Genomic DNA, 72,089 nt, shown 5'->3' with positions numbered 1-72,089 from the left:
ACTAAGAGAAGGAAGAATGCTCTCTGAGATTTAACCATTTTAAAGCAAAGGAAGGGATCTAAAGCAAGAAAGTTTTGTAGTATTGGGACTGAATTCATTAAGATACCTAAAGTCTGTCAATCACAGGAGAGTTAGTCACCTATGGAAACTGAGGTGCAGATGAGCTCCTAAATATAAATTTGCATTCTCTTCAAGTGCATCTCCAAGTCCTGATATAGGAAGAAAGTCTGGATAGGGAATTTGTCCATTCCCTTGGTAAGATTTAAAATGGATGTGTCCATTTATTTTAGCTTGACGGCATAAAATACTCTAGTTACCTAATTTTTTTTTAAGATTTATGTATTTATTCATGAGAGACACACACAGAGAAAGAGGCAGAGACACAGGCAGAGGGAGAAGCAGGCTCCTCACAGGGAGCCCGATGCAGAACTCAATCCCAGATCCTGGGATCATGACCTGAGGCAAAGGCAGACACCCAACCGCTGAGCCACCCAGGCATCCCTATCTAATTTTTTTTTGATATGATATATATCCAGCTCTCATGTGATTATATTTTGTTTTCCTATACAGGTGTGCTTTTGGGAGAAAATATGTACTGGTCATGCTGAAGTAAGAATTGTATTTCATATAACATAGTTCTTATTATAAATTAATAAACTAACATTTGGATTGTATTTTTGTTGATATGGGTTGAATTTTATCTCCAAAAGGGTATGTTGAAATCCTAACCTCAGTACTTGTGAATGTGACCTTATTTGGAAATAGGGTCTTCACAGATGGCATCAAGTTAAGATGAGCTCATATTGGATTAGGGTGGGCCCTAATTTAATGAATAGTGTCCTTATAAAAAGAGAAAATTTAGACACAGAGACATACAAGAAGAAATGCCATGTGATGACAGAAGCAGATTGCACATATAAATAAGGAAAATAAGGATTACTGGCATCCACCAGAAACTAGGAGAGGCATGGAGTCCCTCAGAGTTCTCCAGAAAGAGAACACTTGATTTCAAAATTCTCCTCTTCAGAACTGTAAGATAATAAATTTTTATTGCTTCAAGATATCCACATTGTGGGACTGACTGTTATGTCAGTCCTAGGAAATCAAAGCAAATAATTTATCTCCCAATTATCTGCAACTTTAAAAAAAAAAGATTTTTTTCATTTGTTTGTTGGCTATACCTACTAGATCAAGTATCTTTAGTGATACTTAGACATTATTCTTATAAACATTTTAAAGAAGACTCATGGAAATCAATTTATTCTGATTGACTACTTCTATTTAAAGAATTTGATGTTTTTCATAGTTGATCATTAGCAGCTGCTCATTGTCTTGGATGCTGTGTATATCGCTTGCAAAATAATCTTAACTCTTGTTGAAGTAGGAAATAACTTTTCTTTGGTTGCCTTCAAACGAAGGCCTGTCTCTTAGTAGGACAGAGCAATAAGTATGTATGCGTCTGTTGTAGAAGTTATTGTTTGAGAAATAGACACTTTTATTTCAATTCTCCAGCTGTTAACTAAATTTGAGTTCTTATTGTTATTTTAGTAAGAAAATAATGAAATATACCATCAATAAAATTTAAAGGAACAAGGTGAATCAATCTAATGGGAGAATCTAAATCTTTCCAAGGATCCATCTAAATCCATAAAAAGAGCACCCGTTGATAGGTAACAGCAGGGGATTAAAGACTGAAGCAGTTTACTGCAGGCTATGAATGACCTGATCCCTTAATCCATCTGTCTTTTTATATGAGAATGCTATGCTAATTAGCTGCGTAAATTGTTTCCTGATGACATTAATTTTGTGCCTTTTTGTTATTCTGGGCTTTGACTTTCACTGTGATAAAAATATACTAAGGGACATTTCCAATTTAGATAGTTCTGATCCTGATAAATTCCAACACAGAAGCAATGTTGTGGGGAAATATGCATAAATAGCAAACTTAATCAATCCTGGGGATAGACATAGAGGACTTTGGCTTCCTATATAATCGTTCCCTTTAGCTTCTAAAGCATTACATTAACACACTTGAAATGTTGAAACATAATTCAAAGAGAACTACTAGCAAATGCAATTTTCATTGCCCCATTTTCTTTGGAGAAAATCAAGACTAGAATATTAACATGGAGAAAGTAATGGAACAGATAGTCGTGATGTGAAATCTTATTAGTAAACAAGAGCTGCATCTGAAAAAATATTGTCATTAAAAGCTATGTAGTAGTTAATTGAGTTTGATATGAAATTTAGTGCTGGAAAGTTAATGACTAATGCAGCTATTTCACAGAGCTTGGTTACTGCAGGCTCCATAATGATCTCCTTTTGCTTCGGAGCAACAATGAAATTAACCTCTCTTTTGTCCTGCAGGTGTTGTGTTCTGATAATGCATATCCCTTACAAGTGTGGGTAAATTATTTGCTTTGCATATAAATTAACCCTAAAGCTGAATCAATATTAGAATAATGAAAATGTAGAAAATATTTTTATTCAAAGAAAACAAAGATTTATAGCAAAGTATATCAAAACACTAGATCCAGATCAAATTTCAGGAGAATGGATTTAAAAAAAGAATATTTACAATGCTCAAAAGAGAGACAGAGTGAAAGAGACAGAGAGAAAAGAAAAAAAATATGATTGCGGGATGGATGATTTTGGAAAAGAAAATGTAATTTCACTATTTTTTTACATTAGGATGAAAATAACTGAGAATCAATATACTTCCAGTATAAAAATAATAAAATAGTACCTACTTCACAATTGTTATGACATCTTCTTAGCTCCACTTTATTAGGGATGTATTATCCTTTAGTTAAATTCTAATTTCAAAGTGTGAATCATTACTGCTATAAGGTAAAGACCCAAATTTCACTTTTCTGCAGTAGATTAGTTGCTATATTTCATTGCCAATAAAGAATGTCTTTCTTCTTCTGTAATTCCAGAGACTTTTTCCCCATATATTTTTCTTTGTATTTTTTTCTTTGGTATTGACTCCTTTAAAAACATGTGTGTGTATAGATTATTTGTAAATGTGACATTTTTTCTTCTTTGAAATGATAGCTAAATTCAAATTGCTTTTATTATCTGACAAAATTCAGAATTCAGCAATGTCCTATTAAGTGTTTGATAGTGTGTCATACTACATCAAGTAGACAAATTTTTGTAAATTGCAGGAGACAGCACTGTCTCTCAGCTCCATGTATTTAAAGAATATGTTTACCCATGGAAATATTGATGATAAAACTTACTGGTGATGTTTAGATGGTGAAATGGGTGAGGATTTTGTCAACTGATAAATTTAGTCCTTTTTTGTTTACATCTCTTTATTGTAACTGTTCATAGGAATAATCCTGTTTTAATCACTCCAAAACATTCTTTATTCTCCTATCTTACAGTTGAGCGTTGGGTATAGCTTTGATATTCTTGGTTGCTGCCAACTGGGTTTAATGTTCATTCTTTGTTTCTAAATTCCAAAAGGAAAGTGGAATCTAAAGTACAATAATAATCATTAATAATTTATAGAATGTCCATCTCCAAAACAGAATCAAGGACGCTATAGACAATAATAAGCACACATTAAACCAACTGGGCACTATGCCCAGAAAATCTGCCAAGTACACACAATAGGAAAGAAAATAGCTTGCATGCGTGTGAGGAGAAATAAGTAAGGGAAAACAATGCATGAAAGACTTACCAACAGAACATCTAGGGAGTCAACAGATTTCCAAACTTCCATTGGAAACAAAAATATTTTGAAGTACTTTCTGCTGGGTCTACTAACTGTCTTACAATGTAGGACAGATATGAACCCCATCAGAAGAGGCTTCAGCAAATAGGTATATTCTACAAATTTCAAATTTGCTACACTTAAGAGATTATTTTAGGTTTTGCAAACTATCAAGTGATGAGTTCCGGGGCTACAACACAGCTATAGGTTTGTGAGGTTTTTCACTATTGAGTATGATGTAAACATTTCTTTTATCATATGATTTATTTTATAGCACTATCTACTCTGGGATGCCACGTGATTATCACAAGAGGAAAGGAAGAGCCTCATGTGCATGTTTTCTCACTTCATAAAATGGTACCTAGCATTTTTCCGGTCAGGTCTCTCTTGGCAAATTAAAGCAAGAAAATACTCCTATGAACTGAAGAAATCTATGTAAATTAGTTTACTAAAAGATTGCCTGTGGTTTCATTTAGGTGGGTTTTCATGGGTTATACATCTGATGAACAGCAGCAAACACAAAATGCTAAAAATATTTTCTTTCTGAGGGGTAAGTTCTCCAAAATTCTATTCTATGAAGGTCTGAGAGTTAAGAATTAATTTGTTTACTTTGCATTTATTATAGAACACTACTTAGGAAGGTACAACCCAGCTGTAATTGACAACAGGGCAATCAGGGATATACGTTTAGTTTTGCTATTATATCCAAACTAGAAGAATAAATGGAAAAAGTCTTTAAAAAAGAATTTTAAAAGTTAGCACAATTTTACTTTAATTCTACTCAGTACAAATAACATTTGGTAGAGTTTTAGGAATTTTACTGTATATTCTAGTCCTCAATTTGTAATCAAGAAAATTCAAAGTATAAATCTTGGGATAAACCAGGTAAAGAAATTACTTTCTTGGAATGTTTCTTTTTTTCCTGAAGTAATGTTCAGTGAATTGATAAATCTGCTTTGTTTAATTGAAACCTAGATATCAGGAATACTATACTCAAATGGATGAAATATTTTCATCAAGAAAATGATTTTTATTCTATGACACATAATTATTAGAAATGACTGTCATTAAGACTTTTTTTCAAACCATGTAAAAGAGAAACACCCCTGTGCAAACTTGCCCTGAGGCTGTGAAATTTTACATTGAGAGAAGTATTCAGATATGAAATTCTGGAAACCTTTGAAGATAAAGTTCTTAATTAGTTATATGTAATTAAATAAGTTCTCTCTAATGGTATATGCATTTTAGTGGCATGGGAGCAGATTTGATGGAGATAAGTATCTTACTAGTGGATGATATACCCACTGTCTAAAATTTACTTTTCTTGTTTGATTCAATTAATTAGACTGCCATAACTTTCATGGCTTAATAGTGTACATGTTTGGGTAATTCTGAATGAGTATAGAAACAACAGAACTTTTGTTCCTAAAAAAGACTATAGAAAGGGGTATAAACTTATTTATTCAGAAGCTGTAAATGGAAAACTCTTTTTCTTCTTAATGCATAGCTTGAGCAAATTTAGCACTAATTGGAAAAACCTAAATATCTGAGTTATATAAATAGAGTCAGTCTTGATTAACTGAATCAAAGGAATTTAATTTTTTAAATTATTTTACCAAGTATTTTATATGGTCTAGTCAATGTTTTTCTATAACAACTCTACTGGCCCATTGTTTAGTGTTGGACATTCACAACACAAAGAGTTAAGTTCTGAGGATATTTGTTGCAAACTGTGGAGAATAAGAGACTTCAGATGACATTGTTTTGAAGGCATAAAGTTGTTTCCATGCAAAATATTCTATAACTGAATGCTCTTTTAGGATTATGTATATCACTGAGCTATGTTGATCTATTTCTACCTAATGTCGAATTTTCTTAGCCATCCATTCAACAAACATTGAATACCAGTTCTGTCTGAGTAATCAATAACATATAAGATTCTTACCCCCAAAAAACATGGTGGGAGACTAAATAAAGAACACAAATCAAGGTAATTATAGTAGAATGCCTTAGTGATACATTAACATTAGGAACTGGGAGGAAAAACAACAACAACAACACTAGAAAAACATCTAACAGCATCTTTGTGTCATTAAGAAAAGCTGCCATTTGAAAATGAACTCTAATCAGAGTTCTAAAGGACAAATAGGAGTTAATCAGAAAAAAGGAGAAAGAGCATTGCAGGCATCAAAAGATCTTGTTCAGGGGCCCAGAAACAGATTATTAAAATGTTTAGTAATGTGCAGGTTGATTTTGGTTTACATTTTGAAACTAATATCAGGTAGTCTACAGCATAGGTTATATCAAGAATCCTTGCCATATATATAACCGTGGTTCTGGAGATACTAATAAGTATTACTTAAATAAAATTGGGACACCTGGGTGGCTCAGCAGTTGAGCATCTGCCTTTGGGCTCAGGGCATGATCCTAGAGTCCCGGGATCGAGTCCCACGTCAGCTCCCTGTATGGAGCCTGTTTCTCCCTCTGCCTGTGTCTCTGCTTCTCTCTCTCTCTCTCTGTCTCTCATGAATAAATAAACAAAATCTTAAAAAAAAATGGAGGTATTCTGGTCCATGTGTATTAAGGAAAAGCATGTGCTTCCTAAAAATTTGGTAGTTTTTTCCGACAGTTTCTCTTTAATAAATTAATGTACAGTGTGACTCTCCAGGAAGTGTTAATAGCAAGCAGTACTGTTTAAAATTGTGACCAAGAAACCCTTTACTCATAGAAGAATTGTTTGCAATAGTTTCCTGAGGAATATTCTTTCAGAAATGCTGCTCCAAATATATGTGGGTAAAAGGTTTTCCAAATTCAAATTCTTTGTAATAGAAATTTCTGAAAAAGCATGGGGGAAAACTATATAGTTTGACAGAGAATTGTAGATTGAATGTTCTTTCCCCAGAACATAAGTCCACCTAGAACTTTACAACGTGACATTATTTGGAATAAGCATCTTTGAAGATGTAATTAAGGTAAGGATCTAAATTGCAATTATCCTGGATTATAATGAGTTCTAAATCCAATAGTGAATGGCCTTATAAGAGATAGAATAGAAGAGACAGAAGGAGAAGGTCATGTGATGACAGAGGCAGAGATTGAAATGATATGTCTATAAACCAAGGAACACCAAGAATTCCTGACAGTGTGAAATGGATTCTATCTCAGAGCCTCCTGTAAAAATCAATACCACATATACTTAGACTTCAGACCTCTGGCTCCTACATCTGCAAGAGAATGAATTTCTATTAATTCAAACCACTAAGTTTGTGGTAATTTTTTATGACAATGGTAGGAACCAAATATAAGGATATACTGCTTTTATATACATGTTCTACTCAAACAAATTTTTTATCTTAATACATACTACCAAATGCTCCCCAGTGAATCATGATGCCTCTTGCATTCATAACCTTGGAGTGACCTCCCAGTCTGAACATAGGTTAGCCTAATGAGTTACCTGATCCAAGAGAAAGCAGCAGAAGTGATACTGTACAAGTTCCTGTCCTAGGTCTAAAGGAGGCTTTGTAGCTTCCACATACTCCCTCTTATTCCTAAGCCACTGTGTAAAGATATCCACGTTAGCTTCCTTGAGGAAGAGAAGCCCCACGGTTGAAGAGACTCAAGAGAATGAAAGATCAAGATGGCAGAGTGGAAAGCCTGGTCAACATCAGTCATTCCAGGCTAACATACAAATGGGGCCATCTTGGATCCACCAGTTCCAGTGAAGCTGCTCACTGAATACAGACACATGGGAGAACCTCACAATGCCATCTGGAGGAAAAACAAGCCACACAGTTGAGTCCAGCTCAGATTTTAGAACTGTGAGCAGATAAATACTTGTTACTTAGTTGTTTTAAGCTGTTATGTTTTGGAGTGATTTGCTATGCAGCAGTAGAAAGCTGTAGTCATCTAGTACTAGCTTCAAGTATTTATTTTTAAAACAAGGATAGACAAAACAGATTCTGCATAGAATGTCAGTTGGTATGCTGTAGCAAAGGCATATTGAACTTCTGTTCAGCTATTCAGAATTTTGATCAATTCTCCTGTCTTTCATTAAGTTTAAATCTTTGGGGAAAAAATGCAATCTAGCTGTATGTAAATGGAAACTACTGTTTATGAACATCCAAATAAAAAGTTATAATTAAAGTATGTATAAGTATAGCCAGAATACAAAGAACTGGATTTGATTTTTAATATGTTCTATACTCACCTTTTATGAGAAACAAATGAATGACAACCTAATCTCTAGGATTTATTTTAAAAGGTTGGATCATCAGTAGCATAGACTAAGACCATCTCTTATGTTAACACCGTTATCTTCAATCACTGGAGACAACTCAGGTTTGTAATGACCCTGTATGTCTTGATGTGATGTCTGGATATTAACAATTACCTTCTGATCAGTTGTGGTTTTAAACATTTATCTATGCGTAGATTTTTTTTAATATTTGCAATTCACATGAGATACATATTTAAACAACAGGTGATCAGACATAGAATTAATGTATATCCTATTTTCAGCCATTATTAGATAAAATTTGTTTAAAGATATAATTGACAACTGACTATTGCAACAAATGAATTCTTATGAAAAAAATTATTCAAATCTCTCTCTTGCATACATACACACACATTTATGCATATATGCCTCTGGACAGTGAGAGTCCATAAATATGGAATCATATTAGATGCCTTATAGCAAATAAGCTAACAAGGGAACTGAGCTAACTTGATAATTTAGTCTTGGTCTTGTGAAGGATATTGTCTTTTCCTGTCCTAGTCTTTTCTATTAGATGAAGGTGGACACACAATGACTACTCATCTATTTTCTGTGAACATGCAGTGTTTTGAATAAATTCATTTATACTGTTGCTACTTTTTAAATTACTTTCTTTCCAATATTCTTTCCCCTGCATATTTGGTATTATTTATTTTCTTCTCCCTTTTTGTTCTTCCTTCTTTGTTTTCATTATGAAATTTAACACACGAACAGAAAAGTCCATACAGATAGTGTTACTAATCTCAAGGAAGCTGGGTCTAACTTAGTGCCACTTCTGCTTCTTCTCCTTCCTCTTCTTTTTCTCTTCCTCCTTTGTCTTCTATTTTTTTCTTTTCAATAAATGCTATATAATTCTGATTTTTACTCTGTGTAGTTGACTTTTTTTAAAGATTTTATTTATTTATTCATTAGAAACACACTGAGAGAGGCAGAGACAGAGGCAAAGGGAGAAGCAGGCTCCCTGCAGGGAGCCCGATGTGGGACTCGATCCCAGGACCCCGGGATCATGCCCTGAGCCAAATGCAGACTCTTAATCACTGAGCCACCCAGGCGTCCCTGTAGTTGATATTTAATGATAGCATGTATTTTAGTTACTTTTCACGAGAAAGAATACAGCAATATATTTTGCAAACAAAATCTATTATATATAAGCAAGTGATAATCATTTCTAGATAGATCATATCCCAACTAATTTTCTTTCATCCTCTGCTACATTTTTATCTGACAAACTCTCTGCTATTTCTAAGTTCAAGTACTACATCAAGCATTGCTAGCAATACTGAATACTTTCAATTAGTAGTTCTTTACTTCTCTGGTCACTAAGCAACTGGCCTATGGTGAGGAATATGTAATGATCTGTATGGATACCTTAGGGTGATGGAGTATAGGCGTCACAAAGTTTAATTTGCTCTCTTGTGCTCATGCTATAATAAACAGTTAAGTGCATGGCAATATTTGATATTATTTTGCTATAATAAACTTAAAAGTTAAAATAAGCTCTGGACAAAGGTAGGAATAAACATGATACAAAATACTAAATTTGCCTTTAATATATATTGTATTGTTTATGAGGAGGACAAGTAATCAGATTAGTATACTCTTAAACATGTATAATGCTAAACAATGATGAAGGCAGAATTCAGCACACAGCAGAAATGGCCAGACAACTGATGAGAGGAAAGTTGGACAGAAATAGAAAAACCAAAAGTGCAAATAAAATGAAAATTACAAATGAACTCTTATGTCTGGTATATATGTGAGTCTTTAGCAGAATGTCTTTCTATGTATTAAAAAAACATATCCATCAGAATCAGCAGAAGAGATCTGACACTTGACCCCTGGATACTTTTCATTCCACTCATTCATCATATTTTTATTGGTTTTTATTCCATTGACTACTACATGCACTGATCCTTAGTGAATCCACTCAATCAACAGGAGAAACTGTATCTCCTCTTTTTTAGTAGAGTTGCTTAGAAAGATTTTTCCCGTTTTTTCTATGTATTTTGTCCAATTGGTACATCGCATTTTACAAGCTGCTTTAGACTACTGGAATAACTTTCTTTTATACAGTATACTGCTTTTGATATATGTTGAAGAAATGAAAAATAAAGGATTATTTGAAACTTATGTTTTTATAATGTAAACGCAATATCAATAGTACCAGTACTATTGGAATTAATGAAAATGGTAATCTCAATATATATTCAAACTTGGAAAAAAGTGCTGAAAAGCAGTAGATAACCAAAATTTCATGTTATAAAGTGAAAAATACTTGGGATCTTAAATAGGGCTTCCATTTTTTATGATACCATTCTATACATTTTAAATTCTTCTAGAGCGATGGCTAAGACTAAACTTTCCTTTCTTTTTTAAGATTTTTTTATTTATTAGAGAAAAAGAGCAAGCAGGGAGGGGCAGAGGAAAAGGGAGAGAAGCAGACTCCACTAAGTGTGAAGCCCAAAGCCAGGTTCAATCTCATGACTCTGAGATCATGACCTGAGCCAAAATCAAGAGTCAGAGGCTTAACTGACTGAGCCACCCAAGTTCCCCAAGACTAAACTTTTAATTTCCTATTAAACTACACACTGAATGCATTCTATGAAAATGATCTATAAATATACTTTAATTACATATCTTCAGTGGGGTCTACCTTTTTAGTTTAGCATATATTTATGCAAAACTACTCTATTTGGTAATGTGTAATTAAAAACCAAATCAAAACCCCACACACTAGTGTCCCTCTGCATTGGTGGTATCAAAGAAGGCTCAGTGGGAATGCAGGACTTTTCTTCCTACTGAGTGGTAATGATGTGCCCCTCTCCTTTCTCACCAGGGTGGTACCATAGGAGACCAAGTAAGAAACTGGAACTTTCACCACCATCCAGGGTAACAAGGTCCAAGGCCTCCTGATAATTGCCCTCTTTCAGTGAAGGTCATATAGGAACAAAATTAAGAAGCTCCACTCTCCAAAGGAGATTGAGTGGAAAGACAGGAATTTCAACACTATCTCACAATAACAAGGCAGCCCGCACTTTCACCTTGTGGCATGTCAGAAGAGGTTTACTAACTGAAATTTAAATAAAATACATCCTCATAATATTCAAAATGCCCTGGACACATTGAAAATTATTCAGCATATCAAGAAGCAGAAAAATCACCTCTTTAATGAGAAGATAACACACAGCAACCTGGAGGTGACATATGCATTAGATGTATCAACAAGGATTTTAAAGCCACCACTATAAAAAAATGTTTTAATGAGCAATTATGAATATGCTAAAAACAAGTGGAAAACTCTAGAAAGTAACAGAAGATAAAAAAGTAGAAATTTTGGCAGTGAAAATTACAATAAATAAAATTTTAAAAACTTTGATAGTCTCAACAATAGAATGGAAAGATAGAGAAAAGAATAAGTAAACTTGAAAATGGAATAATATAAGGGGCACCAGTGTAGCCCCTTGTTAAGCATCTACCTTTGGCTAAGGTCATGTTCTCAGGTTCCTGGGATTGACACCTGCTCAGCGGGAATCTGTTTCTCCCTCTCCCTTTCCCTTGCTCAGGATCTGTCCGTCTGTCTGTCTGTCTGTCTCTCTTTCTCTCTCCTCTCAAATAAACAAAATCTCTTAAAAGGAAACAAAACACATTACCCAATCTGAAGAGCAGAGGAAAAAAAGACTGCAAACAACAACAACAACAACAACAACAACAAACAGAGTTCCAAGGACCAGTGGGACTCTGACAAAAATATTCATATCCTCAGGGTCTAAGAAAGAAAGGACAAAGAAAGTTAAGGGCTGAATGTATTTAAATAAATGACTGGAAAATTTCCAAGTTTGACTAAAGGCATAAGCTTAATAGATTCAAGAACTGAGCAAACTCCAAAGGGATAAACCAAGAGACACCCATACCAAAAGAGAATACAAACGTACAACTTCAGAAAATAAAGCAGAGAAAAAATCTGGAAAACAGTGAGAACAAAGCTACACTTTATATTGAAGGGAAAAACTATTTGAGTGACAGTGGATTTCTCACCAGAAACAGTAAAGGCCAGAAATAAGTGACTGATTCTTCAAGTACTGAAATTGGGCAAAAACAGTCAATCCAGAATTCTGTATTGGGCAAAACTGTCCTTTTGGAATGAAGGAAAATTAAAGACATTCTCAGAAGAGGGAAAATAGAATTTGTCATCAGCACACCTGTCACCAGAAAAAGGCTAAAGTCAGTTCTTGAAACAGAAATACAATGATAAAAGAAGGTGTCTTAAATCATCAGGAAGAAAGCATGAACAAGAAGTGCAAAAATATGAGTGAATACAATAGATTTTTCCTCTTTGCATAAGTTTTCTAAATTTTTTGCTTGACTTGAAGCAAGTAAAAAAGTAACACTGTCTCAAGGAAATATTCATAAACAAACATTCTTAAACAAGAATGGGTAAAGAGATTTTAAAAGAGGTGAAGACTTTATCTTTCACTAGAAGTGTTCAGTATTCTGAAAGCAGTAGTGTTTACAGGAATCACACATGTGATAAAATGACATAGAGCTATACGCATACATTTTATTAATGTCTATTTCCTGTTTTTGACAGTATACTGTTAGAGTTACTAAAACTATAACCATTGGGGAAACTGGGTGAAGGATATGAGGGGCTTCTTTGTACACTAGTACAACTTTCTATAAATCTATAATTATTTTAATATTGGCAGTTAACAAAAAATCTTAATATTAATAAACTAATAGTTACATATGGAAGATAGATGATAGAAAAATAAGATATTGTGCTTACAAAAATAAGTGAAGGCATCCATGAAAGAATTAAGCTTTATAACTGAATAAGTACAATGCTTGAAAGAGCAGGGAAGGTAAAAAGAGTTTATGTTAGATAGTTTAGAAAGCCAGTCATCTCAGAAAAGTTCTACATTCATGATACCTACTAACCTGAGAGTTCTCAGTCTATCACATTATCCCTTTTCTAGGATAACTGAATAGTCTTTCATCCTAAATCATTCAGACATTAAGCCTATCATTGATAATCATTAACTACCAGGTAAAAATTGAGATGAAACAAAATGTGAGGAAAGTAGAAAGAAGGATATCAAACTTTAAAACCTTCCTCAGAGTTTCAGCTAAATATATTTTAACTGCAACTCTGCTATGAATTTCTTACTCCTTGATTCTTCTTTCTTCTGAGTGAATCTACTTCATGATAACTTATGTAAAAAAGATTGTGCCCATTATAGGCATAAAATTATTTTAAATATCTTTATATAAAAGTTTCAAGTAAAAAATGGATCCATTTCTGTTGTTCTCACAAGGAGATAATTACTGTTCTCTTTAATGAAAGAGCAAGAAATGTACTCACCTGTACTAGAGAATATTTATTTTAGCTAATGCTCATTAGCTAATATTTATTAGTTAATAAATCACTATCACTATCTGCCACTCCAAGAATGTGGACACATTTGGAAAATAGCCTTTATGGTATCTGTAGGGTTATTCAGTACAGTGGCAAAAATTGCTTTGAATCTTTTCATCTATTTTTTTGCTCCAATGCAGTCCTTTTTAAAAAACATTTTCATGATTTTTATGTCCCTTCCAAGGAAACGTGGTGCCCTATTGTAATATTTATTCCCAACTTAATTCCAAAATGGCCAAACTTTGAAATGAAATGTTTATAGAAAATCACTCAGATTTACAGTTCAGAGATATAGAAGTGACACAATTTTAATATAAATCTTGTGCTGTTGACCCTTCACCATAAAAAAACACATTATTAACTAATTTATAGTGTTTGGTCATGTTCATACACAAAAAGTACATCACTGTAGGTCTTTTAAACTCATTAATATGTGTTTAACATTAAACCAGAAGATGGGTACAGGCATTATTATTGCTCAGGAGGGTCAACTGATTTCAAATCAAAGGATTCTGAATATGTTACCTGAGTAGGAACACCACAATGAGCAGAAGGCTGCAAGTAAAAGTTTTCTTACAAAATAAGATGGGCTAAATCATATGTTTCCTGTACTGATGATGCAAATTTTTCAATGGATGTATAGGAATTCTCTTAATGAACTTGTATTGATTTTTGACTGCATCTTCCAAAACACTTTAAAAAGGTGCTTTAAACTTCTGCAGCAGTTTAGTGTCTCACTAAATAAACTGTACTTAACTTTGTAAATAATTGCTAATAATGTCGTATGCTGAAATAAAAAATACCGACAATTATGACATCACTGCAAGTTGTTACTGATTCTTAAATATTCTCTACCATTGGTTTCTTGGCCTAATGATTTTAAGTTATACATATCATTTCTTTAAGAAAACATTACAGAAGGAGGAATCCCAGGGTGGCTCAGCTGTTTAGTGCCTGCCTTCAGCCCAGGGCGTAATCCTGGAGACCTGGGATTGAGTCCCACATCGGGCTCCCTGCATGGAGCCTGCTTCTCCCTCTGCCTGTGTCTCTGCCTCTCTCTCTCTCTCTCTTTCTCTCTCTTTCTGTGTGTCTCATGAATAAATAAATAAAATCTTTAAAAAAATTACAGAAGCAACATCTAAAGCTATGACAAAAATTACTTTATGTATATTGCTTCCTTGATTTTGGGGGAACTAAAATAGGCTACTCTAAATGGTCTAGTTTTGACAATATCCTATAAAATTTTATAAATCACCATGTGTTCAACTTACTGTGACTTTACAATTTTAATATATAAATTTTACATATATATATCTCCATCCAGAAGTACTATTATAGAAATATTTAAAGTATTAAACATATGTACCTTGTATACTAGAGTTATAATTTCCTCTAAGTTCATTGTTCATGGCCTCTCTATATACACACATATATACATTTCTCATATAGAATATATATGGTGTATATGTACTTTCTTGGAATATTCTTTAACTCTAGCGTTTCTGATAACTCACTCTTTTTGAGGGTACTTTACTCAAGTGCAAGGATCGGGGGATAAATATGCTGAACGGCAGGACTATTAGCTAAGTAAAATAGCAAAATTGAACTGACATAAGATAAAAAGACAGAAACTTTAAAAGGAAAGTAGAAAATTAAAATATAACTTTGTGAAAAGTTTGCCTAGTTACATACATACATATTAATGAAAATAATAGACTAAAGAGTTACTGAAAGACAGCAGTGGACAGTATCGCTTTATGGATATACCAGTAAGGAAACTGGCAATTTTCCAGGTTCAACGTGAGGATTTTCCGGTATATAAGTTTTACTTGGTAGTGAGATTTACTTGCATGACACTTTGTGTGCTACTCTAAAAATAGGCCATAGTACTTGGAAGCAATACATAACCCTTCATTCACTTTTTTTCTACTGCTTTGTAGTGACTTTTAACAGCTTAAAGTTTCCAAACAAAGATGTGATTCTAGATATGAAAGAAGGAGATTGGATTTAAAGTTGTGGTGGAAAGTTCAGTTTGGATAACGAGGCTCTTGTAAATTCATGAATGGATGAGAACCAAATATGGGAAAACATAAGAAGGAGAGAACTGGGTCCATGAGGTAGCTATCCACCAGTTGTCATAATGGACTTCAAACAGAACCGAGTCCACCTGCCAAGTATAAAGGAAGTGGATTAATTGGGAGCCTAAGGTGTTTGGGCAAAGCTTGAAGTATATTGTAGAAATAACAAATCAAATCTTACAATATTCATTCATTTAGTCAAGAATTCAAGAACTGAGTTAGTCATACATTTCTTAAAGTATGTTCTTATCGTGGTGAATAACATGTTTGTGTATTTATGTCTTCTAATTGCTTTTCTTGTCCAATATCTCATCTCCATTCTAGTCCCTCTGCCCTTATATTATTGAGATCTATCCTAATTTTTGTGTATATCTCTATTGGTATTTATGTTACACAACTTTCCATAAAGTTCTCATAGTGGTAAATCCTTTGGTTCCCTTGGACTCTTCACAACAAATAAATTTTTAAATGCACACCACTACACCCTTTTATAGATTTAGGTGGGAGTTTCTTTGGCAAGTAGATCAGGAGTAGGATTGCTATTTCATAGCTTGAGGTTTCATTTCACTAAGTACTTCCATATTGCCCTCCAGGATAGCTGTGCCAGTCTCTCCTCTCATCAGCAGTACACATGTGTTCTAGTTTCCTGAAATCTTGATATTTTCTGGCTATCTGAACTTCACCTTTTATCTTGATAATGTGTTCCTCAAACTGATCCCTTCTGCTATTTACACCATACATTTCATCCTTTTTTTCAACAGATATGGTTTTAGTATTAGATCCATGTTTTATGACTGTTTCTTTTTCAGATTTCAAATACAGGCATAACTTATTTTATTGAGCTTCACTTTATTGTACTTTTTTGTTTTGTTTTGTTTACAAATTGAAGGTTTGTGGCAACCCTGCAGCAAGCAAGCCTATTGGCACCTTTTTTCCAAAGGTATTTGCTCACTTTGCATCTCTTCATTGCATTTTGGTAATTCTTGCAATATTTCAAATTTTATTATTATTGTATTTGTTGTTTTTTTTAAAGATTGTATTTATTTATTAGAGATACAGAGAGAGTGAGAGAGAGAGAGAGGCAGAGGCACAGGCAGAGGGAGAAGCAGGCTCCATGCAGGGAGCCCGAATTGGAACTTGATCCCAGGTCTCCAGAATCACGCCCTGGGCTGAAGGCGGCGCTAAACCGCTGAGCCACCAGGGCTGCCCTTATTATTGTATTTGTTATGGTGATCTGTGATCAGTGATTCTGACTTGCTGAAAATTCAGAATATGGTTAGCATTTTTTAACAATAAAGTATTTTCAATTAAGGCATGTACATTTTTTTAAAGATTTTATTTATTTATTCATGAGAAACAGAGAGAGAGGCAGAGACACAGGCAGAGGGAGAAGCAGGCTCCATGCAGGGAGCTTCGTGTGGGACTCAATCCCAGGTCTCCAGGATCATGCCCTGGGCTGAAGGCGGCCCTAAACTGCTGAGCCACCCGGGCTGCCCTGTACATTGTTTTTTAGACGTAATGGTATCGCACTGTAGTACCGTGTAAACATAGGTTTTATATACACTGGGAATAAAAAACTCGTTTGACTTGCCCTATTATAATATTACTTTACTGCAGTGGTCTAGAACCGAACCCACAAAATGTGAGGTATGCCTGTATCCTCCTTTATATCTTTGAGAATATTTGATATATATATTGCACATTGCTGTCATTTTGGCTACATCTGTCTGGCTGTTTTTGTTATACATTAACTTTCTTTTAACATGGTTGAATTCTTCTGAGGTCTGTCTCTGTCTCTCTCTCTCTGAGATAGAGAGCTTTATTATGCAGAGGGAACTAAAAGTAGAATTTAGCTTGGTCCCTTCATAATGAGTTTAGAATGAGGGACACTTCAGAAAAATAGCTGGATTCTACTTTGCCTTCTTCCCCTATAACCATTCCATTATGAAATCTGATACATACAAGTCTCTTAGGTATTGCTTTTTGCCCAGAGTGGTCTCCCTCAGTTGTAATCAGCCACCCTGCTCTCCATGTGTGCGATTGCAGGTTTAAATAAGAATGCTCAGGGTTTAGGTGGTTTATCTTCACCTGTAATTATGCCTTCATTTTCAAGCTGAGTTGAATTTTACCATGTTTGTAACATCCCTCCTGGTAGACTCTAAAATGTCTTTGGGAAAGTTGACAATGGTCTCTTTGAACTCCACTCCCGCTAGAATGGCAGCTCCATTTGAGCAGGAGTTCGTTGTTTTTGTTTTTGTTTTTCTCTCTATTGTATTCTCACTACTTAGAAGACTACTCTGCACATAGTGAGTGCTCTAAATTTTGAATGAGCAGGGAAAAAAATGAGTGCAAGGAAAAGAAATTGGTGCAACTGAAACCCTGTATCTCACTCAGCCTATGTTGGTATCCTTAGAGCTTACTTTTCGGCTCCGTACTATTCTTCTCTACTCACAACCTCACCATAGTTCCTAACTCCAAGGGCTCCTCAAATCTTCAGTATTAGGTGCATCAGAGTTTCTCTTATTTCTGTGACATTTCCAGAGTTGTATTCATAGAAGGGAGCACATTTCATGTCACTCCTCCAACTTATCAGAGAAAATTTAGTTTACTTTAAAATTTTCATGGCATCCAAATCACTCATGTCTACTTTCTTGTATAAGTTACTCCCATTTATGCAAATTTCTTTGAATAATTTTAAAATTTCAGCAATCTAATCAATTATTGATTAATCCAGGATTTATATTTGTCTCCTGTAGGATGAAAACTATGATGAATATCCTCCTCAGTGCCTTTTTCTGAATTATCATACAGCCAGTGATAAAGCATCAGCAATTGGTAGTTTCCAGATCCTTATTTCTGATCCCCAAAAAATGGAGCTTGTCAATTACTTTGGTGTAAAAATACAAATGTAAAAGATATGAACGGTGAAATGAAATGAGTAGCCCCCAAAACAAGAAAATACTTAAACAAAATGTGATATGAAAATATGTAGATACGGTTTCCAGCCCTCAATTATTATATAATTCTGGGGAGCACATTTCTTCTGAGTCTGTTTTATGGAGGGAAAATGGGGACAGAAATGGCTTCTCTGCCTACTTACAGAATTTCTGTGAGAATAAAAGGCAAAGAATGTTTATGAAACTATTTTATAAATATTGTAAAGCACTATAATTATAAATGCAAGAGTGCCTGCTTCTTTTTGTATCCATTTTTCTGTTATAAATGCTTGTTCGGTTTTTTGGTTTTAAAATATTAATGTTTTTTTGCTACCCAGTGTTTGACCACTGACATTCTTATATAAATGTCTTCTGCAAAAAAACATTGTATGGCCATAGAATAGTAATTTATGTGTTCAGTTTCTTAGTTAAAATAATTTATCCTAATTTCTTTGTAGAGAAAATAATTTTATTCTAATTGAGATTTCTGTGCAAGTTAGCAAGTTATAATAACTACATATTGGAATTAAATAAGATAATACATGAAGACAGTTTGTTGTTGTACTACTAAAACTACTTTTCATTTATTCAAACTTATTAATTGTTGCCAATCAGAAGTGAAACATTACTCAGGTAAAATAAAAGATTTGGTCTAGAAAACTTTGTTTTTCAAATTCATGCAATGCTATCATTATCCTCTTTATGTTTTGGATAGTTTATTCTAAATTACCTAGAAAAAAGGCTGATTTTACAGTTTTACCTTGCATTCTCTAAGTCTCAGGCAAGAATAAAAGGAAAAGAGTAAGCAAGGAAAAACAAAGAAAAAGAAAATTATACTCAAGTCACATAGACATCTAAAGTCTCTGATTTATGTGAAATCTTCTGTTTGGTAGAGGATATAGAGGAAAGGAAGGGATATTGAATTTCTGACAACATACGTGCTTAGTGCTTTGTCTATAATGTGGTAAGCACATATTTATTTTTTCTCTGGGCTTTCTGCATTGAAGCCAGTACATTATAAGCTTATCATACAAAAGATGGCAAAAAAAAACAAAACAAAAAAACAAAAACAAAAAAAACTTGCCATTTATTTTCTATTAGTTCTTTTTCTCCTGAGGTTACTGCCCTACACAGAGCCATGTTAACCTTCTCATGTCTTCGACAGTGCGAACATCTTGACATGACTCCAAATTCAATTCCAATGTGTTGAAAGAATAAAAATACGTTTACTTAAAAATTCTGAAACATATTAATGATACCATAGAAATACATCTTGCTTAAGATGTCTATTAGTTTTGCTTTTGTTAATATGTTTCAGTATGACTATGTGATTAAGGTTTTACTCTGTGCAGACCGCAGCTGTAGCAAATGCAGCTGCCAAGAAAAATAGCAAAATATTTTAAAAAGCCAAAGCAAACAGCAAGGCTGCCACAAAACCCTTCTTCATTCATCGTGTGTATTATTGTGCATTTCTTTCTTACTCTATGTAATGAAATAGCATTATCACTGTCATCATCCCTAGATCAAAGCTCAGAAAGAGAAGTAAAACCTATGCTAGCATTGATTTTCAGATCATTGCTCTCTGGAAGATCAGCAACAAGGAGATTTTCATTTGCTTCATCTTTGGGAGGAGGCTGCTGTGCATCTCCAGAAAAAGCAGCACAGGTCTCTGTTGGCATTCACGGGTGTTAGTTGCAAGATAGGAAGTGTTTAGGCAGTTCATTAACGGAGCAAATCCTGTGGACCTGAGTTCTTATCAGCTTTGTGTCTACCCACATTTCATCAAGGCCATATGTGGAATAAGCAAGAGAAGGAAAAGTCCAGAATGGGCATCATTCGAGCTGGTGACACATCTGACAGATACAAGCATATCAATCCTCTGAAAACAATGCAGTGCTCCTGACAAATAAAAGATTGCATTTTGACTAATACTCTGAAACTGTGCGTATGCTACTGTAGGGGACTTTCTTTTATTTATACCCTGTTGATTTCAGCTTGCTCTAGACCTATAGTGTAAATAAGCTAGCAATAGCCCGGTAGGATTTGCTTTTCTCTTTTTCTTGGGATTGGAATTTGCTTACTGCAGCTTGGGATGTAGAGGCTGTGACATGTGAACTCATGGTGAAAAGCCACAAAAGAAGGGGAATTCATGAGTGAGAAGGCACGCTGAGCTTACTGACCTGCCTGACCTTTATGGCAAATACTACTCACAGAATCAGTAACATTCAAAATGCTGACAGAAGGATTGTAAGAGGTCAGCAAAGGGTGAACCTCTCTGAGCATTTGGGACCAAACCTTTGAGAATTACAATAAACTATTAGTTATGTAGTGGCCACAATTGAAATGCAACTGTTCATTCAGTTCCCTTTTTGCTTTTTGACATGTGCCCAATCAATAGTGATAATTCCTCATTTGCTGTAGAAAAAAATTAAAAAGTCTCAGAAGAAATCAAGCCCAGGGGTGCTCTCATAATCAATTGACTAAATAAAAATTACTTGAAAAGAGGATCATAGTCTTCCAGCTTAGCTCGTCTCTCCCCTTGGGTTGATTATCACTTACTGAGGATCACAGGGCCTCCTACATTGAGGTCTTTACTTCCTGTCCTAGGAAGAGAGGATGATTTCCTGGAGTCAGAGGCATTGGAGTCAGAGGCATTGTATAGATTTTTTTCAAAAACAAGGTAATGGTAGGGCAGAGAAATGCTGATTCATTAATTTTGTCCAAACTTACTGTGTAGCTACTATATGCCAGCTCTGTGCTAAGCACTAGGTATACAGTAGAATCATAACCAGCATGTTCCCTGCCCTATTATGCTCAGCCTAGGAGGGATAATCCAGGTTCAGACACAGTGTACAAGTATGGTATCTTAGGTTACAAAATAGTTTTTTGGTTTCAATCGCCATTTCCACCAGAGGAAGTGTAATGTGAGGCCTGAGAACATTTTTGCATTTATTCATTTCATTTTAGGACTGCTCCACCTCTGGCTTCCCAATTAAAGTTTAGTTAGATAAGTTTTGAAGGAGAGAGATCCAAGCTTAGTGGTAACTGAAGCTTATCAAATGTGGGGACCCTTTTTAGGAAAAAGAATACAAGGCCCTAGCAGGTGAGAAGATCCATGGAGAAGTAACTGTCTAAAATTTTGGAAGCAAATGAACTCATTGTGCTATATTCTGATTTATTTTGTGAATGGAAAGATACCTTATATTTCATACAAATTCCAAAGAAAGTTAATCTTTTTGTCTGGGCTTTTTAGAAAAAAAAATGCATATATACCACAACATCTAAATGCTTCCTTTAGATCTTATAGTTTGAGTTCAGGATAGTGGATGTGTTTTTAAAATGTTTTCTATTTACATACTGGTTTATACAGAAAAATATATTATCATCTAAAAGTTACACAAAAACTTCTTAAGATATTTAAGTATATGTTGGATAAATAAAGGACAGAACAAAAGAACAAATGAACAAAGAAAGCCAAACCATTTATTATAGTTTGGACCAAAAGTAGAAATTTAAAAATTGCATTAAAAATATTCATTAAAGGCATTAGATACATATGAAAATACTTTATTATTTATTATACCCAATTTATTTATGGAAATTTTCAGAGTAGTATTAATATAGACAAGGCCTTAATTTAAGTAGTGAGAATGTATAAAAAATATCATGTCCTAATACTATAACTTTCATATACACTTTGATTACTTGGAACTTTTTAGAATCAGTAGAAGGAACTCCCATATTTATCCAGATTCACTTAAGAAAAAAAAGATTTATTTATTTTGAGACAGAGAAAGAGAGCGCCTGTGTGTGGGCGAGCCAGGTGTGGCATGGGGGCAGGGAGGCAGAGGGAGAGAGACTCTCAAGCCAACTTCCTGCTGAGTGTGGAGCCTATCCTGGGGCTCAATCTCAGGACCCTGAGATCATGATCTGAGCTGAAATCAAGAGTCAAGCGCTCAACTAACTGAGCCACCAAGCATCCCTACATAGATTCACTTTTGATTTACATTTTGATATACTGTCAGCTTTCTCAAATACTCTCCTTTCTGAATCATTTGTGAGTTAATTGGAGATGTCATGCCCCTCTACCTGTAAATACTTCACTATGTATCTCCTTCCTAAAAACCAGGACATTATCTTATGTAATTACATTCTATTATATAATTAAAATACATTTATCATAATCAAGAAATTCTAGAGTATATTATAGATTTTAATTTTAAAATGTACTAGGTATTAATTATTTGTTAATGGATTAATCATGGATTTGCAACTTAATGACCATAATCCAGAGCATTCTTTCTTTGTGGAAATTATTGGCATATTCTCAAGGAGAAAATATCAAGTTCTAGGAGGCATGTCTTGCAAATTCATCATTTAACACAAACTACAATTCCCAGAAAACCCAGGGCTTGCTTGGGTCTTCAGTGAGGTCCTCAGATTTTGACAATTTAAAGACTGATGGCAAAACTTGTCCCCGCTTCTTCTTGTTTTTCTATTTTTTTCTTAATAGTCTTGACTCTGGAGTCCATTAACATTTCCATTGAACGACATCTTCTTTCATCATCTATTCAGCTATCAATTAGTTTGTTGGTGTAGATATTGTTGATGTATTTCTTAATGTATAAGATGAGAGATCCCTGGGTGGTTTAGTGGTTTAGCTCCTGCCTTTGGCCCAGTGCGTGATCCTGGAGTCTCGGGATCTAATTCCACATGGGACTTCTTGCATGGAGGCTGCTTCTCCCTCTGCCTGTGTCTCTGCCTCTCTCTCTCTGTCTGTCTCTCTCTCTCTCTGCATCTTTCATGAATAAATAAATAAAATCTTTAAAAAAGGATGAAACAACTTACTATTCCATTTTGAATTATTTTTTATTCCTTAAGCTAAATTTTTTGAGAAAATGTGGTGTCTAGCACTATACCTTTCACATAATACTTTGAAAAATAAAGATGGATAAAAGGCATCCCTCCTCTTAAGGACCTTCAAAATTAATAAGAAGATAGTCTTCTTGTATAAGAATTTATCTTATGTGTAGAAGAGAGTACAAGTATACTAGGGAGTTTGATGAGGGAAAAGTCATTTCTACTTGGGTGATCAGAGAAGGGTTTTTGAAAGAGCTGTCTTTTGAGATATGTCACAAAAGACATGTAGGGTTTCTATAGATGTTAATAGATGGACAGAACATTGAAAGGGATATTTGTGCAATGTTAATGGGTAGAAAAATGCTAGGTAAATTAAAGATATTGAAGAGTCTGATGAACAGATAGTTTAACGTGGGCAATAAAGAAGAATACTACTAGAACAATATGAAGGGCCATAAATAACTAGCTAAAGAATTTGGATATTTGTGAGTATAGGGGACAATTGAACATTATTTTATATTTTTAATAGATAATATATATATACATGGCTCAAAATTAGGAAAAAACTCTCTATTCTATCCTGGTCTGTCATCTGCTAAGTTGTCACCTCTTAACCATAAGTGAATATTGTAATTGGTGTCTTAAGAATTCTATGAACATATAAGAAATAGCAATATAAATAATCAATTCCCCTTATTTTGGGAGCATATTATATGTCCTTTCTGCACCTTGCTTTTTGCATTAAGAATATTTCTTTTTTTTTTTTTTTTAAGATTTTATTTATTTATCCATGAGAGACACAGTGAGAGGCAGAGACAGGCAGGAGGAGAAGCAGGCTCCTCACCAGGAGCCCGAAGCCGAACTCAATCCGTGGACCCAGGACCACGCTCTGAGATGAAGGAAGATGCTCAACCACTGAGCCACTCAGGCATCCTTTTTTTCATTAAGAATATTTCTTAAAGGGGATCCCTGGGTGGTGGAGGGGTTTGGCGCCTGCCTTTGGCCCAGGGCGCGATCCTGGAGACCGGGATCGAATCCCACATCAGGCTCCAGGTGCATGGAGCCTGCTTCTCCCTCTGCCTGTGTCTCTGCCTCTCTCTCTCTCTCTCTCTGTGACTATCATAAATAAATAAAAAAATTAAAAAAAAAAGAATATTTCTTAAAGAGTTTTTCATACTAATACATATAGAGATTATCATTACTTATTATAATTACAGAATATTTCATCAAAGGGAAGTATGATAACATTGTATTGATGATCATTCCAGAATTTTGCAATGTATCTTTTTCTGTCAGGAATATATTTACGTAAGTCATTTCACATGTAAGTACTTATTTAGGATAACTTTCCTAAAGCCTAATTTTTTTTTTTTTTTTCTAAAGCCTAATTAATTGGAAATGCATATATGCATTTCTTACTTTGGTAGATATTATCAAGTTGTCAATAGATAGACATGTACCAATTTATATTCCAATCATGGGTTCACATGAATAAGAACACTATTTCTCTATATGTTTGCAAAAGCTTGTTATCAAATGATGTATGATTCTGACAGGTAGAAGAATATTATCACACTTACAGGTTTAATTATAGTTTTCTTATTTTGAGTGAACACTTCAATATTCTTTCAAATGTTTAAAAGAATTTACTTATCAATAAATTATGTGCTTGCCTATTTCTCTCTTGGGTTGTGAATATTTTGCTCATATATTTCTAGAAACACTTCCTGTATTAGAGAAATTATACTATATAAGGAGTAACTATTGTTTCTCAATTGATCACTTATATTTTCACTTTGTTTTTCTGTACCATTTTTTAAAATAAGTTTATTTTTAATGTATTCACATTTATCCATCATTAATCATATGACTTCTGGACTTCTACTCATAATTAAATAGACCTTAACTACTTCCAGGTCATTAAGGAAATTTCCCATGTTTTCTTCTACAGCCTGAATGGTTTAATTTTTCTTTTTTGTTTGTTTGTTTGTTTGTTTTTTGTTTTCCAAGAGAGATGACTCAGTTTATTATTCTCCAACCTAACTCCATCTTTCCCACTTTAGGCTCCAACATTACACACAGCTGCCACCCCCACCCCCATAACAGCTAAGCCCCTGGGAGGTAAAGGTAAATCACAAAGTCTGAAAGCCTGAGAAACGCCAAGGTTATATAGCTCTCAAAAAAGGAAACAAACTGCAAGAAGGCCTCAGTGACTGGTCACAGTTTGTGTAAGGTGGGCAATACTCCCTTGACCTGGCCAAATGCAATACATTCTCATCCACCACATGAAGGTGCTGCAGCGGGTTGGAGACATACAGTGTCCGTCTGGTTCAGGGCCCTGATGCCCTCATGAGGGCTCAGGCTCCGGCAGCTTTGGCCTCAACCTCCAGCTCATCTAGGAAACTCTCCTGGGACACGGAATAGATGGTGTAACCATAAATAGCTAACACCAGGGCCCCGATCGATACCCAGGCTGGTCAGGATGTTCCGGGTCGCCTTTGGGGCGGACTCTTCTGCCACTGGGTAAGCTGCACCTGCCGCATGAATTGCAGGTGCGTGGGAGTCCGCTTCTCTCGAGTCGGGTCGATGCGCTGAGCCATGAGAGTTCACCAGCTCCAGGCCCTGCCATGTTGCTGCTCCACCCTTCCGTCCTGGTTTAATTTTTCTGCAGTCAATGTCTTAATCTGTTGGAAGTAATTTTATTATAAATAATGAAAGGTATGGATTCACTCATATTTTCCTGCAACGTTGCAACTCATTTTCCTTCACTGACTGGAAATTTAGTATTTATCTCTTTCTGGATTTTCTATAATTTTCCATTTACCATCTCTCTGTTCATGTATGATATTTTATATTTCACTTCTGGAGTATTAGTACCAAATGGCCTATCATGTTTTAAAGGATTAATTAGAATAAAAAAAGACAGTGAGTAATAAATATCTGAAATATTGTGATGGCAGGAATAGAATGGACATAATTTGGGAAAGGTATTGTGGTGAGAAAATGTACACCATTTGCCAATGATTGTGTATTAATTAGGGAAAGATCAAGGAAGAGTACAGACTGTGAAGTTTCAAACCTAGGAGATTAAAATAGGTATAACAAATAGAAAAATCTCCAGATTTGTGGGATTTTGTTTGAAAAAATAAAACAAGTCCAAGTTTTCTCAAGAACTAAGGGATTCAGTAAAATTCCTGCATGGTCTAACAAAAATATTTATTGTTGGGCAGCCCGGGGGGCTCGGCAGTTTAGCGCGGCCTTCAGCCCAGGGCTGATTCTGGAGACCCGTGGAGATCGAGTCCCACGTCAGGCTCCCTGCATGGAGCCTGCTTCTCCCTCTGCCTGTGTCTCTGCCTCTCTCTCTCTCTCTGTGTATTCTCATGAATAAATAAATAAAATCTTAAAAAAAAAATCTTTATGGCTCTTCTCTAATGGGCACATTTATTTACACCCTTGGTTCTTCATTGTATCTCATATATCTTGCTTATAGCTGATAGTAAAGGAAAGTCTACCTCTGTAATGAAGAGATTACATATCAAAAAGTAAATAGGTAAAGTTTTCAGCTCTGGTCAATTCATGCTTTCCATATACTAGCGAGAAACCACATTCTTTCTGCTCTCTACTCTGCAATCCACTCATCAGCTTCCTCAAGTATCCGGTTCCCCTGGTAATGGTTGCCATGAGGAAGTAAAGAGTGCTAAAGGGTTTCACATACAAATCTAGTGAATAAAAGTGAAGGAGTATTACCCTTTTATGAATAAGTCTTTTGCTTCAATATAATTGAGAGAAATTAAACTATCTACTTATCCCTGGATAACAATTGGACAAATCCATGTACTGATTGACTTAGGTCTAATTTCTGAAGTAATAATGAGCAATGGAAAGAATTTGCCAGAATTGCCTTAGAGGAATTAGGTTCAATTCTGAATCTAGGAAATAAGAGCAGCCCTTTCCAAGTCACAGGGACTATTCACACATCTGAATGAAGTTAGGATCTTATTAACAAATTTCTTAGGAAATCTCTACGTGGTTTAGGCAACCAGCATGTCCATTACACTTTGTTTTTTTTAAGACTTTTATTAGAGGGATTCACTTCATGTTCCACTCCGTATTTGCAGTTGATCTTTAGTTTACAATATACTTACTAAAATTTATCTGTGTGAGAATTGGTTTTGTAGCTCTAATTTCTGTGTTTCCAGAATGGAAGCTAAACTACCTAGTAACCTAAGATTTTGATTAAACATATCTGTTGTAATTGTAGAAATGACTTGGAAAACTAATGACTTTATCATGATATAAAAGTGAAATGGGTTACTGTGGGAATCCATGTTTTTTGTTATGATCTATATTATGACAGGTTTCTTAAGATTTGTTCAATTTAAAGCTCTAATTAAAATGGTGAACACTACTACAGAGGAATTACTGTTAGGAATGTATTTGTTTTTATTTTTTTATTTTTTTTCCTTTTTATTTTTTTTAAATAAATTAATTTTTTATTGGTGTTCAATTTACCAACATACAGATAACACCCAGTGCTCATCCCGTCAAGTGCCCCCCTCAGTGCCCGTCACCCATTCACCCCCAACCCCTGCCCTCCTCCCCTTCCATCACCCCTAGTTCATTTCCCAGAGTTAGGAGTCTTTATGTTCTGTCTCCCTTTCTGATATTTCCCACACATTTCTTCTCCCTTCCCTTATATTCCCTTTCACTATTATTTATATTCCCCAAATGAATGAGAACATACACTGTTTGTCCTTCTCCGATTGACTTACTTCACTCAGCATAATACCCTCCAGTTCCATCCACATTGAAGCAAATGGTGGGTATTTGTCGTTTCTAATGGCTGAGGAATATTCCATTGTATACATAAACCACATCTTCTTTATCCATTCATCTTTCGATGGACACCGAGGCTCCTTCCACAGTTTGGCTATTGTGGCCATTGCTGCTAGAAACATCGGGGTGCAGGTGTCCTGGCGTTTCATTGCATCTGAATCTTTGGGTAAATCCCCAACAGTGCAATTGCTGGGTCCTGGGCAGATCTATTTTTAACTCTTTGAGGAACCCCCACACAGTTTTCCAGAGTGGCTGCACCAGTTCACATTCCCACCAACAGTGCAAGAGGGTTCCCCTTTCTCCATCCACATCCTCTCCAACATTTGTGGTTTCCTGCCTTGTTAATTTGCCCCATTCTCACTGGTGTGAGGTGGTATCTCATTGTGGTTTTGATTTGTATTTCCCTGATGGCAAGTGATGCAGAGCATTTTCTCATGTGCTTGTTGGCCATGTCTATGTCTTCCTCTGTGAGATTTCTCTTCATGTCTTTTGCCCATTTCATGATTGGATTGTTTGTTTCTTTGGTGTTGAGTTTAAGAAGTTCTTTATAGATCTTGGGATGTCCACTCTCACCACTGCTATTCAACATAGTACTAGAAGTCCTAGCCTCAGCAATCAGACAACAAAAAGACATTAAAGGCATTCAAATTGGCAAAGAAGAAGTCAAACTCTCCCTCTTCACCGATGACATGATACTCTACATAGAAAAACCAAAAGCCTCCACCCCAAGATTGCTAGAACTCATACAGCAATTTGGTAGCGTGGCAGGATACAAAATCAATGCCCAGAAATCAATGGCATTTCTATACACTAACAATGATACTGAAGAAAGAGAAATTAAGGAGTCAATCCCATTTACAATTGCACCCAAAAGCATAAGATACCTAGGAATAAACCTAACCAAAGAGGTAAAGGATCTATACCCTAAAAACTATAGAACACTTCTGAAAGAAATGGAGGAAGACACAAAGAGATGGAAAAATATTCCATGCTCATGGATTGGAAGAATTAATATTGTGAAAATGTCTATGTTACCCAGGACAATTTACATGTTTAATGCAATCCCTATCAAAATACCATGGACTTTCTTCAGAGAGTTAGAACAAATTATTTTAAGATTTGTGTGGAATCAGAAAAGACCCCGAATAGCCAGGGGAATTTTAAAAAAGAAAACCATATCTGGGGGCATCACAATGCCAGATTTCAGGTTGTACTACAAAGCTGTGGTCATCAAGACAGTGTGGTACTGGCACAAAAACAGACACATAGATCAATGGAACAGAATAGAGAACCCAGAAGTGGACCCTGAACTTTTTTATGGTCAACTAATATTCGATAAAGGAGGAAAGACTATCCATTGGAAGAAAGACAGTCTCTTCAATAAATGGTGCGGGAAAATTGGACATCCACGTGCAGAAGAATGAAACTAGACCACTCTTTCACCATACACAAAGATAAACTCAAAATGGATGAAAGATCTAAATGTGAGACAAGATTCCATCAAAATCCTAGAGGAGAACACAGGCAACACCCTTTTTGAACTCGGCCACAGTAACTTCTTGCAAGATACATCCACGAAGGCAAAAGAAACAAAAGCAAAAATGAACTATTGGGACTTCATCAAGATAAGAAGCTTTTGCACAGCAAAGGATACAGTCAACAAAACTAAAAGACAACCTACAGAATGGGAGAAGATATTTGCAAATGACGTATCAGGTAAAGGGCTAGTTTCCAAGATCTGTATTTGTTTTTAAAGGAAGGGATATTTTGATAGCGCTCAAAAAATGAATTTTATCTTTTTATTACCCTAAATTCAGGTTTGATTATAAATGAAGTATTTTATATGGCCTCAGAATTCTCAGGTGGTAAACATTCTTTGTTGTTTTAATATAGCCTTTGAGAAGATTTAGCCTCTTTGTGTGTTCATCACTTCTAGTTGTCCTTTTAAAGTTCCTCTATTCTACAGGATTTTGAAGCATTTAGGTATAAGAGATAAGAAGCCAGTCAACTATCTATATTCTCCCTTTATTAGGGGGGACACCAAGAAAATAAAAAAGTTGTATCCTAATAATAATAAAAAAAAGTATATGTTTATCTTTGTTGCTATGGACTAAATAGTGCTCCCTCCTTCAAATTCATATGTTAAGCCTTAATTCCCATGTGATAAGGCCTTTAAAGAGGTAAGTAAGATAAAATGAGGTCATGAGAATAGGGCCCTAATCCAATAGGACTGTTTTCCCTATAAGAAGAGGAAGAGATGACAGGACACACATAGAGAAAAAGCAATGTGAGGACACAGTGAGGAGGTAGTCACCTGTAAGCCAAGGAGAGAGGCCTCGGGAGAAACCAAATCTGCTGACACTGTGATCCTGGATTTCCTTTTTTTTATTTTTTTATTTTTTTAAAAAATTTTTTTTAATTTTTTTTTATTTATTTATGATAGTCACAGAGAGAGAGAGAGAGAGGCAGAGACACAGGCAGAGGGAGAAGCAGGCTCCATGCACCGGGAGCCTGACGTGGGATTCGATCCCGGGTCTCCAGGATCGCGCCCTGGGCCAAAGGCAGGCGCTAAACCACTGCGCCACCCAGGGATCCCTGATCCTGGATTTCCTATCCACAACTGTGACAAAAGAAGTTGCTTTCTATTTATTTATTTATTTATTTATTTATTTATTATTTATTTATGATTTTGTTTCTTTATTCATGAGAGACACAGAAAGAAGGCAGAGACACAGGCAAAGGGAGAAGCAGACCCCTCTCAGGGAGCCGGATGTGGGACTCAATCCCCCATACTGGGATCACACCTTGCTGCTGAGCCACCCAGGCGTCCTGAAGTTTCTCTTTTTTTAAGTCAGTCTGTGATACTTTGCTATGGCAGCCTAGCAGACTAATACAGTCATAAATATACTAATAACAGGCTTCTTGGCAAACAAGCTAACAGTATTAGCTATTGGAAGAGTTCTTATCTATGGGGTGATTTTTAGCAAATACACCTGATTGCTTATCATTCCTTATGTTAAACAAATTTATAATCTATGTATATATGGGGCATAGATTCCTGGAAAATATGTTATATGATTAAATGAATATAAAATGGAAATGTTTCATAAATGATACTGTTTACTTTTAGTGTAAAGTAATGTACCAGAGCCTCTGATGCAGTAAGAAAAGACTCAGAGAGTCATGATCTCTCTCTGCTTCTCCCTAGGTCTCTAGCTTGTAGGTTCTTCTGTCATCAAAATGATTAGTAAATCCCTGGGTCATCAGAGTCTGATTTGACATTTTGATTCTTTGAATTATTTCACTGATAAAATTTGGGAGTTATTTTGTATAGAAAATATAGTTTCCTAGGTGAGTGGGTTGGAGTTTTTCTATGTTAATTTTATTTGGAGAAGAATATATGCCGCAATTAGGTAATAATGAAACACAGAACAATGACTTTTCTGCATATCCATGGCATTAAAAGTGTTTACATGTAGGAATTAGACGAAGTGACTAAACTTCAACAATACACATCAGCTTAACTGGTAGAAACCTCCAATGAAGTAGACACACTTTGATTTTATGGTATAATCTACCAACGGTAAGATAGAAACCATTTTCAATTTTATTTTTTTTAATACTTTCTGTTTTCTTTTATTAAATAATTGTGTTGGAAGTGAGCTTGAGAGATCATATTTAAATAGTCTTGTAGATCAAGAGCTTCTGATTACACACATCAAAAAGAGAAAATTATTTAAACATAGAACATATCCAAGGGAAGCTTCTAAACATCTCAGTTACATATCACAAAGTCTAACAACCCTAACCATCAAAATAATATACTTACCATCTCAATATCAACTATTCCTGCTGTAAATGAAAAACATTTGTATCTCTTGTTTTCCGTGGACAGAAAGAACAGCTGCTCACCATTTGAAGTCCTCTCTTGTATTTATGTATTTGCATTCTATGCCAGTGACTTTTATATATACACACACACATATATACATATACACTTTTAATAATAAAAGTTATTATTCCATTATGGTGTCAGTTCACCTTGGTTGTTGTAAACTACTTTTATATAGTTACAGAAAGCATTACTTGCCTTTAAAACTATACTCATGACATTCACAGAGATTTTGAAAACAGTTTAATGAAATACACAAAGTGATTAACTGTATGAAAAAAAAAAAAAAAGAACCATACCATTTGGAAAGAACTGTATAGTGTTTGGATTTGTCACTAAAGATTTTTATCTTACCCACATCTCTATCCTTGACATGTTAGGCAGCTGTGAAACTGTACTATTCTTAAAAATTGTCATGGTTAAGGCAGTTCAACAACTTCCCCTGGCATTATAGGTAATGTTATTTACATTCAGAATACTCTATGTCTAAACTAAAATACTTAGCTGTAATTCAGGGCAGTTTTTTCCAGTTCCCCTTTCCCTCCCTCAACCCTCTGCAATATCCTGCAGTGTTGTTGTATTATGTACCTTCCTCCCCTAATTTTAATCTTTATGTAACAAGGATGTCATAGATGCAGTATCTTAAACCAAAGGTTTTGTTTTAATGGTGAAAATATCACCACACTGTGGAAGACCATTAAAAGAGGTATTTTTCATTGTGAGAGTCATTTTAGCATGAATCAAATCACATATGTGGTAGTCAGTTTTATTCTCTGACTATGCATACATATGCAATAACCTTGATCTCTGGGAGAACCTCCTTTTTTTCCCCTCAATTTTTACATTCTTGTTTTCACTTTCTTCTCAAAGAATTTTTTTGAGTAATAATTATGTTAGTTTGAAGAACATGAACTTTAGTTTATCAAAAGAGATTTCACGTAAAACATCTCTTTAGCCTTCTATAAACATTTGCACTAGGGAGAAAATATGTGAACTACCCAATCCTATTTTATTGGAGCCAAAGTTAGTTGTCTGTGTGTATGTATTCATGTGATATAAACTATTGTCTTTCCAAATCAGTGTGAAATTGTATGCTGATCTAAAATATAAAAATACATGTTGTTCTCATGAAATCCAGTATTTTTATTTTTTCCTGATAGTGGCATTATTGTAAAATTAAAAAAATAAACTGCAATTTTAGGAAGAAATTTGACTCTGCAACTAACTTAGCATGTGAACTTGACCACACTGATGAAGCTATAGTTGATTTTCTGTCTTAGTCTACTACATGAGAAAAGCAGCAGGTGAAAATTTAATGCTTGGCCATAAAGATTACCATACTGTAGGAGCCAAGAACAAGCTGCCCCAAGATAAGCCACTTTGGCATGAAAATTATCCTGAGCTAAAGGTAATTAAGACCCCATGTGCTCAAGAGAAACTTTTGCCCTTCCTTCAACTTCAATCTATAGTGGTGGGGAGGGGGAGGGTCTTTCACAGAATAATGGTTATTATCAGAGATAAATGTTATCTGAGTGACCTTTTTGTGGAGGCTGAGAAAATTAAGGCCATTCCATCTCAAGTTTAGCGTTAGCACAAGTACAGCCATCTCAGGCTCCTGTGAACAAGAGCTGTACTTTACCCTACTTCAGTTACAGGAAAAACCGCAGAATGCCCTTAACAGAAAGTCCCATAACAGAATGAGAACAGATCTTAAGAAACTCCCCACCCTTTCCCCCATATCGGAATGAAGAAATTCCTCCACCCCTTCTGGAAATCTCCTAGACCAGTCTATAAAAAACCCAGCTGTAACCCACTTCAGGGTCCAAGTCCCTGCTCCGCTGTGTTGGGTACACTTGGACCCAAGCTCCAGCTTGCTAATAAACCCTCGTGTGCTTTCATCGGTGTCGGCTCCTCGGTGGTTTTCTCGGATTTGCAATCTTGGGCACATTTTTTGGCCAGGCAAACATCTAATTACCAAATGTCTATCTGCTCTTCTAATTGCCCTAGGAATTGCATTTATTTCCTCTGAAGTCCTGGATCCTTAGACATATACACATTTTCCCTGAATGTCTTTGGAATTTCCATGTCTATGTGAATTTTCCACAGGTATGCTATTAAACTTGATTTTCTCCTGTTAATCTGTCTGATATTGATTGGATTCTTAGTCTAGCTAGAAGGAACTTTAAAGGGACAAATTCTTGCTTCCTTTCAATATCATACTCCTAAGTGTTTTAATATGGAGACATTTAATACTCCTTTTATTTTTGGTCTGGATTTAAAATTTGTATTCCAAAATGAATAAAAATAAAACTACTTTTTTCAACAAAAATGTATTGTGCCAATCATGCCGATCAATGCTATTGCTTGAAAGGGGAGTAGAATTTGTTACCCCAAAATATGTCATTTTGGCATGAGCATTATTTCAAGCTAAAGACTATCAAAACCCAGCAGATTCAGGAAAAGAGCTTTGCCTCCCCCTTCAACTGCCTAAATTAATGCTGGAAAAGGAAGAGAGCTATTACCATACATTCTCTTTTATCTAAGAAAGTTGTTTATATAACAGAGCAACCTTTGTTTTTTAAACATCTGCTTTCTCCTTACTATGAATGGCCTTAAGTGTCCAAATCTTTCAATATTTTTTTATAAACATCTCAAAATCAATTCTAAATGTCTAAATGAAGAGGGTTTTTGTTTTGTTTGGTTTGGTTTTTTTGACCTTAAACCGGCTTTGGAACTTTCCAAAGGGTCTATGGGACAGAGCAAAAGGTGTGTATTCTCTCTTTATAAGAAGGAAGATGTTACACTAGGTTTATTCAATAAGTTTAATTACATGGGAAGCGCTGTCAAATAAGAAGTAACACTAAGCCTTTTTTATGTCGTACTTTACAGGGATGTATGCATTTTAGAAATTGTATGAAATTCTAAATTGTATGAAATTTAGAAATTGTATGAAATTATTATGTCCTGGTATAAAATTAAAACTTACATTTCTAGTTTTTTAAAAATATGGTATGTCACAGAAGTAACCAAATGTTTTTTTGTCAATTTCATTGTCATGTCAAATGCATTACCTGGTCTTTAACAGTCGACATTGTAAAGGTTTTTGTTATTGTTTACGGTTATTGTTTTACACTGATGCCTATGCGAAAATGTTCTTGTAAAAGTGCTTCAGTCAAGGGAATTCATGGAAAGGCCTCTGGCAAACATAAGTTTCTGAAAGTTTTAAGATCATAAAACTAAAGTGGGTAAGAATTTTTCAGAACTAATGGTAAAAATGGATTCAACAAATGAGGGGTGCCTGGGTGGCTCAATCTGCTGAGCATCAGACTCTTGATTTTGAGTCATGTCATGATCTCATGGGCCATGGGATCAAACTGCATCAGATTCTGCACTCAGCATGGAGTCTGCTCAAGATTCTTTCCCTCTGCCCCTCCCTCAACTCGAGCATTCTCTATTTCTCTCTCTCAAATAAATACACATAATCTTTAAAAAAAAAAAAAAAAAGAACAAGAAGGAATTAATGGGACTGAGTGAATTGATAAGTTGGTTATAATTGTTATGACCTTTCTGTTTGAAACATTGCTGATTCTTTAATGATTTTCCAGACTAAAGGAAATTTTTTCTCTTAAGCTACCCATTTTTTAAGCTATCAATGTTTTAAGCTACCTATATTTTAGATCAACTTGGTTAAGTGCACCTTTGTAAACAAAGCTGAAACAGTGACCTTATCTCCCTGCCTGATCCCTCTAGAATTTGGAAAATCTTAGTAAGAAAATATTATTTCATGGCTATATATTTATTTGCATAAATTCATTAAGAATCTGTTCTCCTTGTAAGAGGACAAAATTGGAAACAATGGTTATATTACCAAAGCTTTGACTGGAATGTAATATTTGAGAGAGATGAGCATGAATCAAATATGCCAGACAGCTTTAAGGTAACTATGGTTGACTTTGTGGAGCCAATAAAGGTGAATAAGGAAGGTCACTTTCTCGTAGGCACAAGAACCTTGGGATATATTTGGGACCTTAAAGAGAATTCACACAAATCTATACATATTGCAGGTGAAGTCTGAGAGCAAGTCCTTGGTTTGGCTTCCTGGTCCCAAGAGGTTTTTGAAAGTTCAATCTGAGATTCCCTATGAAAAAGTTCCAGCAAAGCACACTTCGAGTCTATAGGGCCAATTACTATTCTTGCTACATGAATGTAAATAATCAGGCCTCGTTTATCAAAACTAGATTTATTTTGCAAACAAATTAGTGATAATTTGGCTATTTTTGGCCAAAATGAAGGTGATGTTAGGGAGAAAAATTATGTGTCAGCCCCATATCTTATGGATATTAGAATCTAATACTGTTCATTGGCTTTGAGGTTTTGCTTTACTTGTAAACTGACTGGATCCTGAATTCTTCCAGTTTCTTCCAATATTGGCTATGACACTTCAAACTAATGCTCCCAGTATCCCCAATACCACCCTATTCTTTTGACTTAGAATCACTAAGAACTAAAACTGCCCTTTTTCCTGAAACACTGCAAATTGAAGCTAAAATCGTGATATAAACTTTAGAGAAATGACACAGTAACTTTTGTTCACACAGCCTTCTTTGGGCCATTCAGAAAGTTTACCCGTGTACCCGAGGACATCATCAAAGACATTCAAACTGTGGACTAGAAAAATCTGTCAGATTGCCACTGCCTGCCCTCATTCTATTTGAAGATGCTTTGAGCATGACATCTAGAAATCTTGACTGGCAGCTCTCAGGACTCATTCACTGGGTTTAAATTTGCCCCAACCATTACCCTTTGTGTTTCAAAATAAAAGAATTTCCATTGAAATGCCACTTATTAATTACCTGACCACTTACACGATATAGGCCTCACTTTGGGAGACCAGTGGCATCACTTTCTTCTGAAATGAAACACAATTGTTTAACTGAACTGACCTATTCTCAATACAGACTGGTCTAATGAGATATGGAGCAATCTCTCAATTTAACTTCTGTACTGTGAAACTTCTTTTTTGAAGTTTCGAAGGCAGGACTGAAGAGCAGAATTTGTCACCTCATAGTAGGTCACTTTGGCATGAGCATTATTTTGAGCTGAAGGCAATCAAAATCCAGTAGATTCAGGAAAAGCTCTTTATCTCTCCCAGCCCAAATGCCTAAATTTACACTGTAAATGGGTCTTGTACCGGGAAGAGAGCTGTTGTTAGGGATTTCTTTTTACCTAAGAAACTTACCTGAAGAGAGCAACCTTTGTTTTCCAAACATCTCCTTTTACCTTCCTGTGAATAATGGCCTTCCTTCTGCTTTCTAATCCTAGACCTGTAACTCTTTCCTAAACATAAGTCTCAATTACCTGGCTGCCTATTGGGTCCCATATTGTTATGAAGCTCATGTACATATAAAATGTTTTTTTCCTGTTAATCTTCCACCCATTTAATAATTAGACCAGCCAAATAACTTAGAAGGAAAGAAGGGAAAACTTTTCTGACCCTATGCTTGTCTTAGATGTAGGTCATATCACACAGCTTCTTGCCTTAAGAATCTTATCACCTGGTAAGTAAAATAAAACAGGTATACAGGTAACTGCCAGTAGGAAGCATTACATTACATGTCCTAAACAAAAGATAGGAAGAGAACTAAGAAGGGTCCATGCAAATGCTAAAATGCTAAGGAGGCTCAGATGTCAGGTGGTGGCGAAGGGAGTAAATAAACTGTACAAGTTTCAAATGAATTAAAACGAATAGGAATCAAGTGAATTGCAAGGATTTAGGATAGATTCATGAAACAAACCTGTATTCATGGGATCTTTCAATTTTTGAGAACATATTACATTTGAATATCTTTCCTTAGTGGTGTGTGTGAATAATCTGTTTAAAATAATTACAATAAAACTTTCATTAAGATCTTGGATTTTTGTTCATCGTAGAAAACAACAACAGAATTATATGTCCTGCGCATAACTACGTGCAATTTTGGAAACAACATACAAGGAGATTCTCTGAGCTGTTAGAAACAAAGGATAGCTTTTTTTTCTTTCTTCTCTTACTTCCATTAATGTTGACTTTTCTTGTTTAAAGCTATAAGAAATATTCTGAATACTAATGTGACAAAATCAGATGCAATCCCCAAATACCATATTTGCTTAATGATAAATACCTAGTCCTTATTACCTTTAAGAAAATTTAGACAATTCTCTTTGTCCTGTAGCCTTGGGGTAGTGAGGAAAGTTAGGCATAGTATTTTAATGTTCATTCCTCTTTTGCTGTTAGCTATCATTAATCCCTAATGCCTGGAACGGCATAAATTTCTTCTACAAAGGAAGCCCACAGGTCGTTTTTATTTGGAGCAGTTTTTTTTCTATGTGCCACAATATATTCCATTATGTATTACCTCGTCTGAATGCAAAACTGTTTTATATGCAGATTTAAGGTAATGAGCACTCAAGTTTAAAAAATGGTTCTGGTATCCTGTAGCTTCTCAATAATAATATACTCTTACATTCCAACAGAGAAGGATGGATTATGGGTTTTTCAATTTGCATCAGGCATATTAATTGCAGAGTAGGGCTTCCACATAAAATATCAATGTACTGGAACAAACTGTTAATGTACCAGAATATGAACACTTACACTCGGTTCTGGAACTTTCAAAGGAATCATCCTTTTTTTTCCTTCTCTCTCTTTCTCTCTCTCTCTCTCTCTCTTGTTTTTATACCTCTGGAGATGGTCGAGTTTTTTAGTCAGTGAATGAGAACTATGTAACCTCTGTTTCTCTGAAAAATCCCTAATTAGATTAAGTGCAGTAGGGCTTTTCTAGTCATTCTGCTGGGGAACAATACAACAAGCCATTAGGGAAAGAGAATAATTTAGAGGATCTGGAGGAAACTTTATTTTAGAGTTGCTTTGAAGAAACATGACATGGAAGATCAACTTTATGTTGTAGTTGGAGGCAGAGAAGCACACTCAACTTTTATTTGCATTATATTTCTCAACTGTGAAGAAAATACCTAAAACTAGTAAAACTGTAATTGGAAGTTTTATAAGTAATTTTCAGCTGAGGTTTGGCACTGTGGGCTTAATTATAGAAAACTGTGTATTATGTGCGTTACTGCATGGAAGTACTTGAATTATGGGTTGTCTTGTAGGCATAAAATTGTGAATGTCCATTTAAAAAAATTGTAACAAACTCCTTGTGCTTTATCTTTTTTAAAAGGTTGGATAACTAATCTAAATTACAGATACAGATTGGTTAGGTTAGAATACAGATTTGAATATTTAAAAGTATGTGTTCTATATTTTATAATGTGGATGTTTTCCTATGCTGAAAAGATAAAGCAGCAGGAAGAAATAGTTTGAGGTTTAAAGGCACAGACTACATTTTTTTTTGTAGGCTGTACATAGTATGTAAATTCTAAGTAATTGATGAATATTCATTGAATAAAATTCTCATCTATTGTATCCTAAATTGTCACTTCTTTTACAGTTATTTTATCCCATGTTCTTTTTGATGCTTAATGAAATTTGTAATTTTATTATGCTCAAACAGCAGTAAAATGGGAACCCACTTCTTAAAACCATTCTGAGAAAGACAATATTTGAGTTTGCATGCCACAGCTATAAGCAAAGAATTATTTCACTAGGAAAGAGAAGAAATACCACCCACATAATCCAACAGGAGACCTGATTCATTTTGTGTCTGGAGCAATCTGCACAATGTTACAAACTGAAATGAATTTCCTTTTCAATCTTCAGGTGAAAAAAATAGTGAGAATGCCCTGCCTTCCCAATTGATGTAAATTTCTCTTCTTACCTCTTAAGAAATCATGTGTGTTTGTTTTATTTTGCAATGGTAGCTTTGACCTCATAGCTGTTAAAAGGCTCAGGGTGTCATGGGTCAAAAACTAAGGCAAGATAGACTTTTCTCAGCACTAAAACACAACCTAATCTATGGTAAAAGTAATTTTGATACTGTTTAAAGAAATAGCCTTGGGCAACATGAATGTTCTTTTGCTGTAGCATGCTGGCTGAAAAACAGGCATAGATACATGCTCAATGAAGAGACCCCGGTAAATCACTAGCATATAAACTGTGCATCAGTTAGGTGCTAACATTTTGAGAAATGATGAAAGTGTGTTGTTCTCATTTTGTATTACATAGAGTGGGTGTATTTTAAACTCAAGGAATTTGATTTCTAGTAGGAAAGCCAAATAAAGTGTTGCAATTGTTTTATTTATGGGCAGTTCTTTCAACTGAATTCCTTTTATTTCCTATTTTTTTTCTCCTTGTTTGAAACGCCACATAACACAAGATGCTGCTTGTTTTGTGTGCCTTTTTATATTGTGAACAAAGATGGAAAATAGGTTCAAATACCTCATTCAAAAATGTTTTACTTAATTTCATCAGTGGACAAGATAACATCATGTTTTCTGAATTTGTTTTTCTTGGTAAACATCACTAAAAAAAGTTTAATCCTTATGAAGAATACCATAAGTCTTAATTTGATACCTATAGAGGTTTAAGTTTTTTATGAACTTCTACTATTTAATGAAAATTGCTTTGGATCATAATATTTTTAGAGGTAGTGATTAAATGCACTTACCCCTCCTCCTGATACATCTACCTTCTATGTTCTTAGATAAAAATCAAATGAAAATTAATCTCACGTTCTAAGTGATGTTAACTGGATTCAGGGATCTTATGATGTCCTTTACTTCCTTTGAGGCATCATTTGGCAACACAAGTACAATTCCAGCATAGCTGCTGATTTTTAGTTGCAGTTTTTATTTTTTAATTCTTGTGGGGAGAGGGATTTAATCTCTCAAACTTCGTTGGTAAATTACATTGATGAATGCATTTTGACAGGAAGCTTTACTGAAATGAAAAGGACTCATGTGTAAGGGTGGGAATAACTATTCTAAGAGCTTTTTCATGGTGCTCGTTACCAGGGAAACCACTGCTTTGTCTGTACGTGTTTGGAATGGCTGCCTCATTAGAACTCAGGCTCCCAGACAGTCACTTTGTGGTCCTGATGAAATGAAAGGGATGAACCTATTTTAGTTGATTAACTCCAAATTAAGAAAAATAGCATACTTAAAAGACAGATTTCCAAAAGCTAAACATATGGAATTATGGGGAAACTGTAAAGGTAATATTGATTAGGCCTTTTTAGCCACTTCCGTGGCTAAATTTTATTTATATTTTTATTTTTTTCTTTCCCTTTGCCTATTTATAAATTTATGGAAGAATAAGCAGTGGAATATTATATATTAACAACTGCCAAATAAACATTGGATGTGATAGATCCTGGTAGTTGCACAAATATGTACATACTTCTTTTATTAACAATTCATTTTTTCCTTGCAGTGACTGGTCTATGTCATAGCTACAATATTATCACAGCAGACTGAATTCATTGACTCGGGCATAAAGGTATTGAAAAGCTGTGTCAGAAACCCACATTGGGGTAGTATTCATTTTTCTTTAAACAAAGCAGTGTCATACCCAGAAATTATATGGGCCGATATTAACAGCACAGAGGGCAATATAACTTTGATGATTGCTCTAAGCTTAAATATAGTAAAAAAAAAAAAAAAAAGATAGCAAGCAGGCATGAAAACATTTCAAGTTCAAGGAAGCTCAAACTCGCAAGTAATGCTACTTCTTCCTGCATCTTATTATGAGTCAAATTTCCTTCGGCAATTCGTTGGCACTTAAAATTTCTGTGCCTGACTCATGACAGAGATAAAGCGGCAGATTTATAGGGTCTTTTCTTTCAAAAACAAGTTATATAAATTTCTTGTTTTGCCATTCTGTATAAGTATCCTCAAGGTACTAGAATCTTAAATATTCTCATCTAATGATTCATCCTGAAGGAAAAAAGACTCACGAAATCCAAAGAAAAATTTTGCCCCACCAGATTTTTTAAATCCCTATTGTTCAAATAAATTAGCTTTAATCAAATTAACAATATTGATTTTTTTCCTGTAGTACAATTTCAGAAAGAGCAATATCAAAATGATCTCCTGAACTTTGCAAGCTTAGTTTTGTCTGGAAAGTATCAAAAATTTGGTTTTATACATGTTAAACATAAAATGGCTATTAGAAATTCAAGAGGAGATGCTATTAAGGAATCTTTCACAAAGGTAGAATGCACAAGACTTGGTTTTTAATTGAGTGGAGAATGAGAGGAAGGTGGGGATAAATTCAGGATTTATCATGACTCCCAGGCCTGAATGAGTAAAAGGTATTTACTACCTTTATAGTCATTCATTGAGATTGGAGCTACTACAGTAATGGTTCTCAGTCCTGGCTACCCATGAACATCATCTGAGGAGCTTCTAAAAATACTAATACTTTGAAACCAATGTAACATTGTGTGTCAACTATACTTCAATTAAAAAAAAAATACTAATGCCTGAGATACAATATCAGGGATTTTATTTAATTGCTAAGGGGCTGGGTCTAGAACAATGTTTAAAAATTGCTCCCCTGCCAATTCTAATGTAAAGCTAGACTTTAGAACCTTGATATTAGAATCATTATCATGCTTCCTAACCTCATCTGAATATTAGAGGCACCTGAATTTTTTTTTCATCTCAATACACAGGTAGCAGCCCAGATTGATTAAACAGGCATCTGCGGAAAGTGGGGCCCAGAATTTTAAATTTCCCCAGGTGATTCCCACTGGAGTCAGGGTTGAGAGTCTTGACACTAGGGGAACAGTCGTTTAGGTGAAGGAGCTGGTGTTAAAAAGAAATGCTGGATTTGAATGGGCTCTGGTACACCCAGCTGGAGTACTTAGTAAACACTTGACTGTGAAACTGAGGCTGTAGAGGACAAGTCTAGATATAAAATGTGGATGACAGAAACATAGTTATAATAATGGTACATTGTAGAGGAAAGGGAATCACTGGGGCCCTTATAAAGAAAGAAGAAAAGGACCAAGAGCAAAAGCTCAGGAAACATGGACAATGGAGAGGAGGGAAGGAGAAAAGAACTAAAAACTGAGAAAAACAAAGGAAAGGATTTGGAAAGCTAAGACATCATGTACTCAGGTTATTCATATTCTCTCATTCCCCTCCCTCCCTCTGCCGCCTTCTTTGGCCTCTCTGCTCCTTTTCTTCCTTCTTCATTCCTCTCCCCCTTTTTCACTCCCTCCCTATCTCTGTCTCTCTCTTTGGATATTTACTACCTCTTTCCAATCTAAATATTGCTTTTATCATGGATAATATTTAGGTTTTTAAATGTAAGTAATATGATTTCTAATACTTTGATATTTTTCACATCAGACTTCACATCAGAGAGCCAATCTCTTGGTTTATAGTGCCAATGACTATTCTTTGATTTATTTCATAAAAAAATCAATTCAAGGCCACTAGAGTGATTCAGTTGGTAAGCGTCTGCCTTCAGCTCAGGTCATGATCCTGGGATCTAGTCCTGGGACCTAGTCCTGAGTTTGGGAGTTTGGCTCCCTGCGCAGTGGGGAGCCTGCTTCTCTGCCTCTTCCTCTGCCCTCTCCCTCAAGTTCCCTCTCTCTCAAATAAGTAAATAAAATCTTTATTAAAAAAAATCAAATTTGAAACTTTAGCATTTCATATCTACTGAAACAATAGTCTATTTCAAGCAACCAGTATGCTCAATGTTTAAATCTCTTGTCCTTGTGTCATATTATCCCTGATGGGGACAAGTATTGGATATCTCCAACCAATCTCTTTTTCTCCTCTTATATCTTGATATCAGAGTGATATTGAAGAAAACTGTTTTTTTATGTAGATTATGATGCTCTAAATATCATCTTGTCACTATGCACTACTTAAAAAATCATTTTGATCAGTTACCTTTCCCCACATAACTTATACATGTTTCATAAATATTTTAAAAATGAGTGTGTACGTGTTTTATGTGGTAGTGGGGTATTTCCTTAAAGTGGACGCTTCATTAAGCAGACAGAGTGATTCTTTGTTTAGCAAGTTTAGGGTGATAATTAAATGTTAAGAAATAATATAAATGTTGAAGAAATCATTACAATAGAACTGTAGGAGCCAAAATTTAATAAACTGTCTAAAAAAAGTATGTCTAGAATATACCACATTTCTGTCTAAAAAAAGTATGTCTAGAATATACCACATTTTGTTTAAAATCATTGTCCTAAGTTTTTTTGTCCAAAATATAAAAATTTGTAACCAAAAGCATTGTGACAGAAATACTGACAACTTTATAAGACATGGATTTGAAGGCAGAATTTAGATTGAGACACCTAATTGGGAAATAATTTTATGAATAAAAATGTTGGGAGTCGGGGTATCCCTGGGTGGCTCAGCGGTTTAGCACCTGCCTTCGGCCCAGGGCGTGATCCTGGAGTCCCGGGATCGAGTCCCGCGTCGGGCTCCTGGCATGGAGCCTGCTTTTCCCTCTGGCTCTGTCTCTGCCTCTCTCTCTGTCTGTTTCTCATGAATAATTTTTTTTTAAGTCTTAAGAAAATAAATAAATAAAACAAAAATGTTGGGAGTAAAGGCATTGGATAAAAATCTTGAAAGTAAAAGTAGATAAGAGACAAATGAGAAAGAGGTTAAAGTGATAAGGGGTAGAACTCAGTCATAGATTAAATCTTATAGTAAAGATTAAAGAATGAAGTGAATGAAATCTCAGATTTCAAGTTATACTGCAAAGCTGTAGTAATCAAAATAGTATGGTACTGGCACAAAACTAGACACATAGATCCATGGAACAGAATAGAGAGCCAAGAAATAAACCCACAATTATATGGCCAATTACTCTAGGGCCACAGAGGCAAGAATATACAATAGGGAGAAGACAGTCTCTTTAACAAATGGTGTGGGGAAAATTGGACAGCCACATGCAAAAGAATAAAACTGAACCACTTTCTTGTATCACACACAAAAATAAACTCAGAATGGATTAAAGATCTAAATGTGAAATCTGAAACTATAAAGGTTCTAGAAGAAAATAGGCAGTAATTTCTTTGACATTGGATGTTGAAACATTTTTCTAGATATGTCTCCTCAGGCATGAGAAACAAAGACAAAATTAAACTATTAAGATTATACTAAAATTCAAAGCATTTGTACAGTGGAGGAAACCATCAACAGTTTGACATGACAACCTACTGAATGAGAAAAGATATATGCAAATGATATATACAATAAGGGGTTAATATCTAAAATGTACAAATAACTTATACAACCCATCAAACTTTCCCCTGACCAAAATCCAATTAAAAATTGTCAGAGGACCGGGCAGCCCGGGTGGCTCAGTGGTTTAGTGCTGCCTTCGGCCCAGGGCCTGATCCTGGAGACCCGGGATCGAGTCCCACGTTGGGCTTCCTGCATGGCGCCTGCTTTTCTCCCTCTGCCTCTCTCTCTGTCTCTCATGAATAAATAAATAAAATCTTTAAAAAAAAAATTGTCAGAGGACCTGAATAGATGTTTTTCCAAATACATACAAATGGCCAAATGACACATGAAAAGATGTTCAATATCACTAATCAGAAAAATGCAAATAAAAACCACCATGCAGTATCACTTCACACTTGTCAGAATGGCTAAAAAAAAAATAACAAGTTTTGATGAGGATGTGGAGAAAAAGCAACACTTGTACACTGTTGGTTGGAATGCAAATTGGTATAGCCCCTGTGAAAAACAGAATGGAAGTTGCTCAAAAAATTAAAAATAGAATTACCATATGGTTATTCTGGTAATTTCACTACTAGGCATTTACCCAAAGAATATAAAAACACTAATTGGAAAAGATATATGCACCCCTATGTTTATTGCAAATTTATTTAAAATAGCCAAGCTATGGAACCAACCCAAGTGTCCATCCACAGATGAATGAAGAAAGAAGTGAGATCCATATATATGATATATGGATATATATAATGAAATATTAGCCACAAAAAAAGAATGATATCTTTTCATTTGGAACAACATGGATGGACTTAGAGTGTATAATGCTAAGTGAAATCAGTCAGAGAAAGACAAATATCCTCTTATTTCACTCATGTGAAATTTAAGAGGCCAAACATCAGAATAAACAAAGGAAAAAGGGAGACAAAAACAGACTCTTACAGAGAACAAGTTGATGGTTGCCAGAGGGGAGGTAGATGAAGTAGGAGGAGTAAAATAGATAAAAGGGGTCAAGAGTACATTTATCTTGATAAACATCAAGTAATGTATAGAATTGTTGAATCATTATATCTTTACACCTCAAACAAATGTAATACTGTATGTTATTTTAAAAAATAATTTAAAAAGAACTCAATAATAAATTAAATTTTACTATGCAGAATGACGAGGAAAGAAAAAAGTTTCACAATATTTAGCCTGAGCAATGAGAAGATTTGTTTAACAAGTGCTACAGGATTGTTGGGGGGGAAATGATTTGGGATGAGTTCCGGTTAAGACAAAATTATTTTGAGCTTGATGGCTGGCCATTTCTGTGACTATTGAGAGTCAGTGCACTTGTCACCATGAGGCTGTAATATATGGGAAATGCTAGGACTGAAGATATGGCTTTAAGTGTCATTCATAGAAAAATGGACATTCAAATCTTAAGAGTGGATGAGATTTCTAAAAGGGTAATTATAAATGATGACAGAATGCTGAGAAATATCATCATTAAAGGAATATGCAGCATGGTATTATAAGAAAACACAGTCTCTGAAATCAGACTGAATAGTGCTCATGTTTGGCTTTAGTATGTGCTATGTGATCTCAGACTGTCTTCATGTTATTCATCCTCAAATCGGGGGTAATATTATCTTCTTCAAAGGATTATGTGGATGTGCATATGTGTGTGTATTTGGGTAGAGAGAGAGAATATAATTTTTTTTGAGAATATAAATTTTTACTCAATGAATATTTCTATTTTGTTGTAGACAACAAATATAAACCAAATAAAAAGTTAAGTCAAAGTGTTGTAAGTGATTAGAAGGTACAGGAAAGATGTAGTTTTTTTAGAAACTAAATGAAGATAGTTTAACAACAGTGGATAGAGGACAGGTTGAAAAATCACTATGAAACATTATTCTTGGTAGAGAAGTGAATAAATCCATCTGTTATAATGATCACAGACTAATAGCATGTCTTTTATGAACTACTTGTACACATATTATCTACTTAAAATGTTAAAAAGCAATTAATGTACAGATATTCAGAGATGTGTTGTTTTCATTAAAAATTCAAATTTTCATTGGACAAGTGATGCATGAATGAGATAAAAAGAAAATAGTGCCAGATGATTGGCCAGGAAAATAAATGCTTTCTCTGAGTATGAATATAGATTTCTCCTCAGCAGCACTGCTGTTGCTTTCCTGTTTTAATTTCTCACATTTTTGTGTGCATGTACAAGCACATCTTAATATGGTTATTATCTTCTTTTATCTGTGTGTGTGTGTTTGTGTGTGTGTGTGTGTGAGCTTGCACACATACCTCTCTCCTTCTCTCCCTTTATTCCCCACGTTTGGTGCCTCATTCCCAAGGCATACATAGTTGTTGTTGTTGTTGTTTTCTTGTCCTCTACCTCCTCTTCTTTCTTCAAATTTCCTAATATTTCATTCCATAATATGCCAAATTTATTTAGCTAATTTTTTATTGATAGGGATTGAGGGTCATATAACTTCTCCTAAACCTCTGTAATATGTATTGAGTCATATAATTAACAGAAAGCTTTCATATTCTAATTGGAATTGTGTAAGAAAATTGCATTTTTTATCCAGCTGTGTCCACAAGCTTAAAGCTGAAGAGATTCTAGAACTATCAGGGCATTTCTGCATTTTCACCCTGTTGAATTCCAATCAAAAAGTAAAGGATTTTTGTAGTATGTGCTAAAACTTTCAAATTCAGGAAAACAACACAGAAGTTGCATTGGGAGACTTATTAGGATAGTTCTGGAGGGGTTTGGCAGTAAAAACAAACAAACAAACAAACAAACAAAACAAAAACCCTGATCTATGGAATCTATGGCTATCAAAACTTGTATCTTTGGCTTAGTAGATAGTGGATACACTTGTATAGTCACATAGGAAGGTACATGTGCAGCCCAGTATATTAAGGCAGATGAAGACCCCGTGAGGTAGATAGTCTGGTCTGGCTTTTTGACTTTTAGTTCCTGTACAAAAAAATTATGACATGCTTATTTCTGATTCCAAAATTAAGGGATCTCAAATATGAGCAAATAATTGCATAAGTCTCTGTCTTCAGCAATTTGAGACAGAGAGGATCACAGGATTAACATATAATAATTTGGATTTATATAAATTACAGATATGGTCTTCAAAATATTGATAATTAGTTGATCTTAGTCTCATCTTTCTACCTTCAGAAGAACAATCTTTTTAATGGGAATTAATAATTACAGATTTGAATTAAGTTGAATGAAGTTAAAAAGAAACTGCAGTGTCAAATGCCCTGCCAAAGAAGAATTACATTTACACAAGCAGAAAGTTCTTTGCACTTCCTACTAAGCTATAATATATCTCTAGTGGTGTTTGTAGATTTACATCATTATGAAAATAGCCACATTCTAGGTCCTCATTTTCCATATAAAAACAATGTTTACTGGGAGTAAATTTCTTTCTGAGATTCAATTTCTGAATATTCACAAGGTGAAAATTGTGTTCACCTCTATTCAAATGGAAATTCTCTGAATTGCAATTGTGTAGCTATTTCATAGACTGAATCTCAAACAAAACATATCACTTTTAAACGATATATTGTAAAAAGACCTTAAGTTTGTGTGAATGTGTGTATGTGATATGTGTCAGTGTTACCTGAAACTATGCGAATGGATAAATACAAACTTAAAACTATATATATATCATATATATATCATATATATATATATATATGATATATATATCATGATGTTTTGAATAATTAAAAATGAGATTATGTCTTCAGTGGGAAATAATACAAAGCAAATTTTTAAATGTTTTTAAAATTTTTATATATAATACTTTCTACCATTGTCTCTGTTGTTTCAGAAGAGCTTCTAAAAACTATAAATATCTGCAAATATGTTAGAATTTTTATTTGCATGTTTCATTTGAGTGTTGCCTAATTGATTTATTTCCCAGTAGGCTTATATTAAATCAAGACTCCTTTTTTTAACAAGGAATACATCCTTAAAGATCCCAATGTATTAAATTATTACTATCATTTATAACATAAACATATTTTAAAAGCCTAAATGTGTACTACAAAGAGAATAGGTAAATAGTGATATATCCATGCTTTGGAATATTCTACAAACGGATGAAAATAATGACATAGATCTATATATGCCAACACAGAAGGGGTAGCTGGTAAATTGATAAATTGTTTCTTTGACTGAGTTTCCTTCTATTTGTATAAATACATTTATATACCTGCAGAACTGTAGCATTATGAAACTATATATAGCAGGTTAATAATTCATTAATGCTATTATGTATGCATTATAGATATTTCTGCATACAATTACATAGTGAAGAGAAATTGTCACCATTTAAAATGTATACATATGTTTACATATATGTAGAAAAAGTTATGAGAGTAATAACTGCTAATCATCAACAGTGGAAATCCTCATAGGTAGGATGGTGGAGAAGGAGGAGGTGAGGTTAATTTTGCTTTTCATTTTGCTTTACATCTTTGTATTATTTGTATTTTTCAACTTAATTTGCATTATTCCATAATATTTTTCTTAAAAATATAACTATAGTTGGAATTCTACTTTGTGAATTGTACATCTCTCTAACTCATGTCCTTTCTCTTTAATGATGTTTCTGCACTGATTTTGAAAAAAAAAAAAAAAATCATAATCCCACCAATTAAAGAAACAAAAAAACAAGAAGAAGCAAAATAAAGAAGTAAGCAAACTAAAAACCAACCCTTCTCTTAAGGACATCACCTTTTATGCAGGCCTTGAAATGAGATAGCATGAACCATGTTTGTCTTCTCCAACTCCTGAAGATGTTTAACTTAATCAACTCCAAACTCTGTGCTGTCCCACAAAGATATTGTTTACATTCCTTCTAAAATACTAGCCTGATTCAGGCTATTAGTATCTTCTAGCTTAAATTATAGTTAGTAGCTTCTACATTGGTTTTCCTGCCTCTAATTTCTTACCCTGGCAGTCACTTCATACACTGTCTTGGCGTTTGCTTCCTAAGGCAAAGATGAAATCATATTTCTATCAAAATATCTGTGAGCTCCCCTGAATAAGCTTCAAACTTCTAGGATAACATCAAGGACCCTTCTTGTCCTGGTACCAGATTGCCTATTAGCATCACTTTAAACTGCAACTTTGCAATCACTCTGAAACGTCCATGAATAGAATATGCTATTTCATACCTCTGGCCTTTTTACTATGTCATTTACTTCTTTTATTCTCCTCATCCTTCAAAGCTCATGACAAATACCACTCTTTCCAGAAAATGGTTTATTTTATCTGACAATGGAACTAAATACTCTTGTTCTCCCAGAACACTATGCTTGATGTATATTAGAGCCCTTATTTTATCTGTATTTACCTTAGTTGATTTTTTATTTGTTTTGCTCCTCACTGAATTAATTTATTACTTGTAATCAGAACCCACCTTCAATTGATTGATGAATTCTCAGATTCCTAATAAAATTGTGTTTAATGAACTTGTTAACCTTGCTTTTTGCCAAATATGTTTAGAATTCCTTTAGCCCTACATTTATCAGGCAACATCGTTGATGAGGTTACTACATATGGGCATGGCTAAACAAATATGTGTCACTTTAATTCTATTAGAAAATAAGTATACATCCTACTTGTTTCAATACATTTGATATGCCATATTTACAACTACTTGTGGATTTGCATCTTTGTCTTATTAATGTTCAAAAGATATGCTATTCAATAAAGGTAGCCAGTACACATGCATCTATTTACATTTATACTTAAATTAATCAAATTAAATGGAATAGAAAATGCCCTTCCACAGTTACACTAGCTATATTTACAAGGCTGCTTCTATATTATAGAAATTTCCATCATCACAGACTTTTTGATTAAGTTACTGCTCCAAAGTTTAAACTCAAAATAGAAATGATCGGGATCCCTGGGTGGCGCAGCGGTTTAGCGCCTGCCTTTGGCCCAGGGCGCGATCCTGGAGAGCCGGGATCGAATCCCACGTCGGGCTCCTGGTGCATGGAGCCTGCTTCTCCCTCTGCCTGTGTCTCTGCCTCTTTCTCTCTCTTTCTCTGTGACTATCATAAATAAATAATAAAAATAAATTAAAAAAAAAACGAAATGATCTAGATGTTCAATTGGTGATAATCTGATACAGGACATGTCATACTTTATTACTGAATCTTGAGCATTGCTTTGACCTAAGTTGTTTATATCTGTACTACTAGCTTACTAGGCAACTGATATAGGGTCTCATATAATTTCTTCAACAGTTCAAAATTTACCCTCAATAACACAGTTGATTGCATATATCCCTTTACACATCTGGGTCACATGGATCACACACATCAGCTACTTTGTGAAAAGGAGGGATGGCCTGTGTATACTTGTGGGATGCATATTAAGCAAAAGTTCCAGCTTCCTCTAACAAAGGTCTGAATACTTTGTTGGCCAATTTAGTGAAGTAATTATTATCAATGAAGGGATCAAGAGAGAATGGATATTTAGGATTCAGAATATAAAAGTCAACTTGTTCTCTCTAGTGTGGAAATGTCTCACCCTTACACAAAGGTCACACACATATCATGTTTTTAAGCCTTTATGTAATGGTATTGACTTTACTCACTGTCCTCTTCCTTCAAGGCTTATTTTGAACTATTTTCTCCCTAGTTTTCTCCACTCTGGTTAAGAAGTCTCTAAGTACAGAAAGAAACGCAAAAAGAAAATTCCTCTACCTGGGATGAGGACTTGCCTCTTTTTGATACAGCGTGTTGGATACTGTGATAATAGCCTTTTTAATGCAGACTAGATACATATTTGGCCATCTAACAAAGAAGTTGGAACTTTGGCATCTGCTTGACAAGCACCACTTTGCTGACTCCATTTTACACTTATAAAAGAACTTGCTGCCCTATTAACTAGATAAGCTATATCTTTCACTTTGAAAAGACACACCCCTGATGCTTTCATGGTGAGAGACTGCCTCACCATATTCCTTCTCTGTTATTAAGGCACTGTAGTTTGGATTTTATAATTTTCAACAGAGATTCATTTAAACAATGGAGTGAACAAAAATTTAACAAAGGATCAAACTGTTATTCCTAGGGACATAATAACCTCTACCAACTGATCTTCCGTAATGGAGGGACTCCTCCGTAGGAAGAAGACTTTCATGTTGACACTTTCTGGATAGAGAGCACTTTGCACATAACAATCAGAGCAGGATTTGATATGAAGAGTAAAAAAAAAGTCTTAGAAAGGTAAATAATTAACTAGTACTGTTAGCTTTTTTTCAAAAGTGGCAGTAAAAACGATGTAGGGGAAGGCAATCTCAAAATTTTAGTCTAATCAACTTCCACAAGAATATTTGAAAAATATTCATCCCACAAAATTAATTTTCACTAATTACATTTACCAATTTTTTTCTCTGTAATTCTCTTTTTACACGAACAGTGTTCCATTTAGCACATCATATGAAATACCAGGTGTACGTAAATTTCTGTTGAATTGCTTTGAGAATAAGATATTCAATGTACATGTATTAATGCTAACACCACAAATGTATCTGTATTAATGCTAACCATCACAACAAAAACCCACAGTTTTTTCTCTACTTAGACATACTGATGAATTCTGTCTTATATTTGCTTTTACATGACTATTCAAATAGATCTATAGTCTGCTTAACTGTAAAACTTCATATTAATCAGGGAACCAAATAAACATGTTCCCTATCATTTTAAACCTCTTTTTTTTCCCTATCTTTTCCCCCCTACTTCATGATTTTGTAAGTTACCATAATATGAAACCTCAAAAGATTTCTCTGGGCTAAGTCTAAAGTTCACTATATTAGGATTGCTGAACGAATGTATTCACATGCATTTTCATGGCTGAATTTTTATTAAGCAAGCTCACTGTTTACTTTTTCCTTGCTTATGTGAAAACTGTTATAGAATTTTTCTGAAAATAACATCATCCAGATAAAAATGTTGAAAATATCCCCAAACACATAAGGCTCATAAAGAGTGAGGGAAGCAAGTGTGCCAGCTAATCTAGTTCACCATTCTCATAAAGGGCAATGGTGGCACTTTAGAGCCAGTACATCTATTCATTTTCATGGTAATAAAACCATTCCTGAAAGTGACTTTGTCCAGAGTAAATGGCTCTGTGTTACAACATGATGTACTTCAGAGGTGAGTTGTCATAGATCACCAAATAATGTGACCATCTTATACCTTAATAAAAAGTTCTCTGTTCATTCAAGTATCTTTTTTGCAAACTGAGACTGTATTACCATATTTCCAAAATTTAGTCCACTGTTTCAGTAGAAAAAATTCTAATGTAAATGCTATCATGGCCAACGAATGGAAAGGGATGCAGAGGAAATAAGGACATGCTTTGTTCTCTCTCTCACACACACAAAGTTAAATTTTGGCATTTAAACAGCAAGAAAAGCTGACTTCCTATAAAAGATAAATTCTAATGTGAAGATTATTGGTTAAAAGTGAAAATTGTGAAAGTGATAGTTATATATTCAGTGGATATTATTTGCTCATTTTAGAAGACATAGTGTTTTAAAATTATATTGAATTATAATAACTTTTAAAATGCATTTATTTCATTAATTACAACACCTTCATTAAGCTGAGTCACTGAAGTACAAAAGGGATTGATTTCGTTTTAACATGTGCTTATAAATGAATTCCTATATGGATCACAAATGTTATGTAGACTAATATTTAACATAAATACATCAAAGAATTGCATTTGCTGATTATAATTACATAGAAGGGTTATGCATTTGTATCCTCAAGCATATTTTATTATAAATCATAACCACCTATACCACCAGAAATGAACGAGAAGGAGTAAATAACTACAAAGGGAAAGACCAGGGAAGAGAGACAGTATGGGAATGGTAGCAGAAATATTTCTAGTTTCTGTATTAAATTTTTAATTCTGTTCTCACTGCTGACTAAAACAATGGAAGTCTGTACTTGCAACCTGAGTTTACTGTTATCCTATCTTAGCTTGGGTTTAAAAAGAAGCAAAGATAAGAAAATCATTCACTGGCATGAGAATGCTTCTGATCAGGTCAATGTTTTACCACATTGTTTCCAATATAGAATTCTCTTTGTTAACTGAAACACAGTGCTAGCTGAGCTCATTATTAATAGGTAGTTCAGAGACTAGGTTAGTAAAGTTCTGCAGAAGGGATTAAGAACACCACTCCTTCTCCTCTTCCATCAGCATATACAGGACAGACCAGCAGAAGGCATTTACTCTATTCCTCAATCATATTTCTCTTGTTTAAATTGTCTGGAGCATAGACTAGTGGCCTATATAGACCCACACTGATAGCTTTTCTCATCTAAACGTGGTTTATGTTACAGAATTAGAAATGATCTTTGTGTTGATTTGGTTCAAATGCTCAAATATTTCAAAATTTCTTAATATAAAGAATTCTTCACAAATGGACACAATAATATTCTCCAATTACATTGAATACTGTAAAAGTGCTTCATATTTTACCTTTGGACAGTCCTGATGATTGTGTAAGTTTAATATATTCATCACTACACATTTTCAAATTGTTTTAGGTTTGCTGTCTGAAACAATACTGCTAAAATACTACTTCTATTTTTTAACATGCCTAACAGTCTTTTAAATATTTAGAGATAATTAAGTTTTGTGGTTCATTATGGTAGCTATGGTTATGCTACCCCACTTGCTTCTTCCCTTTGCATTTCTTTTAAGATTTCCCTTGGAGATCATATGCTAATGCCAGGTGACATAGACCAGGTTTTCTCAACCTCAGCACTACTGACATCCAGGCCAGAAATCACTTTTTGTTGGAGGGTGTCCTGTGTTTGATAGAATGTTTAGCAGTATCCCAGGTACCTATCCACTAGATTCTAATGGAACCCTTCACACATTTGTGACAACCAGATATTTCTCTAATGTCCCCTGACAGGGTGATCAAACACCATTCTTCCCCCATATTCATGCAAAAATAATTCCCTAACAACAAGGAAATTTATGAAGAAGCCTATTTGAGTCAACAACGACTGGTATAGACATCATCAGTTGCCTCCTCAATCATTTCTTTTTCTTTTTTTTTTTTTTTTTCTAAAGAGAAGCCTGATTGTGCTTGTGGTGATGCGAAATGTCAAAAAACAAAACCCTTCCCAATATCCTAGGCAGTGCGGGGAGAGGAGGAGTGGCTACTTGTGCTGCTGTGACAAATGAAAAACAAATATAAGGTCCTGGGTGATACTTGTGGGAAAGCTCTTTAAAAGAAAATAGAATTACCCAGCATAGTTTGTCCTGTGTCCCCGTCTTCTTACTGCCTAGGCTATAGATGAGTGTTAAGTGATATAAGCTGAGGACTAAGCAAAGCTCTAAGAATATTGGAGTGAGAAGATTTCAAGAGTCTTGGTCCTTGACCATGTCCTTCCTCATCCTTGCACCAATTCTGGACTGGCAATTCCAAACATCTTTTCAGGGTTATGAAGGATTAAGAAGGGAAACTTTTTTTTTTTTTAATTTTTGTTTATTTATGATAGTCACACAGAGAGAGAGAGAGAGGCAGAGGGAGAAGCAGGCTCCATGCACCGGGAGCCCGACGTGGGATTCGATCCCGGGTCTCCAGGATCGCGCCCTGGGCCAAAGGCAGGCGCCAAACCGCTGCGCCACCCAGGGATCCCCAGAAGGGAAACTATTTTTTTAACTCACTAGTTTCATTTTATTATTTTTTATAAAAGAATTTAAGTTAACACAATCTCTAACTAATAGCAATAGCTTTGCTTTAGGAAAAAATAAAACAGATGTCTATAATCTAAATATCCCAAGTCTCTTCTCATGTTCAAGCTGTTTTCATATATGCTCCCTTTTTTTTTCTTTACAGGCATTCCAAATTTATTGTGTTTCAACTACAATGAGCAAGGCATCCTACTCGGTCCCAGATATAAACAAAGAGAAAGAACAATATATTCCCATAGAGAGTTTCTCAGGATAGAGAGAACAAAATATAGGACTATTAGTGTTTTCTTATAATCATGCGTAAATTATCAGAATAGAAAAAAATATTAGATAAGACAGGAGATAAACTTCAATAAGAAAGAGGAAAGTAGTAATACAATGTCAATGTTGAATCTTTCAAAATGTACAATAAAGGTAAGAGTGGATATTTCTGAAAAAATTATAATTTTTTATCACTTCACCATTATATATAAGAGGACAGGTAACAAAATCTGAGTTTAGATATCTAAACCCTGTCTATTGGCTCTCCATCTGATTTGCCTTTATCTGTATTTAAAGACCAGCATATTTTCAAATGCTATTAAACTCAATTTTGTGTGTGTGTTTGTTTCATGATATATAATACCTTTCACTCTGAAGACCTTTACTGAGAAACTAAACAAATTGTTTTCCACAGATATACCATTAGGAACAAGCTTTCTGTTAGAGAATCCTCTACCCCACGTGTGGATGTGCTCCTGCCTTCCCTGTGCACCCCTCTGGTGTTAGTGATTGCATTCCTCTCTCGCCTATCAGCAGATTTGCTTCATGAGCATTAGACTGTGTCATTAGTTATGACTCATCAATTGTGGCATAATCATATCAATTTCTGCCCAATGTCTTCTGCCCTCATTTAAATACAAAGTTTTCTTCTATTGCCAAGCTATCAAATATGTTTTATTCACTGAGTCTTGTAATAAAAGGTGAAACAGCACAGTCTGCACTCAGCTAAGAGATTTTTTTTTAAAAAGAAAGGTTGTAACATTCAAATTATTGCATACATTTCTTAAAGGTATCTCTTTATTCTTGAAAAGTCTAACAACTATGCAATCACATAGTTTGTATATGCGTGTATCTGTATATATCTATGTGATTACAATTTATAATCCCAGTGAATATCTTTGAAGGATATAAGGGCATTGTCAATCTATTTTTTTTAACCAATTGGCCAGCGACCTTGGAACTTATACATGATGTAAAGGTCCTGATGATTCTCTCAAGTGGTAATGCCTGAATATCAACCTACTGAAAAAAAAAAAGAATCTCCAACTTTTTGAGCATAAAAATCCAATATACTCAATACTGTCCATGGAATTTCTTTACATGCAATGAAATATAATGACAGATAAACATATATTCTTGGTTTTGTTTATAATTCTCTTTTACTCTTGTCCACTTAAGAACCACCATTTGGATTTATTATGCTTTCTGCTAAATTTTTAAAAGATTTTATTAGTACCATTTCCCCTGATTGTTATTTTAGTGTTGAACTATAATTGCTCAGGGTTCTGTGCTATATACATAAATAGTACATCTCAGGTACCACACAAACCCACAGTAGTGGCAGAAAATAAAAAAAAACAACTGAATACTCTAATTGCCCAAAGAAAGTAAAAAAAAAAAAAAAAAGTCTCTATATAACTTTGACTCCCCCAAAACAACTAATAATACCCTGTTGTTGACCAGAAGTCTTACCAATAATATGAACAGTTGATTAACACATATTTTATGTTATATGCATTATCCACTGTATTCTTATAGTAATATAAGCTAGAGAAAAGAAAATGTTATTAAGAAAATCATAAGGAAGAGAAAATGCATTTAAAGTACTGTACTATGCTTGTCAAAAACAATCTGCATGTAAGTGGGCCCATGCAGTTGAAAGTGCTGTTCAAGGGTTAGCTGTATACCAATTTGAAAAGACAGAAGTACAACTGGGTTGGTTATAAGAGTTTGGTTATAATTTAATATTAAAATTATGTCTTGCTATTTCTCTTTTTTAAGATTTTATTTATTTATTCATGAGAGACAGAGACATAGGCAGAGGGAGAAGCAGACTCCCTGCAGGAAGCCCAATGTGGGACTTGATTGCAGGACTCCAGGATCACTCCCTGAGCTAAAGACAGGTGCTCAACCACTGAGCCACACAGGCATCCCTGTCTTGATATTTCTTATTACAATTACTAATAATTCTCTGATATCTTGGATACATCTCAGAACTTCTATTTCTACATAACAAAAATAGAAAGAATTCAGGAAATTAAAATTGATGAAAATTTACAGTGATGATACACTTTTTTCAAAGAAACAAAACATTATTTGTGATGTCATTCAATGCAACCTTATTTTTGTCTTTTATGGTTCTATAAAATTTTTTCAAGAACGATTCCCTAGGTGTCTTGGTGGATCAGTTGGTTATGTGCCTTGCTATGCTCAGGTCATGATTTCAGGGTCCTGGGATAGAGCCCTGCTTCAAGCTTCCTTCTCAGTAGGGAGTCTGCTTCTCCCTCTCCTTCTCCCTCTTCCTACCCCTGCTCATGTGCTTGCTCTCTCTTAAATAAATAAAATCTTAAAAAAGAAAGTTTCCCTAGTCTACTAGATTAAAATCCTAGCATTCTCATAATTTCAAGTATGTTTTTCTTTTTAAAATTTTACCTTCCTTATTTTTTTGTTCTCGAATTATCTTCTGTAAACAATCATAAACTGACTCTAGATTTAACTCTACACTTGAGAAAAAAATAGGGCTAAAATGATGAACTAAAGGTCACTCCAGAGAGGAGATAGCACTGTTGATTGTCCTTTGCCCCTTGAAGGATTTTCCCATCTATAAGTGTCTACTGAGAAGGTGAGCAGCTAAGCAGAAATGTTGATGCTTTTGTAGTGCTGAGAGGGATAAAAAATATCATTCAGAACTCACAAGGAGGAAGGCCCCTTTTAAACACTAATGTTTCATCTGAAATACCAAACACCTAAAAGCAAGGATAGAAATGAAATACAGTATCTTTCATAAGACCTGCAACCCAACTGCTGATTAGCTTAATTGATACTGGCTTGAAAGTGATCTGGACCGGTACACCTGGGTGGCTCAGCAGTTGAGCATCTGCCTTTGGCCCAGGGCGTGATCCTGGAGTCCCGGGGTCGAGTCCCACGTTGGGCTCCTTGTGTGGTGCCTGCTTCTTCCTCTGCCTGTGTTCTGTATGTGTGTGTCTCTCTCTGTGTCTTTTATAAATAAATAAAATTGAAAAAAAAAAAAAAAAAGAAAGTGATCTGCACCAACCCCTAGACTATCCCCATAAAACAAAACTAATCTGCTATGGAAAAAAAAATAAACCAGATTTTTTTTTTACCTTATCAAACAATCTTTCACAAACAATGAGCATCATTTAAATATGTATGTGCATATAAGAGTATGTATACATGTATATCCAACAAAATAATAAGAGATGAGTTTGACTAAAAAACTAAGAAAATAGGAACAAGTCCAGACCCAATACTTGGGTCATCAGACTTAGACTTAAAGTACTTGTGATTATATATAGAAATTCTAAGCTTAAAATAGCAATCAATATTGAGAAATGAAAAGATAAGCCTAATGGCATTTATATACAGTAACATATGTTTAGAGTTAACCAGAATTAACTAGTAAGTAGAATTCCAGAAGGAAATAAAAGTACAGACAGAATATTCTGAAGTGATGAAAAACATTAAGTCACAGAATCAAGAAGTACCACAGTGAAGCAGGATAAATACAGAGATAATTACATAGCTACTATTGTAAAACTAAGGAAAACTAATGACAAAGAGATTATCTTAAAAGTAGTTCTAGAAAAAGATGTTATTTTCCAAGGAGTGACAACATGATTTAGAAATGAATTCTCAGATGGAAGCCAACTGCCAACTAGATTTCTACACACAATGAAAATATCCTTTAAGAAGGGGGAAAAAAAAGAGACATTTCAGAAAAACAAAAAATGTGGTATTTGTCTACATCAGATATACACTACACTAAAAGAAATAGAAGTATTCTTCAGGCAAAAAAGAAAAATTCTAAGTATAGACATAGAAATTCAGAAACAAGTACCATGTAAGGGAAGGATAAAATATGTGGATAAAGCAAAATGAATATTAACCATATAAATAAAAATGGCATAATGTAAAATGTTAAATAAAAATTAACCAAAAACTACCTTATAAAATACACCAGAAGTATTCTAGATCTTTATAGTTTAAAAAAAGAGATTAAAATTTAACTTTATATTAGACATTAGTAAGTAAAGAAGTCATGTATAATATCTAGGGTAAAATCAAAAGCTATTAAACCAATAAGATAATAAAAAGGCAAATGGAAGAATAAAAATGCTTAATCAAAAAGAAGATAAGGGGCGCCTGGCTGGCTCAGTCAGTAGAGCATGCAACTCTTGATCTGGGGATTGTGAGCTTGAGTCTCATGTTGGAAATTGCTTAAATAGAGGGAAAAAAAAGGAAATTAAGAAAGGAGAATAAAAAGAACATATAACAGATTAGTAAAATAGCAAAGAAGTAGACTAAAATCTAAGTATCTTTAGCTTAATGTAAATGATTTTAATACTCCAATTAAGGGAAATTTCCAAAACTACTTTTAAAAATATTTAAATTCATAAAAATATATATATTTAAATACTTTTATTTAAATACTTTTTAAAATACTTTCTAACAAAACGTGAGTAGACAAAAAGTCTGGTGGGGGAAAGATTTAAAAATTCTCTATCATCCTAACATAACCAAGGAAAACTGAAAGTAGTTATACTAATAAAAGAAAAATAAATAAATTTTATGGAAAGAATGAATACTAAGGGTAAAGAAATATTTTTCATGATGATAAAGGAGCAGCATACCAAGAAGATACGGAACTTAAAAAATTGTATGCATGTAACAGTGGGAGAAATATATGAATGCATTATCATATTAGAAATTTTATCTACTTCTTTTATTAACTATTGGACGAAATAAAAAATTATCAGTAAGAGTTTATTTTTTTAAAGATTTTATTTATTTATTTATTCATGAGAGACACAGAGAGAGGCAGAGACATAGGTAGAGGGAGAAGCAGGCTCCATACAGGGAGCCTGATGTGGAACTTGATCCCGGAACTCCAGGATCAAGTCCTGAGCCGAAGGTAGGAGCTCAACCTCTGAGCCACCAAGGCGTCCCTCAGTAAGAGTTTACATTTACCTATCTCTATTAAAACTTTGACATAATTAACATATATAGAACATTGTATTTGATCATTGCAAAATGCATTCTTTGATGTGCACATTTAATATTTATTCAAACGCACCATACGTTGTCCCATAAAGCAAGTCTTGACAAATTTTAAAGGATTGAAATAATATATTTTCTGACACCAGTTAAATTAAGCTAGAAATCAATTATAAATAACAACATAAAAATCTCCCAATATATTAAAGTCAGGCAGTCTAAAATGATCTATAAGTTACAAAATAAATCTCAATGAAAATTAACCAAAAAAGAAAACATTTTTAAATGAATGGGAATGAAAATGTGACATATTGAAACTCAAGAAAATTTATAATCTTAATGGTATATATTAAAAAGGAACAAGGATATAAATAAATAAATAAATAATTTTTAAAAAGGAACAAGGAAGGTGAAATTCAATTATCTAAATAGTTAAATCAACAGTTGAAAACAAAATAAGCCCAAAACTCTTAAAGAAGATAGAAACCAAAGAGTAAATCAAGTCCAATGAAAATAGAAGCCATTTAAAAATTAATAGCAGAAATAGATAATGAAACATAAAATCAAGGAATTTTTTTAAAGTCGTTCCCTTACAAAGAAAAATAAAATTATGAATCTTCTGCAAAACTTGGGGGTGGGGTGTGGAGGGAGCAGAATGCCAGAAGAATGTGCAGTAATTTTAAAACATAGTATGACTACAGATCCTACAGAATTAAAGAACTGATAAGTTATGAGATGCTTTATGTTAACAGGTGTTAACAATTTAAATTAAATGGAAAAAATTCTTGAAAATTACCATTTACCAAAACTGACATTGGAAGATATGAAAATTAAAGTATTCCTATCCTTATAAAAATAATTAATGCATAATAAATAATTTTGTCATACATAGGCAAAAACTCAAGGTCCACATGCTTTAATAGGAAATTCTTCAAAACACTTAAGAAAGCCATAAAGCCAATCTGACACACATATTTCCAGAGATAAAAAGGAAATATTTCACAGTTTGTTTTCTGAATCTAGCAAAACTTTAATATGGAAACCTGAGAACATTACAAGAAAGACAATTATGAACAGTTCCTCTTATGAATATAGATGGAAAAATTCTAAATTAAATATTATACATTTAATCCAGGGACATATAAACCATCAACATTATTACACTCTCTAGGAATAAATGTGTTCATCACCTTAATACTATAAAGGAGAAAAAATCATATGAAATTCTCCATAATTAAGTAACACTTAATATATTCCAAAGTTAATTCATGATAAAAACTATTACCAAACTATAAATGGGAAGACACCATCCCTAATTTATTAAAAGCTATCTCCAAAATGGCCGTAGCAAATATCTTTTGTAATGGTGACCTATTGGACATTTCTCTCCTGATATTGAGAACATAAAAATTACACCCTCTGTCATCAATTTTGTTCAACATTATACTTGACAGTATAGGATGTGAAAAAGGCAAAAAGGGAAAAAAGATGTAAGAACTTAAAAGGAATAAATGGTTCTCATTTTTCATAGAAAATCTTAAATACTAAAAAAAAAAAAAAAGAAAATCTTAAATACTTTACAAACTTTTGATATATGAATAAATTTACAAAGTAGTTAGCTATAAGATAATATGGGAAATCAATTGCATTTCCATTTACCAGAAAAAGAGGCTTATAAAAATAAAGTTTGAAAATATTAGGCTACTAAAAATAAAATCAGAAATATCAATTATCCAGGAATTAATGTATTATAGAGTACAAGACCTCAAAATAGAAACCTAGAAAACATTATGTAGCTATTTTTGAAATTCAGAATATTATTACCCAGAAAAGGTAGAAGCAAATTATCCTGGGAAGGAGTTGAGAGGGATTCTGGATTTCTAGGCATATTTAATTTCCTGGGTTAGGTGGTTTTACTTATGTTTATTGTAAAAATCTAGTCTACTTTTTATTTTGTGATATTCATTGAAATGCTTATTATATGGTATCCATTAAGGTATAGATTGTGTGAATTTTTCTATGCACATGAAACATCAAAAAATTATTAAAAATAAATTAAGAAATAACAACAAATTTTATTAAGATATTTTATGATTTGTTACATCTTATATCTCTTGGCATGCCATCTATATTTTATTTTATTTTTTTTAAGGATTTTATTTATTTATTCCTGAGAGACAGAGAGAGAGAGAGAGAGAGAGAGGCAGAGACACAGGCAGAGGGAGAAGCAGGCTCCATGCAGGGAGCCCGACGTGAGACTCAATCCTGGGTCTTCAGGATCATGTCCCAGGCCGGAGGCGGCACTAAACTGCTGAGCCACCTGGGCTGCCCTATATTTGATTTTTTTATTTGCATACTTTCTTTAATAATATTTTGGTATATGTTTTGTATAAAACCAATTGAGGCTGAATGTGTCTGAGAATACAGTCAACATTCAAGAGCATTTTAGGTGTATATAAAATTCTACATCAGAATACTTCAATAATATCACATTATGTTATTGCATCCAGGTTGCAAGTATTAAAATTTTATATAAAGCTCATTTTCAGTCCTCTGTAGGTGATAAACTCTTGTTCCTTTGTAGTAAGAATTTCGTTTCGACTTAACCTGACATAGATACAGGAGACACATTCTCTTCAAGAGCATATAGGATGCTTTACAAAATAAAATGACCATATGCTGGACATACAGCAAATGTAAATGAATTTCGAGGTATTTAAATTATTCAGATATGTTCACTGGCCAAAATATCTGAAGAAAAGCATCTTATTTTATTTCTTTGTTACAAATTCTGCAGGTAGATGTAGACTATCCTGTTCTTTGTGATGTCAGGTAGTATTACATTGGTCTAGCTCTTCTTTTCTGTTCTCTGTATAATAGCACTTACAGGGTTTTTTGTTTGTTTTTTATTATTATTGTTTGTTTTTTGGTGTAAGCCTATCATTTTCCTTAGGTTTTAAAGTTTACTTGTTTCTGATTGACACTTATCAAGCTAATATATTTAATGATTATATCCGTCTCTGATCATTTCCCCAAACTTAGGTTAAAATTTTTCAAAGTTGACATTGGTAGTTAATTTCTTCCAGTGGTTACATTTACTCTGTCTTAAAGTGCAGTCATTTGGCAATTCAGGAATAAAATAATAAGATTTGAAGGAGACACGGACTACAGAAATGTAGACAAGCATGATAATTATCAATAGAATGCTTCTTTTACAACTGGGTTCATTAGATAAGAGTTAGGAAAGGAGCAATGGAAAAAGGAAAAATTAAAAGAAAATGGATGCAATCTTCAGTGTGACACTGGATTTCAAAACCACAGAGCATATCACTTAGGATAATGGAAAAGTGAAGAAGAAATTAACTTGGGTTGGTGAAATGAATTTACAATGAAGATGGAAAGACAGAGCCCTAGGGAATGTCCCCCAGACACAGATTAGAGAAATAAAATGAGCCAGTGAAGAGAACACAATAAAAACTTCAAAAAAATAGAAACAAAACTGGAAAGCTGCAAGGTCACAGACGACAAAAAAGGTTTCAATGAGTGTTGACTATAGGGCATAAATTAATACTTAAGAATGTGTTGAAAAATGATTTTGCATGATACTACTTATTTTCCAGTTTACTGACTATTTTCGACCAAAGAAAAAATTGCCATATTTTGGTAAATACGTTCTAATTCTATCTTATGTTTTGTTTTTGGTTTTGTGTGTGTGTTTTAATCTCAGTGAGATAGTTATAATATTTTTCAAATCACCTCCCATTATTTTCTGGCTACTCAGATTATATTTAAAGTCAAACCTCTTTTCATTGAGTTCCATGTATGTCATCTAATAATTACTAGAGGCATCCATGCAACTATTGATAGCCCTGTTATAAATGACCTCTATAGAAAGTTTGCTAGAGTACATTCATGGATGTTATTTATTTCTGTTACTACATTACACCTCTGAAATTATATACCAAGACAGAGTTCTGTATACATAAATAAGAAAGCAATATATTGGTATTAGTATTAAAAGGAAATTGAAGAAATAAATATATACCTAAAATTATTTTTTACTGGAACAGGAGAATTAAAAGATATACAAAATTTAAAGAAATCCTTGATTACATATTATTAGAAGACTGAGAAGAAAAAGTATTTGAAAAATGGACTCACAATTTTGACCTAGGTTATATTATTAGATTGGGAAAAGGTCAATTATCAATTAAAAAAATAAGTGAATTTTTGATAATTAAAATGAGGTACTACAAAAAAGGGAAAAAAAAGCAGAGAAAATATAGGTCATAAATGAAAATTATATGATTGAAAGTAAAATGAAACTTGGATGTTGATTCTAGGTAATTGGGATAGAATTAAATTACTTAGAGAATAGGATGCAAAGATGAATAGGTAAAAAAGGAACAAATAACTAACCTACATTTTAATATCATATGGAAGAGACAGGAAAGAAGAAAAATAAATATTTGTATAAGACCTCTTTCCAGGCCAGGTAAAGAGAAAACAAGAGAAACTTTTGTCAGGTGGTTGCTCTTTTGTTTTGGTCTCACTGCTCAAAAAGAACTATAAAATATTTGCACAAGAAATTGCACAAGTCACTTAACGTAAAAATTCAGCTTATAGCTATTGATGGGTTTTATTTACAGAAAAAAAGAAGTTTAGAGTAATATAAAGTTCATCCAAATTAATTTGTTGGTAAAATGCCAAAGAAGTAGACCAGATTTTGATAATTTCAATAAATTGCTTCAGGAAGACAATTTTTTTATTTAGGAAAATAAAAGATAAAGGAACTAAATAGTGACATGTGAAATAAAACAGAATTGCATGTGAACAAGTATAAAGAGGAAATAAATGAATTCATCCAGCAAGTGGGGAGGGAGGCAATTTGATAGAGATATTTGACAAAAACTGGTAAGACGTGGAATGGGAAAGAGAAAATTCAGGTTAGAGAGAAATCTAAAACAAAACAAAACAAAAATCAGATTTATAAAAAGTAAGAAAAATATGGAAGGAATAATACTACAACTGTAAGAAAAATATGGAAGGAATATTACTACAACTGAAAACCAAAACTCAAATGATAAAATAAACAATCATTTTTCAAAATGTACGTATATATGTTTTCACCAACTCTGTGGAGGAATATTTTAGGATATTTGAATTTTTTAGCACAGGGAATTAGTAGGAAGCAAACTCATGACAAAATACATAATTACATATTTCTGCCTATTTGGTTTGAATTACATATAGAAATTAATAAAATGATTGCATAGGTTCCATTCCCATGTTTTCTACTGTACCATAACAAATTACCACAAATTTAGTGACTTAAAATAATATCCAATTATTATCTCACAGTTTTGTAGATCAGAAGTCCAGGCAGGTCCTACTGAATTCTTTACTTGGGAACTCACAAGGCCAAATTCAAGGTATCTGTAACGCTGGTACTTATCTGGAAGCTCTGGGGAGAAAGTCACTTTTAAGCTCATTCAGGTTCCTGGAAGTATTCAGTTCCTTATGGTTGTAACCTTGATGATTTCATTTCTTTTCCGATTGTTAGCAGGGGATCAGTCTCAGTTGCTACAGGACACTCCCTGATCCTTGCATGAAGTCGTTTCTGTCTTTAAAACAGCATCTATGCACTAAATTTGAAGCATTATGCTTCTAAATCTCTGTGACTATTCCTACTGCAAGGCAGAGAAAACTCTGCTTTTAAAGAATCCATGTGATTAGGTTAGGCCTGCCCTGCTTAATTCTCCAAGACACAACTTAAGATGGTGTATCTAATAAATGAACTGTGATTTATGAAGGTACTTTTATAATTGTACCTAAATTATCAGCCCATGATAGCTCTTTCACTCTGAGAGATTCTGTCTTGCTAGGAACAACAGTTATTGAAAGGAAATAATAGACAAAGCAAATTACTGGTGGTTGTCTCTAGCAAACAGGAAAATAAAGAATAAAGTTCTCTCTTTGAACAATACCTGGTGCCAGAACTTGATGATGATCTTTGACTCTCTAAGTCTGAATGTTTAAACTCATATATGCTGACATTTTGTTTTATTTGGCTCTGATCTTACAAAACAGTTTTGAAAGCTTAGAAAAACACATCTATTTTAGAACAGTGAAAATAACAGCTTCCTCAGTAGAATATATTTCCCCATTTCTATTTGGAAAAGGATAGTTTCAACTAGGGAAGATCAGTAATAGAGCTAGAGTTTTAAGTCTGTTAAATATGAATAAGGAGATTGAAAAGATAAAAAATAACCATGCTATATAAATTTCAAAGAAATTAGTTTTCTCTTCCCTTCTAATTACTGCTCCTCCACTAGCTGTTCATTGGTTTCTCTTTCTCTGCCTGTTCATGAAATATAGAACTCCTTCAAATGTATTTCCTTTATCCACTGGATAATCTTATTACTATTCTCTTAGAAGTGATTCCTCACATCCTGAGTATTCTTTTGAGGCCTCTACCTAAATGACCATCTATTCCAGTTCAGCCTCAAAATAATGGAAAATCCTACCATTTACAACCTAGAAGACATGCTAAGTGAAATACATTAGTCACACAAGGACAAATACTTCATGATTCAACTTAGATGAGGTATCAAAAATAGTTAAACTTACAGAAGCAGAAAATACAAAGGTGGCTGCCAGGCAATGGGGGCGTGGGGAATGAGAAGTTATGCAACAGGTACAAAGTTATCGTTATACAAAATGAGTAAGATCTGTGCTATACAACATAGTGCCTCTAGTTAATGTTGCATGGTGCACTTCAAATCTTGTTAAAAAGTTAAGTCTCAGTTCAGGGTTCTTAGCATAAAAAACAAACAAACAAACAAACAAAAGGAGACATAGCAAACTTTTGGAAGTAATGGGTATGTTTATTATTTTGAATGTGGTATTATGAGTATATGCATATGCCCAAACTCATCAGTTTTATTCATTAGATATGTGCAGTGTTTTATATATCACTTATGCCTTAATAATGTCTTAAAAATTAAAATAAAAGACACTTTCAAATAAAAAATAAAAGGTTCTTTTGGTGGCAAATAACATAACTGAGAAAAAAAATTGATTTCTATAATGAAGCCCAGGGGTGATCTTGTTTCAGGTAAAGGTGATGTCAGAGTCCAAAAGAAGTAATCAGAATTCAGCTTATTTTTGTCATCTATCCTTCCATGTAGTTGGACTCATTTTCACAGAAACACTTCCCTCGAGTACAAGACCATATAATATCTCACTTCGAATTTAGTGCTAAGAAAAGCTTTCCATCCTTACAATTAAAAAAGTAAAATCCTACACCAGATTATCTTTAGACCAAATTGGGTTCTAGCATTGGATGTTCTATTTCAAAGAGCACAATCAAATAGATAAACAGTACTTTGTGCCCCACTTCAGAGGAAGGCTGGGGTACACTTTGAGTGCTTTGACTGTGAAGTGGAAGAATTTGAGGTATATAGACTAGGATTTCTTTGATATAACCTGCTGTAGAAATATTCTGAGCTCTAATAGCCCACTACTTCTTGGCTGGACTATGATTGAATCAAAGTAATTAATAAAGCATACTATCAGTATTATTTTAATTGTTCTACTCCTTGCATTACTGTTTGGAAGTACAATGGTCTGAAATAAGATATCTGGTGTAAATAGACCTACATTCATATTAATTTGTTTTCTGTGCCCATTTTATCTCCTGGAAGTTTCCAGATAGCTATGGTGAGGCCTAGAATAGATTGAACTGGCCCTAACTTGTCTACAGATTATAGGACATTCATTTAGGAAGGAATACTCTCTACCCATTGGTTTCATCTTGTCCTTCTCTAGCCCTTACTATTATTTTCCCCTTCATCTCCAGTCATAAGAGAGTTATATTTTGCCCTTTCTAGATTTATACATGCTTCATGCTTAGTGAGTGAATGACTGAAATGAATGATATTTCCGGAAGTAATTACTCATTTGATGTTTCCTTTGTAACTTCAGATTATTTTATAACTTTATAGTGAAAAGCATTTCTTTCACCCTAAGTGCAAATTAAGTGCAATTTCATCATAAAAACTTATCACTTTCCCAAAGAAATGTTTTCCAGTTTTTTTCATGTATATTCATCATGTTTTATATGATTCTACCTTGATTTTTTTTTGCTTTTTTGCTTTTTCTTTATCCTTCCCCAATGAGTAAAATGCACACGTGTCATTTCTTTATCCCTGTAGCACCTAACAGTTATTGCTCAAAAAATGTTATTTGATGAATAAAATAGTTGCATAATTTAGTGTTGTTCATGTATTATTTCCTACATATATGGGGCTGTCTTGCTCCCTAACTGTTCTTAGTTGGAAGCCATTAAAAGGTATAGAACTGCATTTATTGTATAGATCCAAGCATTCAATAGACACAAATAAGTACTCTTTCACTTCCTACTTATTAGAATCCTGATCTACAAATTATCCAAATTTATATAGGTCTTAATGTTACTGGAAAATATTTGTGTGTGTGTGTATGTGTGTGTTTTAAATTAACATACAGTGTTATATTAGTTTCAGGTATAGTGATTCAACAAATGTATATGTTCCTCAGGGCTCATCACAATAATGTACTCTTAATTCTGTTCACCTGTTTCAACTATTCCCCCACCCATCTCCTCTGTGATAACCATCAGTTTCTTCTCTATATTTAAGAGTCTCTTTGTCTTTCTTCTTTGTTTCTTAAATTCCCCAGATGAATGAAATCATATGATAGTTATCTTTCTCTGACTGATACTTCATTTAGCATTATACCCTCTAGATCCATGCACATTGTTACAAATGGCAAGATTTCACTATTTTTATGGCTGAGTAATATTCCATTGTCTGTGTGGTGTGTGTGTGTGTGTGATATATCTTGTGTTTTAACAATGTATATATTATATATTCAATATGTAAATATTAACACACTACTGTACAATGGGCCAAATAAGGAATCAAATGGCAAATCAAAACATGCCTCAAAACAAAAGAAAAAGAAACACAATATTCTAAAATATATATGGTGCAGCAAAAGTATATGTTAAGGGTGAAATTTATGTTGTAAATGCTTGTATTAAGAAAAATGTTCAAATAAATAACAACATTATACCACAAGGAACTAGAAAAAGAAGAAACTTAGCTGAAATCTAGGAGAGGAGGGAAATAACAAAGAAAAATCAGAAATAAAATAGAGATCCAAATAAACAATAGCATAATATTGAAAGTAATGACCAGTTTTTTCCAAAAGCATAAATGAAATCAGCAATGCTTTAACTACATTAAGAAAAAAAGGGATCCCTGGGTGGCGTAGTGGTTTGGCGCCTGCCTTTGGCCCAGGGCGCGATCCTGGAGACCCGGGATCAAATCCCACATCGGGCTTCCAGTGCATGGAGCCTGCTTCTCCCTCTGCCTATGTCTCTGCCTCTCTCTCTTTCTCTCTCTGTGACTATCATAAATAAATAAAAATTAAAAAAAATTTAAGAAAAAAAAAAAAAAGAGAGAGGACTCAAAAACCAAAATGAGAAATGGAAGAGAAAACATATAACAGATAATCACAGAAATAGTGTGATAACATGTTACTATAAACAATTATATACTAACAAATCAGACAATTTAAATTTAAAAAAGATAATTTCTAAAAACACACACATTCCCAAGATTGAATCATGAATACTGAACCCCCAAAATAGGAAATATTCTTAGACCAATATTAAGAATGAAAGTTAAATTAGGAATCAAAAATCTCCCAGCACAGAATAGCCCAAGACTAAATGATTTCATTGGTGAATTCTACCATTTAAAAAAAATAACAATCTTTATCAAAATCTTATAAATAATGAAATATAGGGAACAAACACATTCAAAATCATTCTACGAGGTCAGTATCACTCTGATACCAAAGCAGAATAAAAACAGTATAAGAACAAAAAAGTCGGGGCAGCCCAGGTGACCCAGCAGTTTAGCGCCACCTTCAGCCCAGGGCGTGATCCTGGAGTCCTGGGATCGAGTCCCACATCAGGCTCCCTGCATGGAGCCTGCCTCTCATGAATAAATAAATAAAATCTTTAAAAAAAATAATAAAAATGTCCAGTTTGTCCAATAAATATTGCTACCCTGGCTTTCTTTTGACATTCATCTGCATGATAAATATTTCTCCACCCTCTCATTTTCAATCTGCACATGACTTTAGTTCTAAACATGTCTCTTGTAGGCAGCATATAGATAGGTCTTGTATTTTTAGCATTCTGACACCCTCTGACTTTTACTGGAGCATTTAGTCCATACACATTCAAAGTAATTTTTGATAGATATGTATTTATTGTCATTTAATTCATTGTTTTGTCATTGTTTCTGGCGATTTTCTCTGATCCTTTCTTGTCATTGTCACTTTTGATATCTCCTTTGCTCAAAGAGTCCCCTTTCATATTTCTTGCTATGCTGGTTTAGTGGTCACAAACTCCTTTAGTTTTTGTTTGGGAAACTCTCTTTTTTTTTTTTTTTTTTTTAAGATTTTATTTATTTATTCCTGAGAGACACACAGAGAGAGGCAAAGACACAGGCAGAGGGAGAAGCAGGCTCCATGCAGGGAGCCCAATGTGGGACTCCATCCTGGGACTCCAGGATGATGTCCTGAGCCAAAGGCAGAGGCTTAACTGCTGAGCCACCCAGGTGTTCCTGTTTTGGAAACTCTTTATCTCTTCTTCTGTTCTTAATGATAGCCTTGCTGGATAGAATATTTTTGCCTGCAAATTTTTCCCATTTAGCATTTTGAATATATCCATGCCACACTCTTCTAGCTTGACAAATTTCTGTTAAGAAATCTCCAGCTAGCCTTATGGATTTTCCTTTGTAAATTAG

At 34.2% G+C, this 72,089-nt stretch overlaps 1 long non-coding RNA gene across 2 annotated transcripts; it reads left to right on the top strand.

Annotated features, from left to right (window-relative positions):
* The first annotated feature begins 33,855 nt into the window (after positions 1-33,855).
* LOC112657676 (uncharacterized) lies at positions 33,856-41,641 on the top strand. 2 transcript variants are annotated; one of them, XR_003135215.3, is made up of 3 exons: positions 33,856-34,127; positions 36,620-41,170; positions 41,389-41,641. It is a non-coding gene; the product is annotated as an uncharacterized LOC112657676 (long non-coding RNA). The 2 variants fall into 2 exon arrangements; XR_007412253.1 differs by having other exon boundaries at positions 33,856-41,170.
* Positions 41,642-72,089: the final 30,448 nt, after the last annotated feature.

Source organism: Canis lupus, chromosome 8 (assembly GCF_003254725.2).
Source record: "Canis lupus dingo isolate Sandy chromosome 8, ASM325472v2, whole genome shotgun sequence".
Classification (NCBI taxonomy): Eukaryota; Metazoa; Chordata; class Mammalia; order Carnivora; family Canidae; genus Canis; species Canis lupus.
Note: the sequence above shows the minus strand (reverse complement) of the source record. Positions and strands in the feature narration are given on the sequence as shown.